This window comes from Mytilus californianus, unplaced genomic scaffold (assembly GCF_021869535.1).
Source record: "Mytilus californianus isolate M0D057914Y unplaced genomic scaffold, xbMytCali1.0.p SCAF_14, whole genome shotgun sequence".
Lineage (NCBI taxonomy): Eukaryota > Metazoa > Mollusca > Bivalvia > Mytilida > Mytilidae > Mytilus > Mytilus californianus.
The window spans coordinates 40,301,985-40,374,073 of record NW_026262626.1 but is presented as its reverse complement, the minus strand read 5'-3'; the positions used below and the strand labels follow the sequence as shown (position 1 = coordinate 40,374,073).

General features: G+C 33.0%; 3 protein-coding genes across 8 annotated transcripts; 2 read left to right on the top strand and 1 right to left on the bottom strand.

Annotated features, from left to right (window-relative positions):
- The first annotated feature begins 17,263 nt into the window (after positions 1–17,263).
- LOC127724530 (ankyrin-3-like) lies at positions 17,264–68,916 on the top strand. Of its 3 annotated transcripts, none has more exons than XM_052231506.1 (6): positions 17,264–17,355; positions 19,494–19,588; positions 50,011–50,277; positions 62,158–62,384; positions 63,835–63,931; positions 65,027–68,916. In XM_052231506.1, the coding sequence occupies exons 3-6, from the start codon at positions 50,064–50,066 to the stop codon at positions 67,522–67,524; spliced, it is 3,036 nt and encodes a 1,011-aa protein (XP_052087466.1). In that variant the 5' UTR covers positions 17,264–17,355; positions 19,494–19,588; positions 50,011–50,063; the 3' UTR covers positions 67,525–68,916. The 3 variants fall into 3 exon arrangements, with proteins under 3 accessions (XP_052087466.1, XP_052087467.1, XP_052087468.1); XM_052231507.1 differs by having other exon boundaries at positions 17,273–17,343; XM_052231508.1 differs by lacking the exons at positions 17,264–17,355; positions 19,494–19,588 and adding an exon at positions 41,735–41,756.
- LOC127724533 (uncharacterized) lies at positions 20,243–27,972 on the top strand. 2 transcript variants are annotated; one of them, XM_052231514.1, is made up of 8 exons: positions 20,243–20,492; positions 21,720–21,787; positions 22,771–22,920; positions 23,356–23,436; positions 23,851–24,132; positions 24,486–24,572; positions 25,078–25,128; positions 27,035–27,972. In XM_052231514.1, the coding sequence occupies exons 3-8, from the start codon at positions 22,863–22,865 to the stop codon at positions 27,247–27,249; spliced, it is 774 nt and encodes a 257-aa protein (XP_052087474.1). In that variant the 5' UTR covers positions 20,243–20,492; positions 21,720–21,787; positions 22,771–22,862; the 3' UTR covers positions 27,250–27,972. The 2 variants fall into 2 exon arrangements, with proteins under 2 accessions (XP_052087474.1, XP_052087475.1); XM_052231515.1 differs by having other exon boundaries at positions 20,243–21,787; positions 25,078–25,122.
- Positions 27,790–35,338, bottom strand: LOC127724532 (putative nuclease HARBI1). Of its 3 annotated transcripts, XM_052231510.1 has the most exons (4): positions 34,663–35,338; positions 30,268–30,380; positions 29,162–29,273; positions 27,790–28,175 (listed from the first exon to the last, which is right to left on the bottom strand). In XM_052231510.1, exons 1-4 carry the CDS (start codon positions 35,090–35,092, stop codon positions 27,790–27,792), a joined length of 1,041 nt encoding a protein of 346 aa, XP_052087470.1. In that variant the 5' UTR covers positions 35,093–35,338. The 3 variants fall into 3 exon arrangements, with proteins under 3 accessions (XP_052087470.1, XP_052087473.1, XP_052087471.1); XM_052231513.1 differs by lacking the exon at positions 34,663–35,338 and having other exon boundaries at positions 30,268–30,407; XM_052231511.1 differs by lacking the exon at positions 34,663–35,338 and having other exon boundaries at positions 29,162–30,728.
- Positions 68,917–72,089: the final 3,173 nt, after the last annotated feature.

The following is a 72,089-nucleotide window of genomic DNA, read 5'->3' as shown; positions in this document are numbered from 1 at the left end:
ATAATTTTCAGTAATTAGAATTAAAGGACGTTTTTCAGGGAACACGTTTAAACTTTTCTTGATCATGTCGAAACTGACGTGGACAATTTGTAGCTGTATGTGAGAAAGTTTGAAATTCTATATTACACAGGAAGAAAACATACATGTTCACTGGTGTTGATATGTCTTTTGATTGAGTTAAGCCATTTCAATTGATATTTTATAGTGTGTCTTTCTATATTGTGATGTTACACTATTGTTTCAGATAAGGGTGAATGTTTGGTACCAGTAAAACGTTTAAACCCGCTGCAATTGTTTGCATCTGTCCTAAATCAGGAATCTGATGTTCAGTAGTTGTCGTTTGTTGATGTGGTTCATAAGTGTTTCTCGTTTCTCGTTTTTTATATAGATTAGACCGTTGGTCTTCCCATTTGAATGGTTTTACACTAGTAATTTTTGGGGCCCTTTATAGCTTGCTGTTCGGTGTGAGCCAAGGATCCGTGTTGAAGACCGTACTTTGACCTAAACTGGTTTTCTTTTATAAATTTTGACTTGGATGGAGAGTTGTCTTATTGGCACTCATACCACATCTTCTTATATCTATGTACTTACGATGAACATTAATAAAAGGAGATGTGAGGTACATGTATATGTCAATGAGACAGCAATCCAAAAACACAAAACCAAAATACATTTAAAGGTACACATAATGTCTTCAATAATACACAGGTGTCTTTACAGTAAAATGTATGTAAATTTCTCCAAATCGACAAAGATCTGCCAAATAACATATATACATTAAGTTGGGACAAGACAACTTCTAACCGGGGTTCCTGATTTAGAACAGGCACAAAAAGTTTCGCAGGTTTAAACTCGGTCTTTCTTTTGTTATTTCAACATTAATTTGTCATTTTAATATCGATGAGTTATCTAACAAAAGACATCCCCGAACAAACGATAGCGTGATTTTTGATTGTACAGGAAAAGTACTAAACTTTAAAATAACGATAGAATAAATAACTCACAAAAAAAAACACGAATACAAACGTGTTTATATTGCGGACATAAAGTGTCGACTGAAGATTGGAGATCTTTGGTATTCTCTGTTAAGTTCGCTCGCAACTCGTCCCGACTCTGTGAGATTCAGAGCTTTCGTCACGACTCGGTGAGATTCAGAGCTTTCGTCCTGACTCGGTGAGATTCAGAGCTTTCGTCCCGGCTCAATGAGATTCAGAGCTTTCGTCCCGGCTCGGTAAGATTCAGAGCTTTCGTCCCGAGTCTGTGAGATTCAGAGCTTTCGTCCCGACTCTGTGAGATTCAGAGCTTTCGTCCTGACTCTGTGAGATTCAGAGCTTTCGTTCCGGCTTTGTGAGATGCAGAGCTTTCGTCCAGACTCGGTGAGATTCAGAGCTTTCGTCCCGACTCGGTGAGATTCAGAGCTTTCGTCCTGACTCGGTGAGATTCAGAGCTTTCGTCCCAGCTCAATGAGATTCAGAGCTTTCGTCCCGGCTCGGTGAGATTCAGAGCTTTCGTCCCGACTCTGTGAGATTCAGAGCTTTCGTCCCGACTCGGTGTGATTCAGAGCTTTCGTCTTGACTCTGTGAGATTCAGAGCTTTTGTCCCGACTCGGTGAGATTCAGAGCTTTCGTCCCGACTCGGTGAGATTCAGAGCTTTTGTCCTGACTCGATGAGATTCAAAGCTTTCGTCCTGTCTCAATTAGATTCAGAGCTTTCGTCCCGACTCGAAGAGATTCAGAGCTTTCGTCCCGGATAAGTGAGATTCAGAGCTTTCGTCCCGAGTCGGTGAGATTCAGAGCTTGGCATGTTTAAACAATTGTCTGTAGTTGAAGACCATATTTTGACCTCTTGATGTTCTCTTCCCTACTTTATATGCTTTTGAGGTTGCTATCTCAAACGAACATCTCTTTTAATTTATTAATAAAAGGAGATATATTTTACAGAGATAACAAATAAAGAAGAACACACAAAATGAACATAGCTAAATGAGATGTGGACTATAGACCAAACGAGACAGCAACCTAAAGACACGAAACAACCAAAAGACATGTAGAGATCATTCTATCAATACGCAGAAGATATTAACATGTTTATTCGATTTTAAACCACGTTAGCATTTAAATTTATTTACATTTTTTTTTATTAAAAACCTGTTTTTATATGACCGCAACAGTTTTGCTGTCGTATAACGTTATGATGTTGTCATCGTCGTCGTCGTCTCGTCTCGTCTCGCTCGTCCAGGCGGGAAGATATTTGGTTTTCAGACAATAACTTGAGTATAAGTGTATGGATCTCTATGAAATTGTAGAACAAGGTTCCATACCACAAAAAGAAGTTTTTGATTGATTTTGAAGGGTTATTGCTCTTGCTGTTTAGGAAATAGGGGTCAAAAGGGGGCATAAAACAAGCATTTTTCTTGTTTCAGGACAATAACTTGTGTATAAGTGCTTGGATCTCTATGAAATTTAAACACAAGGTACCCTACCCAAAAAGGAAGGTTGAGATTACTTTTGGGGGTCATGGCTCAAATCGTTTAGGAATTTGGGGCCAAACAGGGGCAAACAAACTAGGATTTTCTGGTTTCCGGACAATAACTTGAGTATAAGTTTATGATATCTATGAAACTGTATACAAAGTTCCATACCAAAAATAAAAGGTTGGGATTAATTTTGGGGGTTAAGGCCATTAATATTTAGGAAAAAGGGGCCAAAACAATATTTTCTAATACAGTTAACTCTCGTTGTCTCGAACTCGGTTGACTCGAAATTTCGGATGAGTCGAAATTTTCTCGTGATCCCGAACTTTGTTTCATATAAATATTTGTATAAATTGCTTATTTCTTAAACAATTTCAATGGGGTTTAATTCAAAGTCTGGAATTATTCTTAAGGTTCTTTAATATGCTGAATCTAACCGTGTATTTATATTTTTGATTTAGGGACCCATTATTGAATTGGTCCGCATTGATGTTTAAAGGGTCCAAAATTTAACTTAGTTTGATTTTTAAAAAAATGAATTCTTGGGGTTCTCTGATATACTGAATCTAAACATGCACACCACATCTCCTTATTTTCATATTTAGATTTTTGCTTTTGGGTACAGTTGGTCCAAATCGGGGTTCAAAATTGAACTTTGACATTGAGAAACAGGTGTACGGACCAACAAATACAAGAGTATAGATTCAGGTGTACAAATCAACAGGCAAAACACGTAAAGAGACAGGTGTACGGACCAACAAACACAGAACAATAGAAACAGGTGAACGGAACAACAACAACACACGTATTGAGGCAGGTGTATGGACCAACAAACACAGAAGAATAGAAACAGGTGTATGTAACGATTACAACAAACGTGTCGAGACAGGACTACGGACCAAATCACAAACGTTCAGAGACAGGTCTACAATTCAACAAATATGGAACTAAAGAGACAGGTGTACGATAAAAAAAAATAGACGTATAGAGACAAGTGAACGGGCCAATTAACATACACGTATACAGGCAAGTTGACGGACCAACAAACAAAGAAGTATAGAGACAGGTGTACGGTTAAAAAACACGGATGTATAGAGACAGGTGTACGGTTCAACAAACACGAATGTATAGAGACAGGTGTATGGTCTAACAAATACAGACGGATGTTGACAGGTTTATGGTCAAACACTCACAGACGTATAAAGATTGGGATATGGACTTAAACGCATAGACGTATAGAGACAGGTACACGGAACAACATACACAGAGGTCCATAGATAAAGAAATGTGTACGGTCCAACAAACACTGACGTATAGAGGTAGCTGTACAAACTTATAAACACAGACGTATAGAGACAGATGTACAGACCAACAAACACAGAGGTATAGAAACATATGTACGGACCAACAAACACAGAGGTATAGAAACAGGTGAACGGAACAACAACAACACAAGTATCGAGGCAGATGTATGGACCAACACACCAAAAGTACCGAGACAAATGTACAAACCATCAAGCACAGAAGTAAAGAGACAGGTGTACGATCAAAAAAAAAAATGGTCCTCTATTGACAGGTGTACGATCAAACAAAAATGGTCCTCTATTGACAGGCGTACGATCAAACAAAAATGGTCCTCTATTGACAGGTGTACGATCAAACAAAAATGGTCCTCTATTGACAGGCGTACGGACCAACTAACATAGAGATTTAGGGACCATTTATTTTGACATTTTGGAACGATATCTTTATTAATTATGTCTCGAATATATTTGAGTTTCAATTCTTTAGATTTGATTATTTTGTCGTTTCTATCTAAAATGAACATTTCATCAGAAAGTTTCAATTGTATGTTTGTATTTTCAAACAATGGCTTATTTTGGAATGAAAGTTTTAAATTACAAAATATTCTCATATTAAATACCTCTGTCTTTGTTTTTGGATTATCGTCAGTCTTTAGAAAATAATACCATGTATAGATCATTTTCTGATACAATAAAGGAATATTTTCAAGATTTATTCTGGTAACGTTTGAGCACTTACTTAAAAAATATTGATCATTATACTTGTCATCAAATTATCGAAGCCAATACTTGCCAATCGCATTCCAGCTTTCTAACGGGTTATGAAGAATGCGATAAAGAGACTTTATTTGTTTACCTCTTATGATTAAATCGATGCTAATCATTCCCATTCCACCCTTTGTTATCTCAAGACAACAAACCTGTCTTTCAATTTGGTTAGTTTTCCCATCCCATATAAAATTCGAAATAATATTGTTTATTTCTTTTGAATATTTTTCAAAAATTCCACGCATTTCAATTTCACAAGAGCACATAGGCAATATATTTTTTTTTCTATTAAAGTTTAACCACTCAATGAAGTTTTCTGCTTTTCCACAGGTGGACACAATTTTTAGTCTTTTCTATAATGCTTTGCCATATCGCATCATTATCAATTTCATAACCTTGATTTACTACGAGGGTTTTTACATTACCCGTAATCCGTAAAATTTTGTTAAATTTTTGTTCTACTGATTTCTCATTTTTTATTAAAAGATTGTGTGTCATCAGCAAACATGCATAATCTAGTTTTAATATTTTTACCCCCTCACCAGTTATCTGAATCCCTTGAATTGCCTTGATACCTCGTATGGCACATGCCATTGGTTCTGCTTGCAGAATGCATATAAGAGGTGCTATTTCACAGCCCTATGTCCCTATTCTTTGTGTCATTAAAATAAAAAGATGTGGTATGATTGCCAATGAGACAACTCTACACCTGAAACATATCATGTTGGCTTGTTTGTGCTGAGTGCCGAACTGCATTTTTTAAACAGTTACTGATTGTTTTTTGTTTGTTTTCATGTTGTGTTGTTGCATCAATGTCCTTAGTTGAGCGCTTAAAACATGTTTAACTCTATTACATTATATATGTTCCTTTAAGAGTCAGGAGCCTGTTAATCACTGGTTCTTGATGACTGCTATCTGTCATACTTGATCTTCGTTTAGTTTTTTGTACATAATTCAGGCCATTTTGTCATTTTGGGCCTTGTATAACTTAGTATACGGATTTGGTTTTGCTCATTGTTGAAAGCCGTGTTGGTGACCTGCTTCTATAGCTGCTAATATCAGAGTCATTTGAAATATATATGTCTCATTGGCAATCATAAAACATCTTCGTATTTGCACATACACATACATGTAAGTGTTGTAAATTATTGCAGCATGCTTTGTATCAACCGTTTGAAAGGATATTTTATATTAGCACAATACTACTGACCTCTGGGATAGAGTGGTTTCGACCAAGTAAAAACAAAAATATAAATAACATGACAGATAAAAGGGAGACGACTGATCTTTCTGTTGCACAAACACCTGTTGCATACTACTAAATGCAACCTCGTTCTCCAAAGGAAATAATGCAAAAATAAATAAGAAGATCGTGTGAAAGGACATTTAATCGTTTGTCCATTTATTAACTTTGAAATTATTAAGAAGTTAAGGTTTCAATTCTCTCTGACAAAGTTGACCTAAGATTGTTTCCGTTATTATCTTAGGTCCTATTTGATCATATAGCTCTTCAACTGTTTTGCTTCTTATTCATCATTGTGGCCTTCAAACGGTCGTATTGAGCGTTCATGCATTAGGTAAATACATAAACACGCTTCGAATTCATGAAATTTATTAAGTGTTGTTTTCATTTATCAACATTCATTTGTTGATAGTAAGTGCGTCCCGTTTTTTTTTTTGTATTTTGTATTTTATATTTATTTTTTTTGGGGGGTGGGGGTGGGGGGATGGGGGTGGGGGGTGGGGGTTTCTTGCTTTATAGTATATCGCAAAACTCACCTGTTTCTTGTGTTTGTCTGTACAGTTTGTTTTAAGTCATTTCACAAAATTTTACCTTACTGTACTGTTAATGAAGCTGTGGAAATCCTTTTGTGAAGTAAAGCTTCTGTCATTAATTGTTAAAGCCATATTTTTTTTTAGCATTAGGCGAAGTATTTTGAATAATTGTAACAAAGACTATTAAATAATGCCTTCCGCATAAAAAATAAAGTCAAATAATTAGACTTAGTCTATTCTATAGAACGTCCATCAAAATGTCTTTGCTTTGTATCATTTTGTTTTAACTGTCTGTCGTCAATTTTGGCAATTTTGTCAGTTTTGCAGTGACAAACTGACAACGCCATGACTAAAAAAGAAAAAGACCAACAGACAAACAGACTAACAGACAAACAATAGTACACAAAACACAACATAGAAAACTAAAGACTGAGCAACACGAACCCCACTAAAAACTTGGGATGATCTCAGGTGCTCCGGAAGAGTAAGCAGATCCTGCTCCACATGTGGCACCCGTCGTGTTGCTCATGTTAGTCCAAATCCGGTAAAATGTCTAATTTGGTAGGTCACATTCGGGGGAAATGGGACGGGATTGTAGTTACGAAATTTGGAACATCATCTGTGGCTATCATCTGTGAAACGGATATTCCACAACGGTCAACCAACTAGTGATGGAGACCGTAAAATTTACGAAGGGATGATTTCAACTTTACCACTTGGAACTCTTGGTTTAATATAAAGATAAGAAGATGTGGTATGATTGCCAATGAGACAAATATCCACAAGAGACCAAATGACACAGAAATTAACAACTATAGGTCATCGTTATAGATTTTTTTCTGAGCAGCAACCCTCTATCAAGGAAATCATGATAGGAAATACAAACCCTGGAATATCGTATCACCTGGGAGATATATACTCCGTATGCAGATGCTGCTGGAGTTTTGCTACATAGAAATGGAAAGTTCACAATTGGGAAGCTGAAATCATCTCTTTTGTCGTATAGTTTAGTTTTCAACCTACCCTCATTGTCAATTTCTAGATGTAAGTCAAATTATGAGGTAGATGTAACTGTATCTGTTGTATCCTTTATCTCAAGTTCGATGGGATAGATGCGTTCAAGATAGTCACCAAATTTTGGATTATTAAGTGAGAGAACATCATCTATATAGCCGAAAGTAAAGTTAAAGGATACTGCTAACTTCTTCTCTTTCTTTCTAAAAAGTTCCTGTATGAAGTCAGCCTCATATGAATAAAGGAACAAGTCGGCAAGAAGAGGGCACAGTTGGTTCCCATGGGAATGTCGATTGTTTGTTGAAAAAACACGTCCTCGAAACGTAACAAATATGTTGTCAATCAAGAAATTAAGCATTTTAATAATATCAGTGTCAGAGAAGTTTTTGTTTGAATCAGAGTGATTTAAAAAAAAAAAAAGGATTTATCCCTCCCTAAGACAAGATACTTGTATCTTCGTTGGCCATTCTTTTTTATGAAACAAAGCAGGACCAACTCTTTCAATTTGTCTTTTAGTTTGGAATGGGGAATACTTGTGTAAAGTGTGGAAAAGTAAAATGTTTTAGTACTTTTGCAAGATGAAAGAGTCTTAGATTGTGTGTACTGTAAGAGATCTTTTGATTTTTTTAATATCCACATCTGATTCACGCCACCTCTAGAATAGTTCGTTTCACAATAACTTTAAAGCCCAGCTTTGATTGCTTATAAAAAAATTGATTTTAAGAAAGAGGTTTCGTGTAGCACTTGGAAGACCAAGCAATAATATACCGTTGTGTGTAAAGGCACTTAATATGTAGTTTAGGTATCCACTATAGTGATGAAAGATCCAGTTCTTCATCTTTGATTGAAATTCCAAATGAACATAGAACAGACATATCTATAGATTATCCAGGATTTCCTCTTTGGTAAGTGTCGTGGGGGAAATGTTGAGTTTCCAAGTGAATTGTCAATACCTAATTCATTTATCAAGCAGTTTATGTACTGTAATTTACAGACAAAAACGATGTTGTTTGGTGCTTTATCTGCGAGGACAACAACATATTTTTCATGGAGGTAGGACAAGTATTAAGCAACATTTTGGTCTTTAAAGATTGATGTAGCATGGGTATTCATAGACCCATTCAGTTTCTTAATTCTGATTTGTATCAACGACCTCACAGCCTTAATATATTCGGAAAGAGTAAATACATCTTCTTTCTCGCGTTTAACCCATTGCCTGGCATAATCCACGGCTGAACCCATCAGTATTTCGAAGTTGTGTTTCCAGTTGATGGATTTATAGGCTCACGATATTTCGGGCCTTGGGATAACACCTTTCGCAGAAAAGTGTTATTGACGATGTTTAGGTCACCAGTAATAACGTGGCCAGCCGGATTATATATGAGTGGGGTACTAGCACAGATGCAATCAGGAGGTTTAGACTTGAAGTCGTCAATATTGAGATCCTGCAACACGTGTTTGTAATTGAAAATTTTAGTTGCAATTGGTTTGGTATAGGTAAAAGAAATGATAGGTACAGACTGATCTTTAAAACAGGGAGGTATATTCGAGTGAACTAATTTATGATGAAGGATATTGCCCAAGTTGATGGCATCGAGACCTTTGTTAGGAAAGGAAAGTTTTTCATCGCAGGGTCAGAAAGCATTTTTTTCTCCAGCAGCATATTCTTCTTTGAAGTTTAACAGCAATTACAAATATTTTCGATTTTTCGTTGCATTCATTTCTGTGAAGTACTCTTAAATGGAATGAATTAACGACAAGATTTAAAATACAGTAACCCAGTTGAACTACGATGTAAATACTAAGAATGGATGTGCTTTCTGAATTGACGGGTAGGTTGGCTGTTATCATTGTTAAAAATACCGCAAACGACAAAAAAAATAAACAGTAACTGAATATGACATTTTCTCGCCAGCATCGGCAGGGATAATGAATACTATAGAATTAAGAATGCCTAGGAATATCAAAGGTATTATACAATTGACTATGTAATACGTAGGTTTAGGGCGTAGATTAATTGTGAAAATGATCTCTCTGCTACCTAATATCCTTTTTGTCTGCACCGAAGTTGAAGTCATTTCCCGTATACTATTCTCTATGTATCCTCCAAGTCCTAATTTGGAAGCTGGATGAATTTCAACTTCATAATACCGATACGTCCAAATTGCTAATCACATGGATAAAAAGTAGCATCGATTGAACATTGACTTTCAAACACATGATACGGATTCCAAGATGTTCGACCGTCACTCCTAATCAGGACATAATAAAAACTTCCGCCTAGTTCTTCAAACTTGTTGAAACCATTTTTTAATACAATGTCCGGTTTTAAAATCGTATCCTGGAATATATTAAGCATTAAATAATATTAAGATCATCATTACTGATTAATTAATTGGTGTTTAACGCCACTTTCAACACTATTGTGCTATTTCGTGGCGGTCAGTTTTTATTGATGGAGGATACCGGAGTGCCCGCAGAGAACCACCGACCTAGTCATAGTCAATCAAGATTGGAGTCGAGTGCACCTGCCCTGTGCGGGATTCGAACTCACAACCTCAGTGTTGACTGGCTAGTGATACAGTAGTTCGACTATTTAGACCACTCGGCCACTGAGGCCCCCATTACTGATTGACACTTTAAGGCTATTTAGTGGTGAATTTCACGTAAAATTCATTTGAGATTCACATGAGATTCACGTGAAACTCACATGAACTGATTTCACGTGAGTTTCACGTATAATAGGTATAAGAAGATGTGGTATGAGTGCCAATTGAGTTGAAATTAACGTGAATTTTATGTAAGACTCAGTGGAATTTAAATTCACGTGAAATTGAGGTGAGTGAAATTTCCATATGTACTTAATACTTTTTTTCAATTTTAGTGATGTGTTTCCTGATTGCAGTTTTAAACAATCCTGTGCGAATATGTTTTTTATTGTAATGTAATTCTTTATAAAATGTAAAAAAAGCTTATAACATACATAATCTCTTCAGATTTTATCCGTGTTTGTTTTATTAACTATAAGTCTTCAAATCTCTAATCTTTGTTATTGATTTCGCTTACCTACTATGTTAATTCAAATATCGCAGATGAGTTTAAAGTTGACGAAACGCGCCTTTGGTGTACTGATAAATATATTTGTTATCTTTGACGTGCTGAGATGCGCTCGCCTATATATGAACGAGACCATATTGTATTCAAGAAGTTCAATACAAGCTTGTAATGTTTTATGTTACATATTACGGGTGGTGAACGGAATCTCGTCTTTCGAAATAAAATACCAAATACAACATTTTGTTTAGATAAAGGATACTTATTTTAAACTCTGTTTATCAATACGCCTTAGAAAAGTACACAGTTTTGTCAAACCTGGTACATTACAATATGACAATAGTCATATATAAATTGACCTGAATTGGATTCTTTGTGTTATTTGAAAGTATAAACTTTTCACTAAATGACTTTATTCGTTCTTTCCTAACATAAAAAAGAAAATAATTATATTCGCCACCGACTGCATTTGAATCGCAGGGCTGGCAAATGTGCACCTCTATGGGAATATGTTTCCATTTGAACACCTAAATCTACAATAGATATAACGATCTGCCTCTATAAGATAAGACAATTTTTTTTTAAAGGATCGGCAGCTGCAAGATACTTTTTTAGTTTGAAATATAAAACGTGGCACGTGCAGTTTTGTTTTACAGAGATTTTTTAAACCACTGACAGGAAATTCTTGAAAAAAAAACAAAAAAAAAAAAACAAACAAACAAACAAACAAACAAACAAACAAACAAACAAACAAATAAGAAGATGTGGTATGATTGCCAATGAGACAACTTCCCACAAGAGACCAAATGACACAGAAATTAACAACTATAGGTCACCGTACGGCCTTCAACAATGAGCATAGCCCATACCGCATAGTCAGATATAAAAGGCACCGAAATGACAAATGTAAAACAATTCAAACGAGAAAACCAACGGCCTGATTTATGTACAAAATAATGAACCAAAAACAAATATGATATACAGCAACAAACGACAACTACTGAATTACAGGCTCCTGACTTGAGACAGGCACATACAGAATGTGGTGGAGTTAAACATGTAACCCTCCCCCTAACCTGGGACAGTGGTGTAACAGTACAACATATGAACAAACTATAAAAGTCAGTTGAAAAGGGCTTAACTCATCAGATAGATACAAAGCACAAAAACAATTAACAAAAACATAGAGTGGACGTGGCAGGGTACTTATACATCCTTACAACAAAAAGACACTAAGTACAGACCTGAGAGTACTCGCAGTTACTGACAGCTAGTCCAAAGCCAATAACAACAAATAAAAAAAATCATGCATCTAAGACTAAAATATCAATCATTACACATCCAACATCCAATGGAATTAGTGTAAAGACGTCATAAACAGTCAGAGAAAAACATGAACTTGTGCAATGCCAAGATACAGGCATCGACAGATTGTAGAGCCATAAATAGCATACTTATGTAAAAATAATATTTAGTTTGATTTTAATTGACTGGTAACAAAATAGTATCATCGTTATAACGTCAGTTTATATATAAAAATTTCAACCAAATACTGTTTTCATTTATCATGAAGACTTCAGAATTTTACGTTAGTACTTCGCCGGTTGTCAATTTCATCGTGAATGCTAGGATTTGTATTGTACATTTCTTTACAAATCCTTGGTGAATAGAATAAAGTTCAAAACCATTTGAGAATTTAAAGACCTTTCAAGAGATACCAGGATAAAACACAACCAACACAAGTGCCGTGGTGCACTTTACATGTAGCATGTGTGTATCTCCTAGTTTATTAAGAAATTCTGCTGTTCAATCCGTCCGTCCTTTTGTGATAATTATCTATAATTCGTTGACCCACGACCAAGCGAGTAAATGATCATCACAAACATTGTTTCAAATAAACCTTAATCGTTGCGTTTGTTTTTCTGTATTGAAAATTCTGTACATGTTTCTTCTGGCCATCAAACAAGGTCATGTTTTCCTTCTGATATGACGTTAAATTTTATGTCACGGTGAGATAAAGCGACCTATATTAGAGTACGACGGCTTGGAAGTATTTCGGCAGATTAGGCTTTTGAGCTGACTTTCAGTTACTGCTAGCAAGTCAAGAAACTGACTTGTCAGTGGTTGTCTTATGTGATATCTTCACGTGTTCTGTTATTTTTCAACCTTGAGTTGAACGTATTAAATATTAGATGGTATGGTATCGGTTTAAATGCTACACAACTTTCTATAGACTCAGAACATGAGAATCAAATAATAAATCGGTAGTATAACTTAGTGTAAGGCATATTAACATTATTATGATGAAATAAAATTAAACAACAACTATTCTTAGTTGTTAATTTCTGTGTTATTTGGTCTCTTGTGGAGAGTTGTATCATTGGCAATCATACCACATCTTCTTTTTTATAAATTCTTGTTCAAATTGTAAAAAACTCTATCGCTTGTGGCAGCCCCCCCCCCCCCCCCCCAAAAAAAAATAGTGTAACCATACGGCCTTCAACAACATTGAGCTTATTCCATACAGTATAGTACGGTACAAAAGGACCCGTCATGGCCATATGTGAAACAATTCAAACGAGAAAAATCATCTATGCTTAAACAGTTGATACGAAAAACAAATATTACAGAAACAACAAAAGGCAACTACTTATTTACAGGCTCCTAACATGCCACATAAATGAAGCGGCGACGTTAACATGTTTTAGAGAACTTAATCCTCCCCTAACCTTGGACAGTGTCGTAACAGTATGACTAAAAACAAACTGTAAAACTCAGTTTGAAAAGGGTTTGACTCGTGTATCAGTTGCGCAAGAGGCACCAACAAAAACCAACCTTTTTTTTTAGGGGAGGGTTGAGATCTCACAAAACATGTTTAACCCCGCCGCATGTTTGCGCCTGTCCCAAGTCAGGAGCCCCTCGCCTTTGTTCGTCTTATATATTTTTTTAAAAATTTTAGTTCATTAATATGTTTCGGGGTTTAGTGTGACGTCCATTTTCACTGAACTAGTATATATTTTTGTTTAGGGGCCAGCTGAAGCCCGCCACCGGGTGCTATATTTTCTCGCTGTGTTGAAGACCCATTGGTTGGCCTTGGGCTATTTTCTACTCTTTGGTCGAGTTGTTGTCTCTTTGACACATTCCCCATTTCCATTCTCAATTTTATCACAGAATGAAAAAAGGCAACAAGTCTAAGTCTAAGAGGAAAGCATGACCTTGTGCAAAATAGAAATATTGACAGTATATATATATAGATAGTACCGCATCATAAGTACTCATAACTGTATAATTATAGGTAGTCAGTTATGTTTTTATTTATGAATAACAATATCATGCAACGTTAGTACCGATGAAGACAAATAATATTCAAAGATATATCTACAGTGTCATTGATTGTAAATATATGCAAAACAGATGTCGAATGTTATGTTGGAGGGAGTAACAGCACTGTACATAAAAAGAGAACCCCTTCTGAATGAAAATATGGTAAGATGTAAAATGTGAAGGGAGTACCAGCACTGTGTATATAAAAAGAGCACCTGTTTCACATATGGAAATATGACAACCTCGGAGAATAAGTTCATTCGTAAGATCAATAAACATACATGTGTCGTATCTAAAGTAACGGGTTCTATAAACAACATCAAGTTTAAGAAAAGGATGCCCATTTTTATAATGTTAATGCAGACACAGTTAAATTCAGAAACAAAAGCTTTGCACATGCATCTATCGGCATAATAGTTATTAAAGGTTTTCAAGTAATCTTTGGAAATTGATAATTTAATTACCAGTCATACATGCAGTAGATCACGTGCATTGAAATCTTAAAACATGTAAACTGCACAAGTCACAACCAGGGCGAACGATACACACCGCAGGAACGACCCAAAAAAACTTGGCCGTCGGAAAAGGAAAACCAACAATATGGAATGAAAAGCCGTCTTTTTTATTGTATTTTTTTGTATTCCTATTATTACAAATAGCCCATACCGTATAGTAAGGTATAAGGGTCATTTTCAAAATCCGTCCATATTCTTGTACGGCTGACATGTGAGGAAAATACGGCTTTATCATCATTTGAATTTTGGTGTCCTGCATAGTGCAACGTAAGTTCTACTACTTGCAGAAGAAAAATAAAGAATAAGTCCGTGGGTTTTCTTGGAAATCGTGCTCAAAGCTCTAAAATGACCCCAAACTGCATATCCAAACTCCAAAAATACCACATATCGTATCAAAATAGACATCTTCATAATTACCCAAATCTTACAATTTTCTGTTTTAAGATAGAAAATACAATGTAGATTGATATAATAAACTTTAAGGCTTTAAATAGTAGTTGGCTTTGGTTTCAGATTTATCTTAATGTTTTATAGCGTTCTTGATATTTTGTCAACTACATAACGAAAACGGTTTTGCTTAATTCTGACACCCCTTTTTTTATCTAGAAAGTGCCTCAGTTAAAACTCTACATATCATTATGATAATGGAAGCATAAAAAGATATCTCTGTAAATGGTATCAACAATTTTTGGCTTTTAAGTAAGTAGAGGTAGCCCGTATTTTTTAACTTGTCCACTTAGTAACGGGATTTTTTTTTTCAAGATAACAATGGAACATCACGTCCGTATCTATATCATTATATAATCAATGTTCTGTGTTTTATAGAGAAAAAAATACAGTGTTTGTAATGAAGTATCAGTGGTATTAAAAAATGCCCCAAAGTGTGAATATGTCCACTACATAACGGTCAACTACATAACATTTGACCTAATTTTGTTATGTAGTGGACATTTTTGTTATGTAGTTGACAATATCGTTATGTAGGTGACAAAAAGCAAAAGTCAAAATAGTATGTTGAACACTGTAATAACCGAAGTAATTAGAAAAAAGTAAATTTAACTTATAATGTTTATGGAAAAGGTCATCATTTATTAGTACTAAACATTGGGATATCAACATAAATGCTATCGTTATGAAGTTGACAAATTCCGTCATTTCTGTTATCTCATTTAAAATGATCTTCCCAGTTTCATTAAGACTGCATATTTTAGATTTTGTTCATATACATTATTAAGAGTTCTGGCATTATAATATTTAAAATTGAATTGATTTGATGAAAATATTTTCCAAATCTCTTTCTAAAATATGAACGGATTTTGAAAACAACCCATAAACCAAATGTGAAACATTAAAAATCCTTGGAATTTTACATTCCAAAAAAACTAATCATGGTAATTTCCTCCTTCTCCGGCTTCTTCTTTGGGTCAACAAGGCTTCAATACTGAAGAATACCTGTAATTTCATAATTTTTTATTTGTCACCATTTGCTTTTAAGTATTACAAAAGATAAGTTATTTGTAAAATAAAAGCTAGGGCAGATCTATATATAGGATTTACGAAAAATCGGGATTTCCGAGCATGACGAGTTGAAACATTTCTGGAGATTTTATTTCAAACTATATCTTATGCTGTCATTTCCTCCCCCACCACCACACACACCTGAACAGACACTGCATGTTGTTTATGATTAATTTATATTATATGTTGAGGCTCCTCATGGGGGTGTCCAAGTATAAATCACATAATCACAATTTTTTTGTCAGTGATAATCACATATTAATAATTAATTATTTTTTTAAACAAGTTAATCAAATAATAAAAAAATACAGTCCTAGATTCTCAAATAATAAAAAAATCATGAAATGTTTGGTCTGGTAATCAAATAATCACTGTAAAAACGGCTAAGTAATCACACAATCAAAAACCCCACGAGGAGACTCTAGGTATTCATGATTCTTGATAGAATCCATGACAAATCGCCCCACTGGCAAATCGCCCCACACATAATCGCCCCACTTTTTCACCAACTCGCCCCACTTTCTTAAAAATCGCCCCACTTTTGTTTACCAACTCGCCCCACTTATGAAAAGGATAAAATCCCATTGAAAATAGGTTGGATATATTGCTCCATTTATGAAAAGGGAAAAAAATCCCTCTGATATAAGGTCTGCCAACTCGCTACACTTGTGAAAAATAGATAAATCCGGATGAATTTAGTAATGCCAACTCGCCCCACTTACGAAAAAAGATGCAATCCCGTTGTATATCTATGTTCCTGTCCCCACTTAAATAAAATCAATACCTATTAAAACCTAAGATACACATGTTTTTCCCGTTTGAATGGTTTTACACTAGTCATTTTTGGGGCCCTTTATAGCTTACTGTTCGATGTGAGCCAAGCTAGGCTCCGTGTTGAAGACAGTACTTTGACCTATACAAAATGGTTTTTCTTTTACAAATTGTGACTTGATGGAGAGTTGTCTCATTGGCACTCATACCACATCTTCTTATATCTATTTTGTAGTTCTTTTCTTTTTGTTGAAATAAAGCATAAAGAAGTGAGTATCAGTATTTTCTGTGACGTGAATGCCAACTAGCCCAACCAGTGAAAAATAGAAAAATCCTGATGAATTGAGTAATGCCAACTCGACCCACTTATGAAAAATAGAAAATACCTGATGAATCAAGTTGAGTCATGCCAACTCAATGTTAATAATAATGATTTAGTAAATTTTCGTTTTTTTTGTATTCTGTGTATAAGATTTTTTTAGTTAAGTGGGGCGAGTTGGCAGACCTGAAATTATATATTCATCTATAGGTTTACATTATTTCATTAAGTGGGGCGAGTTGGCAGGAGAAAAATTAACGGGATTAAACCCTTTTCACAAGTGGGGCGATTTTTTTAAAAAGTAGGGCGAGTTGGTGAAAAAGTGGGGCGATTTGGTGTGGGGCGATTTGCCAGTGGGGCGATTTGTCCTGCTTCCTTCTTGATACTGCTAACAATAGTAACCTAAATGTTGTCATCAATAATTACCTCCCTTGTATTTCAGAAGAACACATCCGACTTCTTTTTGGTGAAATCTTCCAGATTTCTGTGACTGAAATAGAGTAAAAGGTAGAAAATTAGGTAAAAATGCTGTTCAAAAGAAAAACATCAATCAAGATACATCATTTTAAAACGTTAATAAGTCAAACAAAAGTTCTGTATTCTACTTTCGGTTTCAGTTTTATACTACTGTAGAACTTGCATGAAGTGTTTTAATTTAAATATAATACATCTGGGGACCTGATATGACCTTACTGAAGTACTCTCATGAGTTTTTATTTATTAGTAAGACCAGTATAACTTATGATAGTAATCTATAGTATATGGATATAACTATATTCGCATTTTATATATATAGTTTCAATTCACTTGGACCAGGAACATATATATTGACGGGACTTTATGATAAAACTTGTACTTATTTACGATTAGAAATATGTAGTTAATTTATTGAGCAGTTCCGATACTGTTTTTCAGTCAGACGCCACCAGTATCCATAAATCTCGCGAAGTCTCGTGGAGTCCGAGATTTTATCAATTTTATACAGAAAAGCCTATCAGATTCATTTCCCGTTAGATATACTGTTCACAGCTTTGACTATTACTATTGTAGTACTACAATGTACAACGTTTACATTGTACTATAATCAGAGAAATATAATTAACAGAAAAATATAACACATGTATTATAGTTCTCTGTAACTACTATAGCATACTTTGTTATGCTGGTCTCAGAATTAGAGCACACGCCATGCCAATCCATACTATATCAGATCCTTATTAGTCTGGCTCCCTTTTAATCAATTGTAATCAGCCCCTGTAAATTAAGGAGATAAAAAGCACATCATCACTAGATGATCTTCATTTCTTAAAAAGAGGTGTCTCAGATAAAGTAAGTTAACAAACTATACATTTTACTGCAATTTGTTTAAAAAAAATCTCATTCAGTACAATGTATGATCAAATCCATAAGATTTAGGTAACTGTATTTAAATCTGTCGTAATTGTTTATATCTAGTTCTATTTACACCAAAGAAATGCACATTATTTTTTTCAATTTCTTACACATGCATTTTACTGTTAAAGAAAGTCATTTAATTATGTAAAATGCAAATTCATGAAAACTGAATATGTCTGCAATCATGTATAATGTTTATCATGCAATCATTGTAAAATAGGTAAGTATTAGTATTTAGTTTTATCCTTTAAGGTAATTTAATTATGTTTATTTCATATCGGTTAAGAATTAGCTTCTCTTATTGGATAACAAGGGGTCACATGACATTCTTTATTCTTTACTAAAAAAATCCATCGGTGACTTTAACAGAAAAATACGGACCAGAAAACCGGTCGTTAACTGACTTTTACATGTTAATGACCAGTGGGGCGTGGTTTCTCTGTTTAGAGTAATGTCTCTTTATTAAATCGCAATCGCGATTCAGACGTTTGGAACATGGCTGAACTGGAAGGCACGTCTGCTACAGACAACTCAAATGATCGTTTTGCCGTACTTTCCAATGCTGATAGAGACAAACTACTCAGCAACAAGAATTATAAAATTATAGAAAACTTTATTTTTTATTCATATACTGAAAAATTGCACTTAAATGAATGGCAGTGACACCTAGTTATCACTATGACTGGTCTTCACTCTTTCCTATAGAAATCGTACAATAACTCGAGTTTGCTTTGAACAATTTGAATTTATGAGAATTTTTAAAAACATGGTTCCTCAATGAAATAAACATAATAGTTATTGAAGAACTGGTCATTATCGTGATACATGGACTGCCCGTAGGACAGTGGTATTGACTGCGACAGCGATAATGACCTTGCCTACGGCTCAGTCATTATCGCTGTCTTAGTCAATACCACTATCCTGTGGGCAGTCCATATATCACGATAATGACCAGTTCTTCAATAACTATTATATAAATATTGGAAATTCTTGTTGAATAAATTTGTCTGGGATCATATATAATATACATTTATCATGCATTGTAAAGTAGATATGCAATCCTAAGTTTTATTTCTTTTTTTTTATATAAAAAAATGTCATTTGATTATGTAAAGTGCAAATTCGTGTTTAATAGATTTGTCTGCAATTATATATAATACACATTTATCATGAAATCATGTGAAGTAGATCAGTTTTATTCCTATTATATTGGAAATAAGACTACATAGATGTATTTCCGAATTGTTTATCTTTACTTACAGTGGAAGAACAATGAAGATTTAGTGATAAAGGGGAGACAACTTCACTATCAATTGATTACAAGTACTTACAAATGTTACTATGTACTCTAGACAATGTAAGTGTTGCTTCTATCAATCTTTTATGTCTCTCCCAAGGGAGACAACTGCACCACATGTTTTACTGCTGATTTAATAATTTAAATGTCAAATTGAAAAAGCTGTAAAAACATGATGCAAGGGAGACAACCTCACCCTTATACTATAACAGTTTTATTGATGTGTCTACTTACAAAAATAAACTAAAATAAGCTCTGACTCTCTAGTTTTCTAGTTGTCTTGCCTTGACAGAGTAAAAAAGAGAGAGTTTGAATATTTTGCATAACTTATATACATGTTAAAGTATAGCTATTTTAATTTCAACATTTTCATTTTACCATCAAAATAACAAAAAGGTAAGACATATCTCGCTGTTAACAGTTTATTTTAATGATGATTCAGTGATTATTACCACTTAATAAAGTGTGTTGATTATTTATTTGTAATTACCAGGCATGTGAAATGGTAATGGTTTCTGTCCCTCTATCTCTCCCTGAGCCCTTAGTCCTGAGTCTTAAGCACATCAATACTCAGTTAGAATTTTTGCAATAAAGTTTTCGTGTAGGATTGTTTAATGTCATATTCTCCTCCCCCTGCTAGTGCTATATTGTCAGTTTGACTAGACAATTTTTACAGGAGTTATGTGACTTTGACCATTTTTAGCTCACCTGGCCCCGGCGCCATAAAACTTTTATTTTCTGAGTAAAAAAATATTCTCAGAATGAATTATTTTACTCAGCTAAGAATTAGAACTTTTTTATCCGCCATAAAAAAATATTCTCAACGTTGAGAATATTCTCAGCTGAGAATTTTTTAGATTTTTTTTTCTCAGCTGAGAATTTTTTTCTCGACGATGTAAGCGGCAAACGGAACTCTTTCGTGTTTGAAAACCAGAAAAGAGTGCTAAAGTTCGCGAAAATGCAGGTAAGATTTGATGAGAAAGTCGTCTGTCAAGGTAAGTTTTGTTGTCATTATGGCAGAAAAAAATAAGAGAGGAGCAAATTGGACCACTGATGAAGAGCTAGCTCTGATATATCAGGCAAATCTGAGGGAGGATTCCCTATTTGGGAAGATGAAAGGTTGTGGCGATGTGAAAATCGCCACTATAAGGCAAAATGCATGGAAAGAGATATGTGACATACTAAATGCGTAGGTTCTCCATATTTTCCCAATTTCTCAAACGTTTTCAGAATGAGAATGTCGGTTGTATAAGATTCTTCGTCGTTATATATCTTGAACAGTAAATGCGAATGTTATTGATAAGGCCCCTCATGTTGGTGTCCAAGTAGTCACATAATCATAAATGTTTTGCGCGTATAATCCGATAACTATAACTTACTTACTTAGCACCTTAGGGAACGATAATTTAACTTAAAAAAATGGAATGGGTTATGTTTTTTTCATTAAATATTATTCTGATCCCCAATTTGATGGAAAAAAATGTCAAGTGTGAAATCTTGAAAAATATTATTTGATTGTTGATTGATAACAAGATCTAAAGCATTTTGAAAAACTGCTCACACTATGCAAAAAAAAAATTCTGACTCAAACAAAAAAAAAAAACATACCCCCTTTGAAGTTAATTGGTTGTTCCCTTATTATATATAAAAAAATATACATGTACATGTAGTTTCTTGGAAAACTACATGTAATTACCTCAACAAAGCTCCATTGCTACAGATATGTACTTAGATTAGCTACTGCTTTGAATAAACAGAGGCTGTCTAGGATCGTAATGATGAAAAAAAAATCATTTAATATATCCACCAAAGGTTTACCTGTACTATCTTTTCTGTCCAGGAAGAAATAATATTAAAAACGTGGATCACACACATAGCAAATTAATTAATAGTGTACACCAAATTTTTGATTTTTTTTTAAATAGACCGAAAGAGTATTAGTCGTTCTTTATAGTTGAAATTTGGAGTATGTATATTAAATGAGTAAATCATGAATTAAACGGTTCATGATGTCACAAAAACATGACAAAATTATGTCTATGAGCTACATGTAATACACAAAAGACTTTCAGACAACATGAATACAGTGTTACATGTACATCCAAAATTAATTTATAAAGAAATAAACTTTAAGTATCAGAGTTCATTTTCCTATTATTCATTAACATTTTGCTTTTTATTTCTTATGCAGAAGATTTACAGTTCGTAAAAGAACATCTGACGAAGTAAAGAAGAAGTACTATAACTTAAAACAAAGAAGTAAGTTTAATGTAAAATGAGTTTCAATATTTTCATGTTGTGTTTATACTTGTTATACATGTAGATGCCACTATTTCTTTAATGGACATTATAATATGGTTTGGCAATATATCTGATTTATTACAAGGCAACATAAAAATTGAACAGTTTGTTGCTCAATTTGCTTCAATTAATGGGAACTAGAAAACAAAAGTAAATTAAGCAAATCATTAACATTACATGCTATATTCAAAATGTACATCAGAACTGCAAAGGTCAATATTTTTTCCTTGTGATGTGAAATCCTTGAGACATTTTTATAATTGTATATTTAATATTACCCTGATTTAGAGTAATTTCTCGCAATTTGATTGTCTGATATTGTCCTATTAAATTTCAGTACAATTTGTATCCCCTTTAATCCCTTATACCATTGACCTAATAAAAAAAAAATAATTTTGAGTTGCTTTATAGTCCTAATATTTTTTATTTTTCATAGTTTTATATTAAAAATCTATATATATTTGGTTGATATTGTCCCAAAAATTGAATTTGAATATCATAATATGACATAATGTAATATAACAAAATCAGGATAAATTCCTTACACAGTGTGCAATTGTCCTAATACAGAATTTACCAGGTCAATAAAATTCATATCGGGTTTGGCTTGGCCTCACCCGATATGAGTTTTATTGACCTGATAAATTCTCATATGAGGACAATTGCACACTGTGTAACTAATAATCTTGTTAGGCCAAATAAAAAAAGATGTGTGTTTCCTATTAGGTACCCACCCTATTTTTTAAGCTAAAAAATACCCTACCCTAAAGTTTTGTTTTTTTTGTTTTTCAATAAGCACTGTTAAAAGTCAGATTGTCCCTCATTATAGACTCAATGTAAAAAAAAAAGGTAAAATAAGAAAAAAATCCTACCTACCTTCCCTATTTTTTTCAAAGATGTAATATTTTTTTGTCCTTATTTGAGAAATATATGTTTTGTAGGTAAAGAAAAATATGACCTGCAAAAGAGACCAAAAACAGGAGGAGGTCCTGCTGCCAAAACCACCCAGGCAGAGGAACTCCTCATCAGTCATATGCTGGAAGATATCCATACGCAGCTGACTGGTTTGCCAGAGGGTGTAGACACTGATAGTTAGTATTATATACAAGACAATGATCACTTTGATTCTCTTTGACATTAAATTGTGACATGCTTGTGAAATGTGAGAAATAGTACCAGAATTACATATTCTATTAATAAAAGTCTGTGAATAATAAAGTATAAGTAGTCTAAAACTGAATACAATTATATCCAGCATTTGATAAATTCTGTGTTGCATCATGAATGCAATAAAATTATCATATGATGGTTTTTACAATATGAATAGTTAAGTTTTTGGATTATTGTCGATGCATAATAAACACATGTAACATAATCTCTAAAGAGCCTAAAAACCAGTTATCTGTCGTTCTTCACTTTCTATTTTTTCATATGAATTAAAGGTTTTATTTGTGGGACTGTTGGTCAGTCAGTTACATGTGTTATTTCGTCTGAAATGAGAACTAATAGTATATGTCTTATTTCAGTAATTGCATCCCAACCTGAATCTTCTGGATCCTGGATGACAAGACAGAAGGAGGCTCTTGATCTCTACAAAGAACTATCAGGTACTTTTATTTTTTACAATCTCTTCTTCTTTCTTTATACATGTATTTCAGCTTGCTGTTTTCAAGCTTCTTGTGTAAGAAATAAACACATATGAAAGAAAGAGGATTGAATATTGCAGATGCTCATGGGTACGATTTTCATCTCCAACCTAACTAACATTTATTGAGGGACAAGTATTGTTACTCAGGGATGTCTGCCTGTCCTGTTTCTCAATCTTACACTTTCTTAAGAAAAAAGCAAAATTTACATAAAATGGTCACTGCTTGAAGTCCCATAATGACAAGTTTAAATTTACAATAAATAAGCACCAACCTGTCATATGTCTTGAAATACACCTTGATATAGGTCAGAAGTTAATAAGCATTGAAATATGAAATGAATAAAGTCATTTCAACCATTGTCTCATTTTTCAGAAAGAAATTTGGTGACAACAGCCAAGAAAATGGCAGTAAAAATAGAAAATTTTTTGAACACTCACACAGTTGTAACACCAGTCCCTAGAGCTAATGACTTTCACATTATGGAAAGTTTAAAAGGAATTTCTCAGAGTGAAGTGGACCAAGATGAGTCTGAAAGTGATTTATTGGTGAACTACCTATGTCAAACATACAGTTGCCTTAGAGATTTAAAAAAACCTGATTTACCTTCTTTGATCAATGACTTGGTGATATTTATAAAAGAAAACACATATAAAGGTTTGTTGCTCCAACCAATTAATATGAAATGCATAAATTGGCAACAGAAAAAGAAACTAGTTTCCCATTAAAATATATATCTTATTATACAATCAATGTGATGGTGTGAAAGGTTCAGATAGGTCATCTGCTATTTGGTTGAGTTGTTGTCTCTTTGACATATTTCTCATTTCCTTTCTCAATTTTATCAGTATTATTTCCCTCACTGTTGCTTGTGACTAAGTATTAGTGAAAACAACTAGAGTTAATGTTTAAATGACAACAAAAATATTGTCATGTTTGTGTCAATTTTGGTACAATTCCGAAGTTGAAGTAAATCAATTAACATATATAATAATCCAATTACATTTCAGAATTTACACCAAATGAGGAGCTTGATGGACAGGCTGAAGCTGACAAAGAACCTACATGTACTGTAACAAATGTAGTGGAAGAACAGGGTAAAGTTATTAACATATAATTCCAAGTATAAGTATGATAGGATAATCTATTTAAAATTTGGGAAATACAGGAATTACATTAAATCTGTTACATATACCGCACCTATATGGGAAATCTTGAGACAAAGTCATCAATTAAAGAAACTATATTATACTAAATTATATCCAACATTTTTAACATATATTACATAAAATATTTCATTTCTGTATTATTGTCGTTCATGTGTTTTTGCAAACAGAATAGTTGAATAATAAAGTAAGAATTTGTTGAAAATTATAATGGATCCCATATACTCATACATTGCAAATGTGCAAAGGCTATACTTTCATTTTAATTATTCAAATGAATGTTTCATTTTTTAAACATGGGCTTTTCCTATATATTTGTAAAATTGTATTCCTCTTTACAATATATCAATGGGGATTGAATTTGAATATTAAGTCTTCGTCCATGTAAAATGTCATAAAAATCTATGAATGTTTACATGAAATTTTTATTTTATAGGACAAAATGGTGAAAAGACAAGTACACCAAGATCTAACCCAAAAGGTAAAGGTAAGTTTCCAAAAAAATAGGGCAAATTTTTTTTCAAAAGTTATAACAGACATGGATTCTCATATGACTTTCTTATATGGCTTTGGATACAAAGCCATGTTCTAATTCCAATAAAACATGGGATTCACATGATTGACGTTACAATTGAAATTGCAACGTCAGTAGCATTTTGAACCACACCGCAGATTAACATGGACATTTTTGTGGGTGTTGCTAGCTAGGAAATTAAATAAAATGATTCTAAAACTAAGTTTAAATGTTTCTGTAAAAAAGAAGGTGGTATGATTGCCAATGAGACAACTCTCCACAAGAGACCAAATGACTTTAACAACTATAGGCCTTCGTACAGCCTTCAACAATGAGCAAAACCCATACCACATAGTCAGCTATAAAAGGCCCCGTAATGACAAATGTAAAACAATTCAAACGAGAAAACTAATGGCCTAATTTATGTACAAAAAACAAATGAAAAACAAGTATGTAACACATCAACAAACGACAACCACTGAATTACAAGCTCCTGTTCATTTTTTAATCGATAAACTGTTGATTTTTGTCGAGCCTTCGACTTTTGTTGGAAAAGCGAGACATAGTGATCTTACATTCTGTCGGCGTCCACAAATATTCACTCTGTGGTTAAAGTTTTTGAAATTTTAATAACTTTCTTAAACTATCCTTGATTTCTACCAAACTTGGAAAGAAGCTTGTTTATGATCATAAGATAGTATCCAGAAGTAAATTTTGTAAAAAAAAAAATCATTTTTTTAGTATTTTACTTATAAACATGATAAATGGACTTAGTTTTTCTGCCAGTTAACATTACATTCACTCTATGGTTAAAGTTTTTAAAATTTTAACAACTTTCTTAAACTATCTTGAATTTGTACCAAACTTGGACAGAAGCTTGTTTATGATTAAAAGCCAGTATCTAGAAGGAAATTTTGTTAAAATTTTTTTCCATTTTTTCCGTAATTTACTTACAAATGGTCTTAGTTTCTCTTCCAGTTAACATTACATACAGTCTGCAGTTTAAGTTTTTAAACATTTATTAGATTCATAAACTATCCTGGATTTTTACCAAACTTGGACAGAAGCTACTTACAATCAAAAGATACTATAGAGAGGAATATTTTTATTAATTTTTTTCCTCATTTTTGTTGAGCCTGCGATTAACAGCAAAAGTAGGCGAGACACTGGGTTCCGCGGAACCCTTACGAATTTTTTGCTCGGTATTAAGATATTGACAAATATAATGCTTTCCCATGTTAAAATGATCATATAGCATGGCATTAAAGAATTATTTCTTAAATATTAGTTTCCAGCCAACCATATCCAGTACAATCGTAATACATATTTATTTATGTAGAATTATAATTAAAAATTCCTTCTACCACTGAGGTTATTGGACTCTACATATAAGGCAAATAAAATAAGAGGAAAATAGTATTATTGATAGTTTTATTGCATACAAAGAGCTTAAAAATGTATACTTCATTGTATGAAATGTTTTTTTTCCATATTTTTTTTCTTTGAAGATTGTATAGATAACTAAAACAATATTATCTAAACACTGGTAAGAAATAAAACAAATATATGAAGATGAATATTTTTGAAGGATATGAAAATGAAAATATATGTCACAAATAGAGGGGAACTAACTCTTTTCAAATTTTAACAACCATATTGCACAATTTTAATTTGCATATATGGTATAATTTGATAAATAAAATTTATTTTTCATGATGTCATGAAATGGATTTAGTGATTTATTATTTAGAATGTTTTATATTCACTTATTTTATGACACAGCTTATATAGCAGATTCAACATGAAATACAAAAAGAATGTACATTTATATAACTTGATAACAACCTTAATATGTGAAATTTATATTTCATGTCACTAGGAAACATAAAAAGAGGAAGAAGGACTTTGGCAGAGTTAGAAGAGGAAAACTTACTTTTGGATAACGAACGGTTACGTGAAGAAACCAAGAGAATAAAACTAGAACAAGAAAATTTGAAATTAGCAAAAGAAGTTTATATTTTGAAAAAACAATGTTTAATATGTAAACTGCAGTCTGAGTTTCCTGATTGTGTACAAATTTTAGATGAACCATAATTACAACATGTTTATTACTGTAAATCTGGATATTTTGGTGTTCAATTCTACATAACTTAAAATTATTACTATTTTTCACTCAAACACATGTATAATACTTGGTAAATATTGTTTAACACTGTAACCTTTTTGTCACCTTGACATAAATCCATATCATTCAAATGTAACCAACTGTATATTTTAGAACTTTTGTATCCTGGCCCTTTTTCAAATTTTAGATAAGTGGTGGCTATAAATATGTTGCATAATGCTAGGCTAATCAAATCTTTGTGTAAGAGATCCCTTTTTTTTAATATACTAATTTGTTAATTCAAATAAGACCAAAAATGTATTTTTACCTGTCGGACATGAATTAGGAAAATTCCATGTTAGTATTATCTACAAATATTATAAACACATAAAAAAAAAAGATTAACTATCATATTAGGAATTCTTAACTGACTTAAATATTATCTTCTTAGTGATCAAAAGTTATATTAACCATGAATGAGAATGTGAAATTGGTAATCTAGTAGGATGTCTACAAATAACAAAGTTTACTCAAAAAAATTGTCTTGCAATGTCATTTCTCTTTGCGGTGCCATCAAAGGTTGGGTTCATATTAATGTCACCCCTACAATCTCCAATAGCAATTTCCTCAATATTGTTATTTATTATTATATCATTGTGGTTAATTCCTATATCATGTAAAATAACACAGGATGTTATATATTTTACAGACTGTTCTGGTGTTGTTCTGAAGCCATCATGCAAACAGTTAAACCTCCTTTTTAATATACCAAATGTTTGTTTAATTAGAACTCTAGTTCTACAAAGTGCTCTATTAAAATTTCCCTGACAGTTGTTAGCTGGACTAAGATAAGGGGTCATCAGGTATTTGGTACATGGATAACCGGAGTCGCCTAGTAACAATCCTTGGTGAATTCCTGTTAAAATAAATGTTTTCAATGTAATATTCACAGATTGAATTTCGAATAAATCAAATAATTGGAAACTCAATTTAAAGCATTTAAAGGTTGTAACATAAACAATTATAGAAACTGCTACTTCCCAGTTATTTGTAGTGAAAATCCAAGAATATACATGAATAAAGGGAAGTAACTACAAAATTATCTCCCCACTATTGTTGCATATAAATACAAGCACAATAATAAGGTCTTTCCACTTTTTTGGGGAAAGACCTATTGTATTTCTTCTGATTATTTTTTTTCTTCTTCAGCCAAATTTCAAAACTTGTTTTGTGGTACTGCAAGATGTCGCTTAGATATTTTGCATATGATATCGAACAGGTATTGCGCTTTTGAGATTGACCCTGTTTAGTAGAAGACTTTTTATTGTAAGAGTTATCTCCCCAAACATTGTTTTCTTTGTGGTGAGATCTCCTCCTTAACCGTAAAAGAAAGCGACTAATTTATTTTACTTAATTGATCTTTATATCCTCAGGATGATTTGTCAAATTTTAACTGAATCAATTCGTACACTCCATATGACAGTTATTTCCCCTTTTGAATTTGATATAAGTGATATGCATTTCTAACTGGTAAACCATTAGTGATAGAGACCTAGGGTCTTTTGATTTAAGGTCCTTTGTTAAAATAAAGAAAATTAGGTCAAGGTCAAAGGTCAAGGTCATACTCTAAATTTTGATTTGGCTTATTTTCACTTCTTTTTAAAAAACGTATAAGATATCGACAACATATTTTTACTAAATTGTTAGTTGCGACATGTCGTAACGCATACATTTTGGTTGAAAGGGTACTCTGACATTAAATGGGAGTTTTCTTACCTATGATATTTAAAACTATGCGTATGGTGATTTAATGTTACTAAGAAAATTTGGATAAGTTTTTGAAAATTTAGAAGTTTTTCTACAGTCTTGCTAACAAGAACAAACAAAATGAGATTAAGTTACCATTTTCAAATTGTTGACATAGTCCACTTGTTCTAAATATTCTACTATCATGGACTGATCCTGGCCATTTGGCACACATAGAAGTTACTCTAAAATTTGGATCACAAACCATCTGTAAAAAAAAAATCAGTTGGTACATTTTAGGAATTAGGGGCCAAAAAGGGGCAAAAAACAAGCATTTTTTTAGTTTCCAGACAATAACTTGTGTTCAAGTGTATGGATCTCTCTGAAATTGTACTGTAAGGTACCATACCACAAAGGGAAGGCTGCGATTGATTTCAGGGGTAATTGCCTCAAAATTTTAGGAATTAAGGGCCAAAAAGGGACAAAAAACAAGCATTTTTCTAGTTTCAGGACAATAACTTGTGTGTAAGTGTATGGATCTTTATGAAATTGTACTACAAGGTTGCATGTCACAAAGGGAAAGCTTGGTTTTAGTTTGGGAGTAATTGCCCTAAACGTTTAGGAATTTGGGGCCAAAAAGGGGCCAAAAAAGCAAGCATTTTTCTAGTTTCCAGACAATAACTTGTGTGCAAATGTATGGATGTCTCTGAAATTGTACTGCAAGATACCATACCACAAAGGGAAGGCTGGGATTGAGTTTGGGGGTGATGAATCATAAGGGGGTTCAAAAAATGGGGGGGGGGGGATTTTTTTTCCTTTTTTTCCTTTTTTTTCTTTAAAATTTTCCATTTTGAATTGGTTATTTCTGATTTATATATAAGCAAATAATAATGATATGGTTTGAATAGGTAAATTAAAAAAAATTAAGTTCTTAGACCACATTCATTCTGTGTCAGAAACCTATGCTGTGTCAAATATTTAATCACAATCCAAATTCAGTGCTGTATCAAGCTTGAATGTTCTGTAGATACTTACCCCAACTGTTCAGGGTGCGACCTCTGCGGTCGTATCAAGCTGCGCCCAGCAGAGCATTTTATTGGTATTTAAGACTATTTCCAAATTTGCTGACCCAAAATTCATTTTCTGGGTACAATGTAAGTTTAAATGATTCGGCTTCTTTTAGAATAAATTTAAGATTATTTCAGCACAAGAAGTTACCATATTGTTTGAATGATTGTTTTCTGTAAATGTTAAAACCTTACTTGAATATTTAAAGAGTGCACTCCTTTTCTGTTTACAAAGTCCGCTTCATTTTCATGTGGGCTGATAATCTTGACAAATGTTCCATCGATGCATCCTAGTACATTCGGAAATCCTTCAAGTAAAAATAATTCATTGAAAGGTGCTCAGTATAAAGTGCAAATTGGTACAATTATTAATTTGGATATTTGATTCTGTACCCTATTGTTATATATACATAGTTAATCTACTCACTAAATAAATAAATACTGATAGTTTATGCTAAGGGGGAAAGGAAGGGGGGTGTTGTTTGTTGAGTGACATCTGGCCCATTGACTAAAAAGTCCTGAGAGGTATATCACAAAACGTGAAAAATAAATCAATGTGAATCCTTAATTTTGCAACAAAGATATAGTTGTAGGAGGCCGTAGTACAAAATGGCTAAAATCCACATGTTTGAAAACTATACTCACACATAATGTACTGGTCGGGGGGAGGTGGTAGAGGATTTATGATTAGTGAAGGAGGTTTAACTAAATTTAGCCCTAAGTCCCAAATATTTTTATAGAACAATATTTTTTAGATCAGTGTGTACGCCCTGTCTGAATCCCTGCCTGAAACATGTATTTAAATTCTTGTCTCTGGTGTCTTCTAGATATCAATAACATGAAATCAATATAGATGAAGGTGTGTGTGCGTAAGTATATGTGATGTATTCTTATTGTTGTCATGAATTTTATTTTAGTCAGTATTAATCTTTTGAAGACCATGTTCATTTATCATTAAATGATGGCTATCAGCATTGAATAACGTCCAGACAAACAGAAACTGTTGACTTTACAGTGCATTTTTGTGTCAGAAATTTAGTCATGATTTCAGTCTTAATTCATTTTTGTCTTGCCTACGCAAAGAGTGAAAAAAGTGGGACAAAGGTATACTGTTTCCAGTGGCGTCAGCATAAAAAAGTTTGTGCTTATATAAATGTAAGAAGATGAGGTATGAGTGAAAATGAGACAACTCTCCATCCAACTCAATATTGGGAAAAGTAAACCATTATAGGTCAAAGCAGGCCTTCAACAATAAGCATTGGCTCACATCGAGCAGCAAGCTATAAAGGGCCCCAAAAATGACTACTGTAAAACCATTCAAACAGGAAAATCAACGGTCTAATCTTTATAAAAACGAGAAACACTTATGAACCACATCAACAAACAACAGCCACTGAACATCAGGTTCCTGACTATATAAAAAAGAAGATGTGGTATGATTGCCAACAAGAGACCAAATGACACAGAAATTAACAACAATAGGTCACCATATGGCCTTCAACAATGAGCAAAGCCCACACTGCAGAGTCAGCTATAAAAGGTCTGTTTTCATGTTTAATGTTTCTGATTAAGTCAGAATAGTTTAATAGGAGCCACATACGGTTAGTTAATGATGTTATGTTATTATATAAGTGTCTGAACATCTCATTTCTAGGGAGATTATTGTAACTCAAACCCCTCAATATTGGACTTTTAGAATTTGTACATGGCTTATTAAAGTTTATGATTAGGTTAGTGAACATTCTAATTCACACACGGTGGAATATGTACCCATTATTTTGCTTGACTTATAATTTCCCTGAAGAATCTCTGTTCAAGTCCTAATTATCGGTGAAGTATATTTGAAAAATACATGGAGCTTCAATAGCCCTCAAATTAATAAAAAACGAACTGTATCTGTAAAGTGGAATAATGGAGACAGTGAATACTACTATTTCCTGTCAACCCCTATATTATCTCATTTTTGTCAAGCCTGCGACATAGGGATAGTGATCCGGCGGCGGCGTTAACTAACTTCTTAAAAGCTTTATATTTTAGAAGGTGGAAGACCTGGATGCTTCATACTTTGTATATAGATGCCTTATGTTACGAAATTTCCGTCAGTCACATGTCCAATGTCCTTGACCTCATTTTCATGGTTCAGTGACTACTTGAAAAAAAAGTTAAGATTTTTTGTAATGTTAGATTCTCTCATATTATAAGTAATAGGATAACTATATTTGGTATGTGCGTACCTTGCAAGGTCCTCATGCCCGTCAGACAGTTTTCACTTGACCTCGACCTCATTTCACGGATCAGTAAACAAGGTTAAGTTTTGGTGGTCAAGTCCATATCTCAGATACTATAAGCAATAGGTCTAGTATATTTGGTGTATGGAAGGACTGTAAGGTGTACATGTCCAACTGGCAGGTGTCATCTGACTTTGACCTCATTTTCATGGTTCAGTGGTTATAGTTAAGTTTTTGTGTTTTAGTCTGTTTTTCTTATACTGTATGCCATAGGTCTACTATATTTGGTGTATGGAATGATTGTAAGGTGTACATGTCTAGCGGGCAGGTGTCATCTGACCTTGACCTCATTTTCATGGTTCAGTGGTCAAAGTTAAGTTTTTGAGTTTTGGTCTTTTTTTCTAATACGATATGCAATAGTTCAACTATATTTGGTATGTGCGTACCTTGCAAGGTCCTCATGCCCGTCACACAGTTTTCACTTGACCTCGACCTCATTTCATTATAATATTTTATGATGTACCTGTCAGTCTTGCAGGTTTTATTTGACCTTGACCTCATTTTCACGGTTCATTGCTCAGTGTTAAGTTTTTGTGTTTTGGTCTGTTTTTCTAATACTATAAGCAATAGGTCAACTATATTTGTTGTATGGAAGGATTGCAAGCTGTAGTACATGTCTGCCTGGCATTGTTCATCTGACCTTGACCTCATTTTCTTGGTTCATTGGTCAATGTTTAGTTTTCTTGGTTAAGTCTGTATCTTAGAAACTATAAACAATAGGTCAACTATATTTAGTGTATTGAATGATTGTAAGGTGTACATGTATTTCTTGTTTGGTTTATATGACCTTGAATTCATTTTCTTGGATCATGTGTATGTGATAGTTGTAGTAAAGCTTTATATTTAGGACTATCAACATAATATCAATGATTAGTAAAGAAGGCGAGACATTTCAGCGTGTGCACTCTTGTCTTATACTGTATGCAATAGGTCTACTATATTTGGTGTATGGAATTTGTACTTATTTTTATTTATTTGTATTTACACTGTTACCCTGCTTCCATGTTGAGCAAGCGGTAATGTGGATATTTCTTTTTGCATACCAGTTCATTTTGGGGTCCTCTTCGCGGTCCGCGTTTAAACTATGTAGATTTATTTGAAAAATTAGAGACAATGATTTAGATTTTAACAACTAATGTTTCAAGTGTTGGGTGTAAATTTCAGGATAAAAACAATATATGTACATTGTCGGAAAATATAAAATTTATTTGAACTCGCTACTATATGCATTAGGTCAACTATATTTGGTGTATGGAAATATTTTATGATGTACATGTCAGTCTGGCAGGTTTGAACTTGACCTCATTTTCATGGTTCATTGCTCAGTGTAAAGTTTTTGTGTTTTTGGTGTCTTTTTCTGAAACTATGAGCAATAGGTCAACTATATTTGTTGTATGGAAGGATTGTAAGATGTACATGTCTGCCTGGCATGGTTCATCTGACCTTGACCTCACTTTCATGGTTCATTGGTCAATGTTTAGTTTTCTTGGTTAAGTCTGTTTCTTAGAAACTATAAGCAATAGGTAAACTATATTTAGTGTATTGAATGATTGTAAGATGTACATGTATTTCTCGTTTAGTTTATATGACCTTGACCTCATTTACTTGGATCAAGTTAAGCTTATGTGATAGTTGTAGTAAAGCTTTATATTTAGGACTATCAACATATTATCAATGGTTAGTAAAGAAAGTGAGACATTTCAGCGTGTGCACTCTTGTTCAAGAGGGAGGGATCATACCATAAAGGGATTTGGATTTTATTTCATAAAACAAACAAAATCGAAAAATTAGGGACGGCGCAATTCGAGGTACGAAGCAATCATGTTGATCCGGATGCCGGAAGTCCGAAGTCGTTTTTATCAACATTTTGCAGACGCTTTTTTTGGGGGGTTCCTGACAGATTGTAAAATTCTCCAAATATTTGTGCATTATGATAATATCTTTGAATCTACATAATGCAATTTTGTTTGGTAATCTTACGATCATTATTTTCATCATTTCCAATGAAACTGTCTAGAAAAATCTGTATTATATATTAGGTACGTACAGCAAATGTTTACAAATTACATGTCCAAAGCCGGGAAAGGCAAAGAAGGTCAGAAAAACAGGCACCATGCCACATAATGTCAAATAAAAAAATCAATTTAGTTTGTATGAACACAAGTGCCCTCAAAGAGTGCCCCAATACTAGTCATAGTGGTCATGGGCGTCAACCGGTTTAGACGTGTGAAAGTACGATTACTCGGAAAAATGCTATGTGAAACGATGACTAGATACATACTAATAGAGGACAGATTCTTACCAGCAATTCTTCTAAATCCCTCCATTACTTGAATGGCCTTCTCGCCAACCGGGAAACAAATAATATTCCGGAAAACGGTAATGATGGCCTGGCAAACGTCTCTGCATGCCCTTCCAGTTGCCGACTCCGATATACACAAACTGTCTCCAACTAAACTCAAGTGGGTGCCGGTTGCCACGAATCTCAAGAATAACAAAAGCTGGATCACTGGAGAAAGTGCAAAATTTCTTCTCGTTTCACGATGAAGAAAGTTGTGAATTCCATTTAGGATGAAAGTTATAGTTGGTCGACGAAACCTGTATTTATCAAACAATTCCTCGTCATCTAAAGACTCGAGTGGATTGAGCCTGTCCCTAAAAACTCTTGGCCTAGGTAGGTTTCTCCGACGACGATGACGATTTCTTAGACGGCGTACATGGACAGCAGCCATTGTTTTATATACTTAAGTCTTGACTTAAGTATGGTTTTGGCTATACTCAAATATTTAAGAATATTCTTAAGTTTGAGTAAGAAAATATCTGAGAATTTTTTTATGGCGGTGTATTTTGCTGAGAATAAAAAAATTGAGAAAATTCTCAGGCTGAGTAAAAAAAAATTACTCAAATAGTTTTATGGCGCCGGGGCCGGGACCAAAAGGCCAAGTGAGCTTTTCCCATCACTTGGCGTCTGTCTTCCGTCGTCGTTGTCGTCGTCCGTCGTCGTTAACTTTTACAAAAATCTTCTCCTCTGAAACTACTGAGACAAATTTTACCAAACTTGGCCACAATCATCATTAGGGTATCAAGTTTAAAAAAATGTGTCAGATGACTCCGCTGCCAACCAACATGACCGACATGGTTAAAAATAGAACATAGGGGTAAAATGCAGTTTTTGGCTTTTATCTCTGAAACTAAAGCATTTAGAGCAAATCTTAAAATGTTCATCAGGTGAAGATCTATCTGCCGCGAAATTTTCAGACGAATCAGACAACTCATTGTTGGGTTGCTACCCCTGTATAGATAATTTTAAGGAAATTTTGCAGTTTTTGGTTATTTTGAATATTAATATAGATAAAGATAAACTGTGAACATCAATAATGTTCAGCAAAGTAAGATCTACAAATAAGTCAACATGACCAAAATTGTCAATTGACCCCTTAAAGAGTCATTGCCCTTTAAAGTCAATTTTTAACAATTTTTCATAAATTTTTGTAATCTTTTACAAAAATCTTCTCCTCTGAAACTACTGAGACAAATTTTACCAAATTTTGTCCACAATCATCATTAGGGTATTTAGTTTAAACAATGTGTCTGATGACCCCGCCTTCCAACCAACATGGCCGACATGGCTAAAAATAGAACATAGGGGTAAAATACAGTTTTGGCTTATATCTCGGAAACGTAAGCATTAAGAGCAAATCTGACTGGGTAAAAATGTTCATCAGGTTTAGATCTATCTGCCTATTAAATTTCAGACAAATCAGACAACCCCTTGTTGGGTTGCTGCCCTGTATTTGTAATTTTAAGGACATTTTGCAGTTTTGGGTTATTTTGAATATTATTTTATATAAGATAAATTGTAAACAGCAATAATGTTCAGCAAAGTAAAATCTACAAATAAGTCAACATGACCAAAATCATCAATTGACAAGTTATTGTTCTTATAGTTATTCTCTGCAATTTTTTGATAATTTTTGTAAACTTTTTTCAAAAATCTTCTGCTTTTAATTTTAATTTAACTGGGCCAAAATTAAACCAAACTTGGCCTCAATCATCATTAGGGTATTCAATACTATTTATTATGATTTCATCCTTATTAAACATGATTTCCAAAACCACAGTAGATGCAGGTGAGCGACACAGGCTCTTTAGAGCTTCTAGTTTTTGTATTGTAACAATTACATCTTGTGAACACAACTCCTCTGAGTCTGTTTTACAGACAGTTTTCATATGTGGTAGGATTGTTTGCCTCCATGTGTAGTTGACCATATTGTAGCCCCATTTTGATTTGACCATGTATACAGGTGTTGTGAGACTTTGACTAGTTTTTGGAATGTTGTGATATAAACACCTTCTATCTATATGCAACTGGCCATTGACGAATAATTGAGGGTATACGATACAGTATCAAGTGCAGATAATGATTCATCCGAATTTCACACATTGTTTCTACCATGCCACAAACAATATGTATCAGAAGTTTCCAAAAAACAAACAGATCATGTTATCAAATCAGTTGCTTGCTTTTGAAAGCATTCCTTAAGGAAAACAGTGATGCTGTTTATGGATTAGCGCATGAAATCTAAAGTGGGAATACAACTTTATTTTGAATAAAAATGCATGCATCTGATTACTTTTTTGCCACCAAAATATTGGATAAATGTCAGAGTTTCTTATCACATTTTGGTTTTAAGCAGGAAAGTGGCATTATTAAAACACTGCAATGTTATTTCGTGTTAAAAGCAGAGATGCTATCTTCAGCATTAAAATGATGTATCTGCTTTTAATAAAAAAAAATAAAACAATCACATGGACCCCGTTTTATCTTTTGCAATTGATTGTGATTTGAGAAATCTGTACGAAATAATAAGACGTATTACGCCTGGAAATCTCGCGTAAACCAGGCGTGACTAGCAGTTACATGTCCAAATCCAGGCGTAAAGGAACAGGAAACTTCTGTGAGTAACTAACAGTTATTTTGTTTTTATTTTTTAACAGTTCAAATTAAAAATATATCCTGAGTATTGAAATAAACAATTTTATATCTTTCACAAGTTATATTGCAGTATTATCACTAATTTTTCAGTTCAAATGACTGATTTTGAAAACAGTTTGGTCAAAATGTTAGTTTTATTTCCTGAAAAATTAATTGTCATAATTCTTATTGAAAACTTATACTTAGTTTAGCCAACGTCTGCCAAAAAATGTGTTTATTCATATAGCTTCTTCAATGGTTAATATTTCAAGTTTTATGTCAAACAATGAGAAATTGTAAGCAACAGTACAAGTTTGTATCAAATACACAAAGTACACAGCTAGGTTAATACACTGATTTACATTAAGTGTAGTTTTATGTAAGGATATTACGCCTGGTTTATTTAGTGACCAGGCGTACTCATTTGCATATTACGCCTGGTTTTCTGTCGACCAGGCGTACTCATTTAAAATATAATGCTTAATTTTACGCCTGGTTTCCGCCTCAGTTACACTTGGTTTCTGCCTGGTTGACACCTGGTTGACGCCTGGATATACATTCCCTAAACACTGCAATGACGGCAGGATAGAGTATGATTTCTACGCCTGGTTTCCGTGTCATTTACAGGCGTTACATTTTGTACAGGATATTATTATTCTATTATTATGCACCGTTGTCATATGGTATTTTGAACCCCCTGAAAAGTGAACCAGGGGTCAAAATACCATATGGAAAATTGACCCCGGGGTCATTATACCGCATGGTATTTTGACCCCGGGGTCATTTTTCCCATATGGTATTTTGAACCCAACCATGGAAAATTGAACTCCCCTGTTTTAGATAAATAGTATTGCAGATTATCTAATGTACAATATTTTGGCTATGATTTTTTTTAGAGGTCTATAGTAGGGGTTTCAATATACCATGGCAGGGGGTCAAAATTACCATGGCTAAGTAAAATTTTCAAAACATCTTTTACAGCATGTTAAATACATACAACCACTTATTGGAGTATTATTACAACGTAAATGAGTAAGAATAGCTAGAAATTTTGAAATTAGAGGTCTGTAGTAGGGGGTTCAAATATACCATGGCAGGGGGTGAAAATACCATGGATAGGTAAAATTTTCAAAACATCTTTTCCAGCATGTTAAATACATACAAACTGCCTATTGGAGTATTATTACTCTGTAAAGGAGTTAAAATAGCTAGATTTTTTGAAATTAGAGGTCTATAGTAGGGGTTCAATATACCATGGCAGGGGGGTCAAAATACCATGGCTAAGTAAAATTTTCAAAACATCTTTTCCAGCATATTAAATACATACAAGGGGGCTTCTAGTATTTCCTTAAATGAAAAACAAGTGTACATATTTTTTGCATCGAATGTTACTAGGTAGCAGTCTCGTTGGGGTTTTATATTTCAATTGAAGTAATAAAACTATAAGAAAAATATAGAACCATGTTTCAATTTATATGTGGTCTACTCTAAGTCACAAAGACATTGATATTTACAAATATTTTCTAGTCTGAAATTGTAAGGTCTTCTAGTCATGCATAATACGTTATACAGTATGTTGTTTTAATATCAATATTGTTCAATTTGTTGTTTTTCTGTGTTTTCCTGTGTGTTAGATATATTTCAGGGATTTTCTCTAAAACAAAAACAACCTACCTACCTACCCACTTTAAAAATGGTGGGTAGGGTAAGGGGAAACAAAGATATTTTTAATTGCGGCCTTGATGGTATTTGCAACAATGTTAGCCCCAAAATTGTATTAAAACCATAATAAAGAACAGCATTTAAATGTATTTGTTTTTGGCATCAGAATGGGTCTTTACAAAATAAGATTTCATTATCTATAACAAGAAATTTGTACGTAAAACTAATATCTTTGTAGAAAGTTCTGTTTAGTTGCTCATTGTTGTGGAATATTAGTAAAAAAACATTGATAATAATAATGCAAAATTGTAAAGATTGGGATTGCAGATTTTTCAAATCTTTAGATTGTTGCAGAATTCATACCTGAAAGACATCAGTGATTTAAAGATTCATTCTTCTGACGTTTCAGTCTCACATGTGATACAAGTGGAAAATATCAATGAATTCAAATATTATTATAATCAAACATAACTCTGTAAACAAATTGTGTATTTATAATAAGTAGTTTTTGAGTAATGAAATTTTCTAATTTTATTACCAACAAAGTCAGTCGCATTAGCCAAAATATTTGAGAAAATTGGTGAAGGGTACAAGAAATGAATTTCCCAGAAACATGTACATCCCATATTAATTTTTTTCTTTTCAAATTTCATAGATATGTATTTTTTCAATCTTTTATAATAAAGAAGTTGAACTAATATTCTTTTTGTTCTAAAAAAAAGTTTAATTCTAGAAATTGTTGGCTCCTCAGAGGTAGAAAGATTTTTTTAAAGCGTTCTTAATAAGAAATTTTGTTAGAAAGTTAAGGTATCAAATATAAAGATTGGAGATTGTCATCGGCCTTGTTTATTGTAATAACAAAGGAGAAAAGGACGGAATTAACTTTTACAGTCTCCTCTTTTGTGAATGATGGAAGGGATATTTTCGGGATTTTTGTTTTGCTGCTCCGAGTTCTATAGTTTGACATTCCTAATAATGACTTTTGCTTGTACGAACAATTTTGTTAGAAGTTTATTCTGCTAGAAAAACAGAGAAAAAGGAGACCATTCACACACTTGGTTTCTTAAAATAATTATAAACGCGTGTCCTCGTTTGTTTTTTTCTCGGGACCAATGACATCGGAACAAGTAATAGGAAAAAAAATCTATTTTCCTTTCGAAACAAATATTGCTTTCTTCTTAACATGCTTAAGAAAATAAGAATAAACAAATATTTAAAGAGAATATCAAGAAGGCCTTCAAATAGATGAATATTCGCATTTATAAGAGAGATTTGACGACGGACATTACGATAAAAATAAAACATGGTCAACGACATAATGGTCGAAAAATATATTTGCAGTATTCAGAATTTTTAAAAACTCGTTAAAAAAATAAAATACTAGACACAGTCAACTTTAATATGATAACAAAATCTATCTTCCTCCAACCATGTGTACTTGTTCTTTGATACACTGCATTAAACGGACAGCAGGCTGAAAATGTGTTGTTTTAAATATTTTACACATTTTTACCTTATATCAGAAACATCGTTATGATGAAAAGATAAATTAGAAAATCGAAAACAAACTGAAAAACGACAAAAAGACAATCAACTGTATTAAGGATGTTCGCTACTCTGCTTCAAAATAACAAGCTCTCTAAAAGACTGTTATAAATTGAAAGTATATGAATAAAGGAACTAAAAAAGCTGAAAAAATTGAAGGGTCCGTGTGCTTGTTTTCGAGATATAAGCCATTAAAAATTTGGCGGGAAGTGATTCTCTCTAGATTTTTCATACATTTAACATTGGCAGCTTTTTTCTTTCTAAAACTATTAAAAAATAACAAGGATTTTATAAGATTTTCAAATATAGCTTTTTTAACTATATTTAACAAAATTATAAAAAGAAAAGTAGGGGTTAACGGGCAAAATATTTATTGGCATTACATGGATAAAACTAGAGGATTCCGAATATCTGACAAAAACTCAAAAACAAGAGGAGCGAACGTCCTTAAAACACAGCACAGAAAACTTAAAAAGTGCACAAAAGGAACTCAATCAAAACCCAGCGATAATCTCAGGGGCTTCAAAAAAATTATCAGGTGAAACATTCTAACCGTACGGATTGTATTATAAATATGACTTCGAAATCACACACCGTGCAAAAAGAAAAAAATAAATAAATAAGTAACAAAAAAATTATTCTAAACCAAAATAACGTATTTTTACAATTACATTATTTTTTACCCATGAAACCTCCACAAAAAATATCCAAAGAATTATAATCAAACGACAGTAATAAAAACAACGATAATGATAATTGTCCCACATAAAGAGGAAAATAAATCAACATGCGTTATACGGCAAATTGAAGTGGAAATCCCCGAAGTGCAGTACGTACCCGTAAAAATATTATATGACCGTATCATATGCGGGGTACTGCGTACAATTAACTAAGTTTTCAACATTCAACTGTTCAATTGTTAAATGGTTGTTCCACATTATACATGTCATAACTTATTATAACATAGGGTTTGTGAATGATAACATTAAAACATAATAAAACAGGTCAAGGTCTTTCTTCAGATCACGATGAAATGAACAAAATAACTATTTCGTGTATTTTTAACTTGATACTATATCAACATGCTCTACTGACTTTGATAAAAGAACATTGTTCATTATAAAGCGACATGATTTTATCTTATAGAAACATTTAAAAAGAGGTTATGACACTTAATAATATCATATTACTGGTTGGATTTTACTGCAAAAAAGGTGAGACGTGCATTGTTGTGTTATCATTTTTCCAATGTATAATAAAAACAGTTTAGGCATCAAAATTAATTTTGTAACCTTGATTTATCAATGCTTATAAAACTTCAAATATATCATTTAAGACCACAGGAAAATATAAGCTATGAGAAATGAAAAACTGCAATATCTGATCTCTGGTCGGTCTTTAACATTGCAAATGGAAACAGGGAATTTGTCAAAGAGACAACAACTCGACCTAAGAGCGGAACACAGCTCAAGGCCACCAATGGGTCTTCAACGCACCGAGAAAAACCCTCACACTGAGGCGGGCTTTATCTGGCCCCTAAACAAAAATGTATACTGGTGGAGAGAAAATGGACGTCATACTAAACTCCTAGACATATGAATGAAAAAACCTACAAGACTATCAAAGGCCAAAGGGACAGGCACACACATGCGGCTGAGTTTAACATGTTTTGTAATGATATGTTTGCCTTCATTGTCTATCATTTTAGTTAATTTGTAACTATACACTGAGATGACAAGAAATTTCAAATGTGCAGTAGACTTTTGTGAAATTAGTTCATTCGGTACAGACACTTTTGATTTTACAGAAACAATTTAAAATTTACAATGAACTTCTCGGACGAAATCAAATACGGACTTGACTGTAAGCCTTCTTTCTCTAATATTTCTAATATTTAACTTTTCGTTTCGTATTACGAGACACCGAACATCAATCTGTTATGTATGTATTTGAGGGAGGAGTATGTTTTTGTTTCAAAAAATAATCTGTTTTCTAATGTTTTCAATAAAAGGTTTCAGAAAAGATAGAAGAAATAGCTTTTATCCAATTAAAACTGAAGGAGCAAAAATATATAACATTGAGATTGAAAAAAAATAATGTTCCAGAATGTTTTTTGTGGAACTATTTTTTCATGTATTCAGTAGATTCTTATTATATTCCATTAGGTTATATCTACTTCCTGTTTTGGAAACCAATGTATGCAGCAAATACAGGAGAGTGTTGTCATTACTTTTTGCATTGACATTGTTCGATGCTCCCACTCTATTTCTTTTATAAATCTGGCACCCGCTATGTTATTTTTTGCTTGAATTCTGACGACTCATGTTGGGTATTAACTTGCGTATAAAAAGTTTTAGGGAGTAACGTTAATTATTGATATTATCACTTCTTGATATACAAACCCGAAAACTTTGAAGGGATAATTGGATACTAATCATATTATCATTTTTCTATCTGATAAGACAATTCAAAATTTTGTTAAAATATGAATACTTTAAGCAGTGTGTTTTTTTGATTGAATTAGGATCTGTGAAAAATCACATCAAATCAATGATATTAAAATGCGGACAAACCGTACAGTGAAGTAAATACAATTATATACACATCACACAGGAAACCGAAAATCACACGAAACTACATCACATGCGACTTATCAAACGACAATGAATTTGATTAATTTATTCGATAAAAGACCGACAATTGACCAAAAATAATATTGCTTGCGATTTATTTAAATTCTTATCTTTTCTCAGTGAATATCATAAATGCATTTTGTCTCCGCGCATTTCTTTTTAGCATTTACTATCTCGTATTAGGATCAATCAAGCAATCAATCAATCAATAGATAGATAGATGAATGAATAATAAAAAATAAGTAAATAAACAAATAAATGAATGAATGAATCAATAACTAAATCAATTAAAATCATTAAAGGGGCACTAGCTACGTGATATAAAAAAAAAAAAAAAATGATTTGTTTTTATTCAATCATTAATGAAAGTGAAATTGTGAAATAATAATTCGTTTTTAGCAGCCAGTATATTTCAATTTTGTCAAAATAAGCTAAGAAACATCGATGATGAATTATTCACTTGCAAGTGAATAATTCGACCTCATTGAATCCGTATTCACGTGACTTTCAATTTAACCCCTTACCTAGAGATGGATTACGCATGAATTATGTGTGTTCAGTTATTAAAAGGAAAAGAATGTCAACATTGCAAGTGAAACACAGGTAAATCATTTGATTGACTAATTCGATCCACAAAAACTCATTCTTATACAGGTAAAAACGATGATAAACATATATTTTTAACCTATAATATGAATTTAAACAGACCTAGGAAAATCCAATTGCACGAGTTCGCTATCTATTTATATCTATATTTATGCTTATATCGCTAATATGACCGTCGGCAGTCTTCGGAGGTCAACTCGATGGTTATTTAAATGGCATCAAGACTGAAATACACACGAAACGACGATACATATTATCGAGCCCATGCCTTGTACGTTGCTAATTTTTGACTTTTTATAATTTGGATTTTCGTAAATAAATAAATAAATAAATAGATAAATAAATAAATAAATAAATAAATGAATAAATAAATAAATAAATACTTCGTCCAATAATATCTGTTACTTATTTCAGATATTTCGAAACATGACAAGCAAAATAGGATTGTCTTCAATTTCAAATAAATATAGATTAATATTGACCATTTTTATTACATAATCAGAAATTTGAATATAGATATAAGCAGTACCAAGAAAAATTTATAAACTTGTCGTTTAGTATTCAAGCTGTATATAAACAATTGAACGTTTATTATTTGATGAAATATCAAATAGAATTATGTACCTTTTTGAACTTTTTAAAGTTTATTACGAATAGAAAAAACATAACGCAAAATTTTAGTAAAACGGTTATGAAGGCATACATTGGCAACTCTCACATTATCAATTATATACACATTATTATCATTAATTGCCCTTGATGCATGTAAGTAACATGTATGAAATTAATAGCAGTACAAACAATAATGCGTAATTTTCCAACGTACCTTAAAAAAAAGACAAAGCATTACTAGCCAGTAAGTCATAGCAAAGAAACAATCCTGTCATTACGAAAGTTTAAACTTTCGTGAAAATGTTATGATGCATCTATTTATGTTTGAGGACGATTTCTAGCAATTACAGTATAACTTGAAATTTACGTTTAATATTATTTTGTGTTTTATATGATGATATAACAAGAGTAAATTTACTATTGAATTTGCAAGATGTCCTCTATAACTAGGCTAGTGCTTCATTTTAATTTATTGCAAGAGAATTTTTTTGTTTGGAATAAACATAATTTTCTCTTACAATGTATTGTTTTTCTTTATTTGCAATGCAAACAAATATTATTTTTTCCTACCATCCTGTGACAAATATTTTTCTCAAGAATTTAAAATCTAACAATTTAGTTATATCATATATATGTTATATCATATATATGTTCCACCAGATGTAAGATAAATGTCGCTGCCTAATGCGTTTTATTTTAGTTACGATATAAATAAAAAAAAGACTTCATTGATTTGCTTGACGCTCACTTAGTGACGAAAATAGACGAATCCATGTATCTGTCCATGTCAATAAGCAACCATTTTAGATGCCATTTCAATAAATGGTAGGAACTGACATCTTTTCTGAAGATTCTTATACCTTGTGTATTTTTTAGTGAGATTCATATACTTAAGATAAAACTAGGGTTTTAACAAGTCCTTCTTACCATTGTTGTTTGATCTAACTTCACTTCGGATTTTCGATTGGGTTTTTGGTGTAGTCTTTCTTGAGAAAGATTTATAAGCATACTAAATATTTGGTGCAAGTATTGACTTTACAGATTGGTTGTATATAGTTATCAAAGGTACCAGGATTATAATTTAATTCGCCAGACGCGTGTTTCGTCTACATCAGACTCATCAGTGACGCTCAGATCAAAATAGTTATAAAGCCAAACAAGTACAAAGTTGGAGAGCATTGAGGACCCAAAATTCCAAAAAGTTGTGCCAAATACGGCTAAGGTAATCTATTCCTGGGATAAGAAAATCCTTAGTTTTCCAAAAAAATCAAAAGTTTTGTAACAGGAAATTTATAAAAATGACCATATAATTGATATTCATGTCAACACCGAAGGGCTGACTACTGGGCTGGTGATACCCTCGGGACGAAACGTCCACCAGCAGCGGCATAATATTCTTTTTAATTCTTCCCTGGCCGGGATTCGAACTCATGCTACTGAGATATCGTGGCACCAAAATCGACTTGCACTATGCCCGACGCGCTAGACCACTCGACCACGTAGACTCTATAATAATAAAGCTTTCGGTGGCCGGGTTTTACCTTTCCTCGTCAGTTTTTATCTAGCGTCGTAACACAGTACATGATATATAAGGCATGAAGATGGAATTGTTACAGATAAGCAGAATTATCTATTGTAAAGGATCCTACAAATTAATGTAAGATGCAGTCACAGAAATAATTATGTTATAAGTACTGAACCAGTGGCGATTTGGGGCCACGATATCTCAGTAGCATGAGTTCGAATCCCGTCCGGGGAAGAACAAAAAATTTGCTTCCGCAAATTTACAGATCTATCATTGTTGGGCTGTTGTTTAGACGAATTATATATACAGAATGTATTTTCAGCCTTGTATCACCATCACTGCTGGTGATCCGATGGATAAAATCTGTTGTATAGTCGTCACTGGTTCAGACGTACTTATTATATATACTTAGATAATTACTCTAAATATCAGCACAACACCGCCTGCACTCTGTCCATCGCTATAGATCACTAGATAATTCAGCTTTCGTTGGCCTAGTGTTACCATTCCTCCTCAGTAGAATCTAGAGTTGTAACACAGTACATGATATTTTAGACATGAAGAAGGAATTGATTGCAGATTATCTGTCTTAAAGGATAGTAAGATGCAGTCACAGAAATGAAGTACGTCTAAACAAGTGACAACTCTACGACAGATCCATTCATTGAATCACCAGTGAAGGTGATCCAATGGATGGATCTGTCGTAGAGTATATACCTTGATATACAGACACTATAAAAATATTCTTGTTTTTGCATTCAAAAGGACATGTTTATATGTCCGTTATTTTTCGAGAGTAGTCCGTGTTTGTTCGAGTGCGTCCTTGTTTTATCGAGGTAAACAAAACAAAATTTCTGTAGCTTAAAATGTAATATGTCAGTGCATTTACGTTAAAAAAGTTAAAACTTTCACATAAAGTTCTTTCCAAAGCACGAAACAATGCATTATGCATAATGAATCCAGTTTGATAATGCTGTATTAATACGTACATTTCACAAACAGTCATCGTTTATTTGCATTCAGAAATCTTCATGTTAGTGTACCTTTATGAATTCCATACAGTTAATATTTCGTGATGTAAAACAATCTTAATGCTCAGACAAGTTTGCTTGCGACGTACGTACACATAGTGTGTAAAGGGGGTAAATGTGTTTTCTTTACAGAAAATATATCTTAAATGTTTCATTTACTATTTTCCTTGATGAAAAAATGTTTTATCCTTCTACAAATGGAAATAAAGAACAATGTTCAATTGCTCCTACTGTGGAGAGGAGTCTGATCAAGCGTGTGCTATGCTTGATCACACAGTAATAAAGCATCATCATAGCTTCATTTCCATCAGAAATTAAAATAATAAAAATTGGCAATGTATATCTTTTATTGTTATTTCAAAGTATCGTTTTAAAGCTTAGCAATAATTCGTTGTTTATATTTACATTGTCCCCGTGTTTATCATCACCTCAGTAAATTATGTACCTCCAAGGTTGACTTGAGAATAGAAATATGGCCACTTAAGTCCTCTTCCGACCAGCAGTAAAACCTTTCCAAAGTGGGACGTCCGTTTAGCTGTTTGGGATGTTCAAGTACGCAGCCACATCCGGTCAGAATGGGGATCGAAGAGAGAGTGCTTCGCTCATTGCACGGTACGAACATTTACAACAGCTCTATGAAGGGTCCGTATATGGCCTGTTGCAAGGCAAAATTTTTGTCCATATCCAAGATACCTTCTTTTTTATTAGATAGTCCATTAAATTGAAATTTTATAATTGTAATGTATCTATAAAGGCAACAGTAGTATACCGCTGTTCGAAACTCATAAATCGGTAGAGATAAAAACAAATCCGGGTTACAAACTAAAACTGAGGGAAACGCATCAAATATAAGAGGAGAACAACGACACAACAAAAACACAACATTAAAATGTAACACACACAGAAACGAACTATAATATAACAATGGCCATTTTCCTGACTTGGTACAGGACATTTTAAGAAAAAAATGGTGGGTTGAACCTGGTTTTGTGGCATGCCAAACCTCCCGCTTTTATGTTAACGTCAAACACAACACCAAAACGACAACATCACATGACAGGACCACAATACAAATAAATGGGAGAACATATAGGACAAAGAAACACACGAATAATAGCTAACAGAAGGTACTAGGCTTAAAATTCAATACGCCAGACGTGCGTCTCGTCCACACAAGACCAACCAGTGACTCTCAGATAAAAAAAGTTTGAAAGCCAAAACAAGTACAAAGCTGAAGAGCACCGAGGACCAAAACTTCCAAAAAGTTGCGCCTAACACGGACAGGATTTTCTGCCTGGGACAAGAACATCCTTATTATTTAGAATAATTTATAATTTTGCAAACAGTAAATTTTATAAAATGACTATATAATAGATATACATGATAAAACCAAAGTGGGGACTAACTACAGAATAAAAACGGATACATTACATAAAACAACTTAATCCAACATATAAAAATACACAGCCGAGTTAGCTAAAGCCTCAACGCACAAAGTGACGTCACATTTGAAATTCTAAAAAAACACACAAAGTGACGTCACATATGAATTTGTAAAAATATTTCCCAAAAATAAGATAGGACCAGGATTGACCCAAGACCAGATCTGCAATACTGCCATTACATTTATTAATAATAATGAAAATTACAATACTTATTAATATCAAATTATGGTAGTAATTAGATAACTAATTGTATCATCCAGCTATGTCGGTGTTTCCTCCGAATCAAACCGTAAACCAAATATATCGTATAAATTTCGTTGAACCAAACTAAAATCTAATAAATGTTTGTTTTTGGAGGGGAAGCCTCTTTTAGTAGAATATTTGGGTGTTTATTGAAATTTTATAATTGTTTACTCCTTTTCCATATTTTTCTTGCTTCTATATTTTTCGTCACTGTAATATATATCAATCATAAAATATCATTCAATTTAGAAACAGTATCACGAAATGAAGCTCAAAAGATTATGAGTCCCTGTACTCGGTTCTTAAGAAAAGGACCCATTGATTTTCTATATATCGTAATACTGCAAGGTAATTGTAAAATGGTCTTCATACAGAAAGTTATATTTGAATTGAAAATGGTTAAATTTTATCAACACAGTTATTTGTTTTTGTGACTTATTTATATTATATAATATTGTTCTTCGCTAAATGACAGTTACGAACTAAAGAAAAACTTAGTTTTTAAGCCAAAAAATGTCTTCTTTCTTATTCACATTTTTCTTAAAAAGTCCCGGACCATTTGTTGTAAATCACGGACGTTATAAATGTTGCTCTCGAAAAAACACGGAAAATATAAAACACTCTAAGTACCTACAAGGAAATTGTGTGTCGTATGTACTCAAAGCATGTATGTATATATATATATAGCATTCAAAATAAGATGAACAGTCACGAATAAAACTATTCTACTCGTGAAATGACAATAAATCGATCTGATCGCATGTAATTTTACCCGAAAAAACTTGATCTACACTCGAAAAAAGTGGACCGATTTACTCGAGATAAAAGGGCTCCATAGGACAATATACCTACCGTGAGTAGTATCTTACTCTTATTAGACCTTGGAGCATTGCATTTGAAAATTATACCAATTCTGATCAATTACTCCATTTTCCATACACCATTTTACCATACGCCATCCCCATGACCATACACAAAAGATCTTTCTCTTTACCCATTGAAGAATACACGGTTTGTACCAAAATAAAAATAACAAACAATGAAACTTGCTTTAGGGAACTGTTTGGTTGATGCAAACGATGGGAAACAGGTGCTCTGTTAACGTCATCTGTGTAATTGTTGAATTTTATACAGATATGATGAGATCAAAATGTTGTTTTTTCTAACGTCTTGGCAGTATTTGAATTTAGTTTTTGTATTGACACATATGGGTTTATTCTTGACGCAACTGATGTTGCCTTATAACAATGGATAACTAAGCTTGAGGTCAAATATAACCAGCGGTATCGGTTCGTTGGTAGTTTTCTAGTTTATATGTATAAATATTATTTTAGGAAAGTGGTTAATGCTTTAAAAATACACTCTAATTTCAGAAGCATTCTTTGAATACTATAAAGGACTAAACTAGTGTTTGAGGTGAAACAAGATGACAACCATATCAGAGGAAGAAGAGAACTATGTAAGAATGAGTTTGTTGCTGTCTGGGATCTCCTCTCGTGCAGTACGATCTTTGTTTGACAGTGAATTTTCTCCATCCTGTTTAAATGCATCCATTAAAAAGCAATATAACATAATACATGACCTACAAGTTAGAAAGATTATTAACCAATCACAGTGGAATCTTCTGTTTCCTAGAAATGGTAGGTGAAGAATAATACTATATCTAAATGAAATGAATATCTAACATTTTCTTTCTCATGTGTTACTATTACACGTCAACGGTTAATATTTTCTTGAGACCTGTTGCATTGCTCATATAAGTGCAATTCCGCTGATGAGTCTAATTGGATAGGCCACATTCTTGGAAAAGAGGGCGAGATTATGGTAACGACAAGTGTAACATTTCCGTCGTCATCTCTGAAATTTGCAATGGTGTCGGTAAAAGGAAGGATTTGAACTTCATTACTTGTAACTCTTTGTGTTATAGTTTCCTTGTGAGCAACAACCGTCTGCCACGGATCAACTGGGAAATATATACTCCATTTATTAACGCTGCTGGAATGTTGATGCATAGAAATGTAAAGTTTACAATTGGAAAGCTAAAATGATCTCTTTTGTCGTAAAGTTTTGTTCTCAAATTTAACTGATGACAAGGTCTTTCAAACTATAAATTATATTTCAACCATATTTTGTCTGATACATTCCTGATATATAAAGCAAATTTTTCACATTCACATTTTTTTTTATTCTGTTTATTTTAGGAGGGTAAGGACGCACAAAAAAAACCCAACCATAGATAAACCCTTTCAACCTTCTCAAATCCTCTATTTACCATCTCAACCAATAGCTAATTATTTCTATTTTCTTTCAAAAATATCCCCACTTATCACTTTAAACTAGACCACGACAATGGAAGTACCACCACGATCTATAAAAAAATAAGATCGTGATGATCACAAGATCGTGGTATGGTCGTCTTAAATATTTAACATTTCATAGTTTTAACGTTCATACCACGACTTGCTACAATCATGAAAAGATCCTGCTACGATTCCACCGATAGTAACACCTTCTGGTCACTCTCTTGCTACGTCTATTATGACTTAACCACGACTTACACGATCTCTGTACAATTCTACCATGATCTTCCCGATCGCATTACGGTCTCAATACGAGTCTACTACGATCGAACCACGATTCCAGTACGTTTCCACTACGTTGTCACTGCGCTCTTCGTTCCTGACCTTCCAATTGGACACTAGTGTTTTTGAGAAAACATGCCGTTTAAGGTATTAAAAAAATTGGAAGTCGTGGTGCGAAAAGTAGATTTAGAGGAAGATTTCAGTATCTTACTTGTATTCAAAATGTAACAAACATGACGGGTTCGGGTGAGGAGTCTACTGCTGCAGATGAATCCGCAGTCATAGACCCCACTATAGAATCACAGACTGCTGAAAGGGCTGTAGAAAGTGGAGAAGATACTGATGTATCAAGCCTAGCTGGGGCCGGCAAAAGGAGAGGAAACAAGCATGGCAAAGTGGCTTGCTATATATATATATAGGCAATCGTCAATGGCAGTCAGCAGGGTTTAAGAACATCAGTTGTTCGACCTGTTAGTCAAATGCGTTTTGTTAAAATATACTTTTTCACATTTTTGGTCTTTTGGAAAATGTTGTTTGTGCTGTATTTAGACCCCTCTACCAAGACATTTGTTTTGCATGCACACGTATAAAAATTGCGGTTTTTATCCAACGCAATCATAGGTTTGAACGTTGTTTTCAATTTAGACTTGTTTATATTTTTTTGTTTGGGCTTGTATTATATTTGCATTCGGGTTTATATGATCCGTTCATCCTATTTCGACTCTTCAAAATTCAAGAGTCTATCCTAAATTGAAGTAAATTATAATGGCCTTCCAAATACCGTTTCGATTCCTAACATCACTGAAGAGACATTAATTGTCGAAATCCGGATATGATGTACAAATTTTTGCACCTCATATTTGCGGTATACCATCTTTTCCGCAAGTTTATTGTTTTCTGTTTGGTATTAAATTAATAATTTTTAAGATCCATTTTGTTACATCTTGTGATACGTTTATTTGGCAATCGCCAATGGCAGTCAGCAGGGTTTAAGAACATCAGTTGTTCGACCTGTTAGTCAAATGCGTTTTGTTAAAATATATATTTTTTCACATTTTTGGTCTTTTGGAAAATGTTGTTTGTGCTGTATTTAGACCCCTCTACCAAGACATTTGTTTTGCATGCACACGTATAAAAATTGCGGTTTTTATCCAACGCAATCATAGGTTTGAACGTTGTTTTCAATTTAGACTTGTTTATATTTTTTTGTTTGGGCTTGTATTATATTTGCCTTCGGGTTTATATGATCCGTTCATCCTATTTCGACTCTTCAAAATTCAAGAGTCTATCCTAAATTGAGGTAAATTATAATGGCCTTCCAAATACCGTTTCGATTCCTAACATCACTGAAGAGACATTAATTGTCGAAATCCGGATATGGTGTACAAATTTTTGCACCTTTTGTTTGCGGTATACCATCTTTTCCGCAAGTTTATTGTTTTCTGTTTGGTATTAAATTAATAATTTTTAAGATCCATTTTGTTACATCTTGTGATACGTTTATTTGGCAATCGCCAATGGCAGTCAGCAGGGTTTAAGAACATCAGTTGTTCGACCTGTTAGTCAAATGCGTTTTGTTAAAATATACTTTTTCACATTTTTGGTCTTTTGGAAAATGTTGTTTGTGCTGTATTTAGACCCCTCTACCAAGACATTTGTTTTGCATGCACACGTATAAAAATTGCGGTTTTTATCCAACGCAATCATATGTTTGAACGTTGTTTTCAATTTAGACTTGTTTATATATATATATATATCCGGATAAGGTGTACAAAAACCTTTGCACCTTTTGTTTGCGGTATACCATCTTTTCCGCAAATTTATTGTTTTCTGTTTAGTATTAAACTTATAATTAAGATCCATTTATTGCATCGGTGATCCGTTTATTTGGCAATCGCCAATGGCAGTCAGCAGGGTTTAAGAACATTTGTTGTTCGACCTGTTAGTCAAATGCGTTTTGTTAAAATATTCTTTTTCACTATTTGGTCTTTTGGAAAATGTTGTTTGTGCTGTATTTAGACCCCTCTAACAAGAAATTTGTTTTTCATGCACACGTATAAAAATTGCGGTTTTTATCCAACGCAATCATAGGTTTGAACGTTGTTTTCAATTTAGACTTATTTACATTTTTTCGTTTGGGCTTGTATTATATTTGCCTTCGGGTTTATATGATCCGTTCATCCTATTTCGACTCTTCAAAATTCAAGAGTCTATCCTAAATTGAGGTAAATTATAAGGCCTTCCAAATACCGTTTCGATTCCTAACATCACTGAAGAGACATTAATTGTCGAAATCCGGATATGGTGTACAAAAACCTTTGCACCTTTTGTTTGCGGTATACCATCTTTTCCGCAAGTTTATTGTTTTCTGTTTAGTATTAAATTTATAATTAAGATCCATTTATTACATCGGTGATCCGTTTATTTGGCAATCGCTAATGGCAGTCAGCAGGGTTTAAGAACATTTGTTGTTCGACCTGTTAGTCAAATGCGTTTTGTTAAAATATTCTTTTTCACTATTTGGTCTTTTGGAAAATGTTGTTTGTGCTGTATTTAGAGCCCTCTAACAAGAAATTTGTTTTGCATGCACACGTATAAAAATTGCGGTTTTTATCCAACGCAATCATAGGTTTGAACGTTGTTTTCAATTTAGACATATATATATATATATATATATATATATATTTATATTCATCCCATATTGTATAATAAAAAAATGAGTCCATTTAAGGATACTGGTAAAACAGGAAGCACTGTCGATGGAAAAGTCGATTGAACTGGGAAAGCCTGTCATGATATAGAACACAGTATGAGAACTCGATATGACCGTCCTAGAAATAACAAAATCCGGTAATGGGGATAAAGAATTAACAGAGAGAGACGAATATGGATAATCAAAGTGTTTGACTTTTTGCACCCACTTAATCATGAGGTTACAACGAAAAAAACTGTGAGCATAACAAAATGTATATCATGATGATGCTTTTGATGCTGTCATTTTGAAAAGCGGTTTTGTTTTTATTTACATTATCATTACATGCAAATCTTCAATAAATCGACAAAAAATGACAACAGCTTTATTTTCATAAAAAAACCTATATAAAAGATATAAATATTCAACATGCATAGCACATCAATAGACATTATTCGACTAGAAAAATAAAACGAATCATTCACACACATATGATAGTTTGTTTATTCAAAAGAACTTATGAAAATGTATTTTTGCCAATACATTTGTTTTGTAACAATGAGTTTGATTGGTCAACATCGTAAATTTACAGAGGGTTATTCTGACGATGTACCTGTCGGTAATGTTTTCACAGACACAGGTAACATTTGAACAACTTTAAAAACGTTATTCTATTGGAAAAATAAAGCAAAAGCATAAGAAATGCAATAGATACGCGTGTTGTATTTGAATACCTACCACCGATTTTCGTAGATCTAACTGTCGCAATTATTCGTTTTATGGCTCTGTTACCAGTCGCTATAAAACTCAATTTACACCAACTTATTATTCGATTGACCATCAGAAAGTATTCAAATACACCATATGCAGTTTTTCTTTAATTCACCTCAAGTATCATGTTTGTGTTCACTTCAAATGAAGCAGAAATCAGTCATCTCCGCCGATGATTTGATGATAATCATAAGGAAATCAAGCCTTCGCTATTTGAAAAAAAAACAAATTTGATTTCAAGACTTAAAGCTAAGAAACATTTATCAGATTCAGAGGACAGTCTTTGTAGAGGCAATGTTGACCGCTGGAATAAAATTATGGCCCTACATTGGCAAGTTCTAGATAAACTGCGATCAGTCAGTGTAGACTAAGAACGGAACGCTTCGTTGGTTGGACAAGAACTGTAGTAAATGAACTAGAACAGGTCTTTGGAAACGTCGCCAGCAAGATATAAGCAGCACACTCCACAGGTATATTTTCGAGAATGACCAAGTGACGATAAATGTACCACCAGTTACAATGACTCAACCAGTGTTCTGCAATCTTAAACCAGCCTCTACAAGGTTCATCCTTTGCGACGTGACAACCACCAACATACCAATTGCTGACCCGACATGTATCAAATGTTTCTATATGGCAGTCCCAAGATACAATTTTGATGTCACATCTTTTGTATCAACCACCACAACGAACTTTAGCACATCTACAGCATATTCGATCTGTGCCAACTTGGCCTAGCATATCGACTGAAGCGCTAACAATGGAAGGCACATCGAGGAGATCCATGACAGCGCCTCCTTCCCCCACACAGCCGACGGACACTTCTTTTCATATCAGTGACTTAATCAACATAACTGACCCTGACAGACATGAACCAACGTCAACCAATGAACTATACGCTTCTAACTAAAAACAGGCACATAAAGAATGTGGCGCGGTTAAACATGTTTGTGCGCGCTGAACCCTCCCCCTGACCTTAGACAGTGGTGTTACAGCACAACATAAGAACACAGTATGAAAATCAGTTGAAAATGTTTTAACTCACCAAATTTATACACAGTAGAAAACCATCTAACAAAATCACACCCCGAACGTAGTAAACATTACTGCATTACCTGGATTGATGAAAGTTTACCTGATTCAGAAAGGCACTAGATCCCGGTCTGAAAGTTGCTATTACCTTAAGGAACTTAGCTTCTGGCGATAGGTATACAACCTTTCAGTACGATTTCATAGTCGTGCGCAATAATATAAGTATTTTTATTCCTGGTGTTTGTCAGGCAGTTGGACTGGAATATAAAGATAAAATCTTGTACAACCGACCAAATAAATGGCGAGCTATTGCCGACAAATTTCAGAGAAGAACTTCTTGAGCACTTATGGAGCACTTGGTGGAAAGCATGCTGCTTTTATAAACCTGCCTAAAAGGGGATCCTTATTTTATAACCATAAAGGTTTTATTGTCGTTACTTCTCCTAGCCTTGTTGGATACAGACTGTATGGATCAATGTAGGAGGATATGGCTCCATGTTTGATGCCCAGATTAACAACGCGTCAGAATTTAATGAGTGTTTGGAGGATAAGACTATTGCATTTCCTAAGTCAGATCCCTTACCTAATGACTACTTGAACATGCCATACTTCATTTGGATGACGACGCATTTGGATTGAGAACTTATTGGATGAAGCCATATTCTATACGCGGCATGTCAAAGGAACAAGCAATAACCAATTACCATATTCCAAGATGAAGGCGTGTAGTAGAAAACGCATTTGGGATTTTGGCGCAGAGATTGCAGATATCATTATCTAAAATGATGATCCAGACAACGGCACGTCATAATTGAGACGTGCGTTTGTCTTCACAATTTCATGAGAATACCATATCTAACCTTGCAAAATGCTCATCTAAACATTTGAGACGATCACCACAATATAGTTCTAGAGCAATGATGAGCAACTGCAAATATGCATGTAGTCAATAGCGTTATAGGAAATAACAGGGACACGGTTGCAGCAAACATGCAATGCGAATATTGAAACTTTCTTCAATAGCATAGTACGGTCTGTTTCATGGCAATAACGCATGATAACAGTGCAGTAAAACACGGCATTTTGGTATTTCCGTATTTTCAAACATTTAACTTAGTGTACTGATGTTGTCAATTCATGGATTTTTCTTATTTTAATATTAATTGAAATAAAGCAGAGAAATATATAAATAGCAATTACATTTGGTTATTTGAAAGAAAATAAAAAACTGTGATATTTCAGAAAAATAAAATGCATGAGGAGAACTCCCCGGATATCTCGAGATCCTAACCGACAGGTACATCGTCAGATTTATGATGTTGACCAATCAAAGTCGTTGTTACAAAAAAATGCATTGGAAAACTGCATTTCCAGAAGTTCTTTTGAATAAACAAACGAAACCTTTGATCATATGTGTGTGAGTGATTCATTTATTTTTCTAGTCGAATGATGTCTATTGATTTGCTATGCATGTTGAATATTTATATCTTTTATATAGTTTGTTTTTAAATAAGATTGTTGTAGTTTTTTGTCGATTTATTGAAGATTAGCATGCAATGATAATGTAAGAAAAACAAACCCGCTTTTCAAAATAACAGCATCAAGAGGGACGAAAGATACCAGAGGGACAGTCAAACTCATAGATCGAAAACAAACTGACAACGCCATGGCCAAAAATAAAAAGACAAACAGGCAAATAATAGTACAGATGACACAACATAGAAAACTAAAGACTAAGCAACACGGACCCCACCAAAAACTGGGGGTGATCTCAGGTGCTCCGGAAGAGTAAGCAGATCCTGCTCCACATGTGGCACCCATCAAAAGCATCATCATGATATACATTTTGTTATGCTCACAGTTGTTTTTGTTGTAACTTCATGATTATGTGGATGCAGAAAGTCAAAAACTTTGATTATCCATTAGTCTCTCTCTGTTTATTCTTTATCCCCATCACTGGATTTTGGATTTTCTAAGACGGTCATATCGGGTTCTCATACTGGCGTATCATGTTTTCTATATCACGACAGGCTTTCCCAGTTCAATCGACTTTTCCATCGACAGTGTTTTCCTGTTTTAACCAGTATCCTTAAATGGATTCATTTTTTTTAATTATAAAATATGAGATGAATATATATATAGCAAGCCATTTCGCCATGCTTGGTTCCTCTCGTTTTGCCGGCCCCAGCTAGGCTTGATACATCAGTATCTTCTCCACTATCCACAGCCCTTTCAGCAATCTGTGGTTCTATGGTTTTGATACCTTAGACGGCATGTTTTCTCAAGGACACTAGTGTGTACAATTGGAAAGTCAGGGACGAAGAGCGCAGTGACAACGTAATGGACACGTACTGGAGTCATGGTTTGATCGTAGTAGACTCATATTGAGACCGTAATCCGGTGTTTTTTATTACATTTTCCTTAAGGACTAAGTGGGAGAAAAATCACAGGAAATAACTACACTTTAGATTGTATTTTTTCTTTTTGAAATTAGCAAAAGACTTACTTCATTTTGACATGTTGAACAACTTGATATACAAAAATGTTTGTAAACATTTAACAATGATTAAATAATATACATTAAAATAATCTGTCATTATGGCCTATTTAAAGTTTTTAGTTAACTGGCTTCATGGTAAACAGACAGAAAGCCACAAAGTTAATAAGACAAAAAGTAAAAGATAAGCTATTGACTAGCATTTGATAACAAAACACAGAATCTTTGAAATAATATATATTTGTTAAAATCAAAAGTTATTGTGCATCTTGTACATTGTAGACAATTGTCATTTGCATTATTCAATGAATTATTTTAAACTTTTGATAATGCAAAGGATACATATAGGAGCCATGAAGCCAGTGATTTAACAATACAAAAAGAAGATGTGGTATGATTGCCTAGCTTGTTTTCTTTAACAATATTAATACTACAAATATGATTTCAAACATTCATTGTTTTGTGAATCAATATATTTTTGTCATACCTCTAGCATCATAAAAGAGACTTTTTTCTAAGTGCCCACCTGGTGCAAAAAAGTTGGTACAATACTTTTTGTTCAGTAACGTTCTGGCCTATGTCATGTCCATTCAGAATATACTACTACATATCAAAAATGTGATAAATCTTAACCGAAATGCTCATAAAGAATGTCGTAATCACTGAATATAGAAAATCTTATAAATAGAAAATATTTAAACAAAATTGTCTTTTTTATTTAACAATTGTAAACTTCTCAAAAAACAACATCTTCAGTTTGGCTAATTTCTGTCAGTTAACAGGATATATGTTTTTCCCGGAAAAAACAAAGTCTTTTGAATGTGACAATTTTTATGGACTATCAAACAAAATTAATTTTTTTTTATTTTGTGTATTCATTTAGCATCACTTGTAGTCAACGGTGTTCTGATCTAAAAAAAAAAAGAAAGATCAGCCTCCCCCATTTGCCAAGAGAATTTCCTGATATTTGTCTTATTAATGATATTCAATAAAGGATTAATAAGTTATTTATTTGATAAATGTTTTATTTGATGATCCTGAATTTTATAAAAAGTAGTCAATGAGTGACCGCAATCTAGTGAATAATTCAAAACATTTGAAGATACCTATGGTCTGTTCAGTCATGAGTAAGACTGTTCAATGGCATTCATATATATGGAGATTAGACCATTTTAGCTATATTTTAAAAACAAATACTAATAAAAGATAACAGGCCTACTCCATAATCTAAAATTAACCGTTAAGTAAGTTCCGGTCCTTTTTCGTTATGGTAGTATATAGTTATTAAGAAATGTGCTTTCTGATAAAGCTTCTATAAGAAACCACCAAACGTACTATATAAAGGGGGAAAAAAAAACTTTCGCATGCATGGAATTGAACAAACGAAAATTACTTTCTTATCCTAAAACAAACGAAGCCGTTGAACAAAAGATTTACTCCACATCTGTAGGATACGCTACAGTGTCAGAGAGTAATTGAATATAGTGTGTTGTGGTTTTTAAATGACAAATGATATAGAATAGATTCTCCAATTCTATACAGTACAAACCAGTAAAAGTCTGAAATGGTCTATATTCTGATATTTGTTCTCGAATGTACTGATTTTTACTAGACTCCAGTCTTAACCATACTCGACTGTACTGATTTGTACTTGACCCTTATCTTTACCATTGAAAATGGTCTTGACCCATTCTCGACCTGTACTCGACCATTTTTTTCACTCAAAACCATACTCGACCAAAGGTCTCGACAATAGTCGACGAGTCTGAACCACACTTGACCAAATAACCTCTACTTTTTGTTTAAAATTTTAACTGTTAAAATCATTTTTTTTAACTGACATGACAACAGCCACAAAAGAATAAAGATACATTTTATAAAACAGATCTTTACATCCTTACATGACTCTCAGATTGACAAAATAGAGATATATTTAAAATAAATTATCTTTTATAATAATTTGATTATATTAATTTTAAAGTTTTAGCGTTTTGTTAAAAAAAGATGTTCTTTTAACATTGAAAATATAAGTCAACAGTATTATCAAGTAAATTTCAGAACAATTCAGACTGGTCGAGTAAAAATCAGTACAGTCGAGTGCAGATATAGGCGATTTAAGACTTGTACTGGTTTGTAGTGATATATAAGCGTTTATCAGGTAAAAACTCTTAATACATGTATAATGATCAAGAGTAAAATATTTTGATTTGAAACAGTCATTTTGATCTTAACATCTTTAAAAGTCACTGTAGAAAGGGGGAGTTTGGCGCCGGCAAACATGTTTAGCCCCGCCACATTCATTTTGTGTCCCAAATCAGAAGCCTGTATTTCAGTGATTATCGTGAGTTGCTTTCATCATATTTGCCATAAATAAGGGCGTTAGTTTTCTCGTTTAAATGTTCTAAATTTGTCATTTCGAGGCCTTTTATAACTTACTATGCGTTTTTTGTTTTGCTCATTGTTGAAGTCAACACTATGACTTATAATTTTAAATTTAAAGCCATTTGGTCTCGAATTGAAAGTTGTCTCAATCAACAATCAAAAAAGAAATTATTTAGTCATTTTATGAAATTTCAGTCAATTTTATCTATTTTGTTTGCAGTCAATTAAGACTTGTTCAGTCTTTGTTCGGACTGTTCGTTAATTTGTCCCTTACCGACGAAGTCGAAAGGGACTTTAGGTTTTCACTCCGTCCGTCTGTCCGTCTGTCCATCTGTACGTCTGTCCATCTGTCCATCTGTCCATCTGCCCGTCTTTCCATCCGTCAGTCCGGCAAATCAGCTTTCCACACTTTTTTTCTTCGTTCTTGAAGATTTTGATTTGATATTAGGTATATAGTTTTATCATGACAAGTTATAGATCAAGTTCGAATTTTGTTCCGGTCTGATGGTTTAGTCTAGAGTTATGAACCATAACTCTGGACCATATCTAATGTTAGAGTACTATGTTAAGCCATATTTCTGTATAAAGGGATATAACTCATTTTTTAAAAGACATTCTTTGTTAAATTATTTGAAGATTTTTTTGGCAGGTTTGTTTGTTATTTAGTATAAACTAATTTTCTGAATGCTATATATATATAAAAAAAAATATGAAGAGAACTCCTTCAATTAGATAATAATCTATTTTTATTAATGTATATATTTCAATACATTACATTGTGTAGATACAAGTTGTTGACATTTTATAGATAAGTTACAAATCTATATTAGTTTGTGACAAATGAAAGAAAAAATATTTGGAACTATTAATTATATTTGATTATAATTAGAAAATAGTTATACACTGTATTACATCATAACTTATTTTAGAGAACTATTAATCATATCTAATGTTTTTTCACTCATATAATCAGTTTTCCACACTGTTTTTAGTCATGCTTGAAGATATTGACATGATATTTACTTTTTGTTTACACCATGACAAGTTATAGAACAAGTTAGCATTTTGTTCCAGTAAAATGATTTTTTACCCGGTAGGGGACTATGTATTGCCATGCAATACTCTCAGAATGCTTGTTGTTATCTACTTGTACACATCAACAGAATACTGAACTGTCGAATACGCTACTACACAGTACTGAATTGACTGCAAACGAATTGTCTGCAAAGTACTGAATTAATTATTAAGAATTTCCAGATGATGTGAAGATCCAAATGACCGTGTTATGCTAAGATTCTTTTACTTTTTCATTGGTAAGTGAACATGTTCATTTGACATGGTTCATATGACTTAGTCAGCGCTTTGGTCCATTGATCAAAGGTACTTTTGCATGATCATGAGACAATTTATCAAATACTATACGTTATGAATATCTTTATTTTATCTAGATAACGAGTCCACGGTGAAGTCACTGATTATTTATCAATTATCTCATTTAAGACAGTCTCACTACTTTTGTCCTTGTTATGTTGTTATGATATTATTATCCGCTTTTACTTTACAGGTAAGGCAGATTCAAGAAGTTTTGATGTAACTTTGATGACAACATTGCTCATGAATCTTACAAAGTTGAACTATTATACAAAGTTGCCATTTGAAACAGATGTGTCAAAATCGGCAGATTTGGCCAGGATAAAACATTACAGGAACTGCATATCCCATATATCAGACAATAAAGATGGAAAGATAGACAGTGCATGTTTAAACAAGGCATGGGATGATATTAGTGGGGTATGTTTTGGAAAACTTGTAGGAAGGAAGAAATTTCACTGCTAGTTTGTTGGTAATAAAATATGAGGGGACATTGTCCTCAGAGGAGAGATTTAATTCACCACTTTCAGAATATAGCTTTGTTTTATCATTACTTAGTGAACTGTTATCGATTTCTACCAATTGTCTTATATTGACGACAATTACTATGCCAAAGACTGTTTTCCCAATGAATAAATAACAATAAAATGAACATTAAATTTCTTTAAGTATTTTATGGAATGTAAAAACTATTATTCTTTATTGTCCTTGAAATGCCATGCACCTCATATAATCATAAACTCAAAGATCTGCTGTCATAAATGGTTGTTCGTCCGTTTGTCTCAATTCTCATGGCCAACACAACCAAAATTTGCAGGAATGATGTATGCAGAGTCTATTGTTCATTGAGTCCAATAGATAAAACGAAAACTTTGCTGCTTGTTGTAATCTGTGATTAGGATTATTTATTGCCACAGATTGTTTCAATGTTGATTGGATTCATGAATGCAAGTTCCTCTTAAAATAACAAAAATATTATGCAGATATGACGGAAAAAACAGCATTGGTGAAACATAAATCTCATTTCAACTCTTAACGAATTTACATTTTCATTTTTGTAAACTGCGTTGCCAAAAAGATCATTAAGAAATCGGATAACAAATCGAGAGTAGTCCTCAATATCGTGATAATTGACAGAATGTAAAATGCGTCAGATATGTATGCAATGTTTCATGTAAATATCTGGTCCTTTAAAAAAAAAACACCAACATTAAAATTTACCAGAAGCTATTTCTTTAAAAAAAATCATTGTGTAAATTGCAAGATGTGGATTAAGGTTGTGAAGTGTTTTTGTTCATACAACTATATTCATTATTGTCTGACATGTGCCCTTCAAAAACTGTTAAAATTGTGGTCTGAGAAATATGTTAATAACATGCAAAGTTAAAACTGTGATATCTGTATAATATTTCAAATATTTGACTCGATATCTAAGTCAAAGAAAAATTTCGATTTTTCTACAAAAAATACAAATGTTTAAATATATTCACAATCATTTCTAGTCAGAATTATTGAACGCATGCAAGTTCCACAAAAATATAAACATAAAAGGTGTTTTTATTTAGATAAAGATTGTTGGAAATTATTTAGTTGGTATAATTATGCATATTCTCTATATTTGCTGATCCAAAGGTATCTGAAAATGTCTAAAATCTATATATTTTTGTGATAAAGCATGAAAGGGTATTTATTTTGACAATATTGATCGAAATCTTCTATTTTTTCTTATTCTACATTATGTCAACCTTTAAACAGACATACATGAAACTCGCTTACTGAATGTTCAAATTTCGTTTTAAAAAAGTTCAAATGTGGCCTTTGTCTCATCTGTCATTTGCATGGTTAGTAATACATGATGAAATTTGTACAGGCTGTAGGAAGACTAGGTGGTCAGGATATGCTTGACGAATGTACTGAGCTGAAAATAAAGTGTTTAAATCGATCAACAGTGCCCTGGAATATAAGAGGTAAGGACTATAGTATTTTACCAATCAACAATAAGCAGAAAATTACGAAGTAAGAACCAAAACGAAAAAATAAATGAATCAAGACTGTTTCTGAAGTTCGAATATTGAGAAGCGAGTTATTTCATAGTTCATAGTCGATATTCCGAATTATCTTTCACTAAAAATCTAAAACCCCTCTTTCTCCTCCGGAACCATACAACCATCATTTATGTCCTTACTTTAAGTTTCAAAACAGATGGAAGAAATATTTAAAGCCATGACTATTATGGTCAATTTGCTTTTTATGGTTTTAAAGAAGAACGTTACATACCTTGTTAATTTCAATATTCCGTGTGATGATCCCCATTATGTTTTCAGTACACATGACCATTACAATTGCCCAAAACTATAATATGCACACGTGATCTAAATGAATATCTCACTATTAAAGTTTTCTTAATGCAAATTTGTCATGTTCAAACAAATCCCTTTCATTCCATTCTACAATTTCCACAGTGACATATCACTAGTCATTGCAATACCCATGAAAAGATACAGTAATATTAATACAGTGAAATTGGAATGCAAAGATAATGATTACCTTTAAAATTTGATGAACACGTTAATTACAAGTGTACGATAACTTGGTACGTGTTGAATTTGGTTCAAGAGAATAATGTAGTGAAAAAAATGATATCTGTTGGAAACCGAAATTGTTTTGGCCTTTTTCGTAATTCTGTTAATATAAACATTTGATGAGGTGGAGAGAAAAGATCTGATTGTACATGAGACTTAATTTGCGGACTTGGGCTGACCTGGGATTAATACAGAGTGATTTAAATTCATAATAAAGTTCATTGTTCTTTGTATTCATGCTTTGGTTTAAAATGGAATTATTGTACCCGTTGAACTCTTAGAGTCAACAAGTGTAAAAACAGTCAAACATTGGATGTTACCTATGATTTGATTTTCGGCATTACTTTAAATTTAGTCTGAAATTTAGAATGTATTTAGCGTAGTTTGATTATGTTTATTATCCCAGTTTCCAAAATGCTGTTTAAGATACCTTATACATGATAAAAAAAATCAAATTGATTTTCTTTATATACGTTTCAGTTCAGATGAATCATATTTTGGAAGAATGGAAAATGAATGCCGTTGACTTCGTTGAAACGAGAGCTTCCAAACATGTTATGAAAAAAATTCAAGAAAACAGTTGTGTAATCATTACAGGTAGTTCAGGTGTTGGGAAGACAGCAACTCTTCGACATGTGGCATTAAAAATGGCAGATGAGGGGTACGACATACTTCTGCCTACCTGCCCAAACGACATTGTTACATTCTATAATCCAGACAAGAAAACGTTATTTGTTATTGATAATATGTGTGGAAACTTGTCTTTAGACCACTGTGATTTTATCAGTTGGGAAACCGTACGTGAGCGTATCAATGTAGTCATACAGAATAAACTCACCAAAATCATTGTGGCATGTCGATATCAAGTTTATCAGGACGAAAGGTTTGAATCTTTATCAATTTTTAGGACATGTGTATGTAACCTGTTATCCGAAGACCTATGTTTATCACCAATAGAAAAGCAGTTAATTGCAGAGTTATATCTTGAAAAAGACGCAGCAGCAATTATTCAGTACTGTGATTTATATGATTGTTTTCCACTTCTTTGTGCATTATATCATGATAATCCTCAACAAGATATTACTGATTTATTTAGGAATCCGTCTTCAGTATATGAAGCAGAGATCCATAAGCTGCATAGAAAGAAATACTATGGAAAATATTGTGCCTTGGCTTTGTGTGTTATGTTCAACAACAATCTGATTGAGAAATGGTTAATAGATGAGATAGACACAAACAAAAAAGCAATTATAGAGAACACATTTGAAGCATGTAGACTGGACAGAAGTACATCACGACTTATTATGTTAGATGAATTGAAGGCACTTGAGGGTACTTTTATTAAAAAGGAACAAAATGCATACAAAAGTTTGCACGACAAGATATTTGACTTCATGGTATCATATTTTGGAAGAAACTTGATTCACTGTTTGATAATGAATGCAGATAGTTACATTATTATGGAAAGATTTTTATTAGAAAAAAAGTATGATATGGATCGGTTTATTACTGTTGTTCCGTCTAATTACCATCAGATGTACATACAGAGAATGATTAATGACTGGTCTGCAGGAAAAGTTAGAATAATGTTTAAAAATATCAATATGAAGGTACCAGAGTTCAGGGTAAGATTCTTGTGTTATTTGAAAAGACTTGATATGTCATTCCAGAAACAATTAGCCAAAACGTGTGATGTTGTCTTTAAAGACACTGTTTTGTTAGGATGTAGTTTCTATGGTGATATTATGATGATTCAGTGGTGTTTTAATCATGGTATTGATGTTAACCAGTGTAACAAAAATGATGTTGGTCCTTTGTTTGTAGCAGCACAAGAGGGACATACAGAAGCAGTCAAACTTTTGACGAATAACAACACAGATATAAATAAATGTAGCGATACTGGAGCATCTCCATTGTTTATTGCTTGTCAAAGGAATCATATAGAGATAGTAAATGCATTACTTCACAACAAGGCAGACATTAACCAGTGTACAGTTAATGGAACATCTCCTTTGCATATAAGTTGTCAGAACAATCATTTAGAGATAGCAAATATTTTGCTGAACAACAAGGCCGACATTTGTAGCGGTAAAGACAATGAAGGATCACTTATGATTAATGCCTGTGAGAATAATAATATAGAGATAGTAAATTTATTATTACACAACAAGGCTAGCGTTAATAAGTGTGGAAAAGATGGGGCATCTCCTTTATTTATTGCTTGTTACAATAATAATATAGAGCTACTGAAAGTATTACTGCACAACAATGCAGACATTGATAAGTGTGTAAATGATGGATTATCTCCTTTGTATATTGCTAGTCAGAATAATCATATAGCTATAGTTGATATGTTACTTAAAAAAAATGCAGACATAGATAAGTGTACATCCAATGGTCTATCTCCTTTGTTTGTTGCGTGTATGATGAATCATATAGAGATAGTGAAGTGTTTAGTTGGAAAAACTGCAGACATAGATAAATGTCAGAATGATGGAGCATCTCCTCTTTTCATTGCATGTACAAAAAATCATTTAGAGATAGTAAAAATATTACTGAGTTACAAGGCAGACTGTAATAAATGTGAGAAAAATGAAATGTCTCCTCTGTTTATTGCCTGTCAGCAGAATCATATAGAGATAGTAAAGGTATTACTGGACAACAAGGCAGATATAAATAAGTGTAAAGATGACGGAGTATCCCCTTTGCATGTTGCTTGTCAGCAGAATCATATAGAGATAGTTAAGAGTTTACTGTCTAAAAAAGCAGACATTAATTGTTGTACATATGCTGGAGCATCTCCTTTGTGTATTGCTTGTTATAAAAATCATATAGAGATAGCGAAGGTATTACTGGATAACAAGGCAGACATTAATAAATGGGAAAATACGGGAGCATCTCCTTTGTACTTTGCCTGTCAACAGAATAATATTGAAATAGTAAAGATATTACTGGAAAACAACGCAGATCTTTTCTAGTTAAGACGATAAAATATCTCTTTTGCATTTTATTTAACATGATACTGATTTGAGTTAGTAATTACATCAATGATACATACATCGTCTTAGTAATTTTCCTCGGAGTTCAGTATTTTTGTGATTTTACTTTTTAGTATATTGTTTTATAATCACAAAGAGATAGTATAACTATTACTAGAAAGCAAAAATTACATTTATAAGAGAACTATTTTACTGAAACTTTCTTCTATATGTATCAACCTACATATATAGTAAAGTAAGAAATATACGAGTGTTACGACATTAAGGATGACGAGTTAAAGTGGTCAGGACAATTCATATAGCTATTGGAAAATGTTCGTAAAAGTAACATATCAAGATAAGTGTAACACTAATTATTGTAAATAGATAAAATTGGTTCCACTGACTTCATAGATTGGTAAATTATTACTGTAACGGCAGCTGTATTAAGCAAGGATATATTTAGTTTAAGACAGCATGTTAATGTTTATGTGATGTGTGTATTAATTGTATCAATCGTAAACATCACTGTATTAAGTCAATAGCTTAAGTTATTAGAGTGATACTCTATCATGCTATATAAGGTCATAGTAATCAATGTTTATATACATATATATTTCATATGGTTTAACCATAAGCAATACCAAGTGAAAAGTCATGCGCATAAACTTGATAATATACCATAATGTATAAAGGTCATGGCAATATGTTGTGTATTATTTTAGTCAACCATAACCTAAAGGTGAGTTATAATTACCAAAGCGATAATATATCATAATTTATCATCATAATTTATGGCAATGATATGAATTTTGTTTACGGAAGGTCATCGGAGTGATTAATACTTGTTACCAATAACGTCAACGTTGGCTATGAGAATACATTGACCGCCTTAAAGACAGAAGCTACAACTAATATACTACCTTATATTAAAGAGAAACAGTAGTCATGGTAATATTCTTCTTTTGAATAAAAGGTTTCAGAAAGATTTGACTAATTTGATTCATGATAATCAAATAACAAGTTTTGCAATGACACTGAGACAACAACATAACAGGAACAAAAAATTACAAAAGGATTCAGAAACTAATGCTTCAGACGGTGGTAAAAGATGGATAAACAGATCAGCCTGTGAAGATATCTAGTTTTAAATGCTAAGGAATATGTATAGTAATATCACATAGTGATAGAAATGCAATAAATGTGCCAAGAAACCATATTGTGTGTATGTCTCTTTAAAATTAAAAACGTTTTAGGACATTATCGTGATTATATATATAATAAATAAAGTAACAAATGTAATAGTGTAGACGCTAAGCCTGATTAACTGATGCCAGAAGAAGTCTGGTTGCATATACATCTTTATTCCATGATAAATGTAAATTTATGATTACTGAAAATAAAAAAAATATATACTACTTTCTCAACATTTCAAGAACTTTTACAAAATTGGTATGACAATTTAATGCAAACAAATTAAAAGACCTATTCTTCTGTAAGTAGTTTGGGAAATATTACTTTAGCCAAGTTATTTACAAATAAACTGTTGATAGAAATTTAACCGATTTTAAACTCTCATAGAATTTATTAGAAAGAGACAAAAACATAAACTAAAGGAATCGTATGGAAAAGCTAACCAGATTCGTCTACAGGGTAAGTATCTCTTGGTATGTCAGCATTACCTGCCATGCCAATTGACACTCAATAAAATCTTACGGTCGGGAATAACACACAATCTGCACCATTACAGATGAGACGACGTTTTTTTAATCAACTTATATAAAACCGCAAAAAACATGTCGCTGGCAATTTTAGACACCGACACGTCTATTTCAAGATTCTACCACATAACTTTTCGGGCATTATATCGATAAACTTGCAATTTAGAATCCAATCATATCAGTAATATAAAAAATATAAAATATATTCTTCAAAAGTAAACCAGTGGTTATATTTTATTGGATATTTAAATGGGCCAACTTTTGTTTTCTAGTTTTGTGGCCAATGTTGGAAACATAGTTACATGTCTAGTTACCCAAGTATACAAGAAAACACAGAAATAGAATAAATCACAATCATTAATAAGCAAACACGTTTAAATTCGGTTGTTTGTGTTTATTGGACGCTTAGATTTCAATACTGCCCTGTGCTTTCAATACAGATATATTGACAGAACGTAAAATCATAGTCGTACAATTATCATTTACGCTAAGCCCTAGTCGAGATTTAGGGTCAATATATCTGTTTACCACACAAATCCATATTCTTCTTTGACAACTTTCAAAACACACCAAAAAAGCTTGCTGACCCGTTATCTAAGTTTCTAATCCTACAGAGATGAAAATAGTTGTAGTGTGCTGATGGGAATCAAGTATGCATGACATCTTCATTTATAGTGTTTAGGATTAATATGGACTGATGGACAGAGATACAGAGATAAATTGGTTATCAATCATTTTTAATTTTTGTACAGATATGTGTGTCTAAAACCTTAAGTTTGTTAAGACGTGTTTTAGGAATAATATTTAATAGCAAAAATACTTTACTCACGGGTAATTTCAATAAGGGAATAAGTTCATAACATGAAAAAGCAAACTACTATAATAACCAGAACAACCACTGGAAAACGACTGAAAACGACTCTCATATTTGATTTTAATAGGTATTCCCGCCCCCCCCCCCCCCCAAAAAAAAAAATGTGGGTGGGTTACAGGATTTCAATCCTTGCTAAACATTCCACTTGTACGACAGTTATTTTAGCTCCGTTGATTAAGATGAACGATATGAGACATATGACATTTTTGCAGAATCAATTCTAGCAGTTATCATTAATTACTCCTGCATAGTGAACTGCTGAAAGATTAATACAAATGTTCAATGCATAAACCGGGGAATATATGTTGTACCCGCAGAAAAGTGTTTAATCTACTGACATTTTTACAAATGTTTGCCTATGTAAAACCAAGTACGATTATATTTCAAAATATGAGGGTAATTGGGTACATTCTTCCTTTTCAACAATATGACATACTCGGTTTTTGTGTATTGGAAATACAAATTATTGTTAAGTGTGTCTAGATCACTGGTTAGAGTTTGAAAAAAAACATAATCAACAGTAGTATATACTTAACAAAGTTTGAAAAAAAACCCAAAAGATCACAGTATCGAACCATGACTTACAGCTATGTTTTAACTCGATGTTGTCTTGTTATAAAAAAAAACCACTCTTTTAGTACGACTTATTAAATTAAATTTCTGAAAGAGAACCGCCTTTGTCGAAGTGTTTAAGCTTGAAAATAAAACGAGGCCTATATAAAAAGACTACTTATTGTTCAGATGTCTGTGTAGTTTCTAATTACTTGTTTATTTCATAAATAATAGTAATATATTGACACTCTAAATTACCAAAACTATCTAGGATAAAAGCTTTCTGTGGAAAACGAATGAACAAAATTAAATTCATATTTTTTCTTTGTATTCATCCCTTCATGTCCTAAAACAGTTAAAAAAAAACGATTACGCGAACATCGTTTTTATCCATGGTTTATGCTTTTTACGAATATTAGTTGCTATATATCATGTATATCTCGTGTCTTTATCTTATTCAAGACGTTATATACCTATCGTAGTTTTATTATGATGATGTGACTTTGTTTTATACTTGTTTTTCGTTGATTGCTGTGTAAATTGTTTCTTTGTTTGAATTGTTTTAAATTTTGCAATTCTATAACCATGTTACATTAGAAAATAGGTTTTGCCCACTGTTGTAAATAGTACGTCATTTGGTTTATTTTTGATAGTTGTATTAGTATCATACCACACACCTTCTTTTTTTTTTGGTTATATGTCACACCTTCCTTTATTCATTTATGACCATTGTGAAACACGGCTAAAATGATTATTATTTTGTGTATCTGCCAAACAAGAAAAAAATAGGCTTTTATGTGTTCCAGTCTGTGCAGGAATTTGTCCGTCTGTTCGTGCACATATAAATCCAATATCAGGATTATGATTTAAAGTCGTTTTCCTTGTAAGGTTATAGGTTAAAAAGGCTTTGTTAAAGGTGGTTTGCTATGAAGTTGTGATCAGATCAAATTTGAACATTATACTCGTGTTCGTAAATATGTTTTTTCATGAACATATGACAAAAAGTAAAGTCACAAAAATACTGAACTCCGAGGAAAATTCGAAAAGGAAAGTCCCTAATCAAATGGCAAAATCAAAAGCTCAAACACATCAAACATTTGTCAAACGAATGGATAACAACTGTCATATTCCTGACTTGGTACAGGATGTAGAAAATGGTGGATCGTAATCTGGTTTTATAGCCAGCTAAACCTCTCACTTGTATGACAGTCGCATCAAATTCGGTCAATTTGAACTGTAGCGATATTGACAACGATGTGTGAACAAAACAAACAGACACAATAGGTGAAAATGTCAAAAATAGGGGTACAGCAATCAACATTGTGTAATCATCTTCATAACTATAAAAAACAAACAAATGTAACAAAGAAGCACAAAAACGCATACATCAAATTTAACAACCTCATTTTGCTTTTTTA

Coding starts and splice junctions, on each gene's coding strand:
- LOC127724533 (XM_052231514.1), top strand. CDS start 22,863: ATGCTGGAAGATATCCATACGCAGCTGACTGGTTTGCCAGAGGGTGTA. Junction 22,921..23,355: donor AGAGGGTGTAGACACTGATA/GTTAGTATTATA, acceptor GTCTTATTTCAG/TAATTGCATCCCAACCTGAA. Junction 24,573..25,077: donor AAATGTAGTGGAAGAACAGG/GTAAAGTTATTA, acceptor TTTATTTTATAG/GACAAAATGGTGAAAAGACA.
- LOC127724532 (XM_052231510.1), bottom strand. CDS start 35,092: ATGGCTGCTGTCCATGTACGCCGTCTAAGAAATCGTCATCGTCGTCGG. Junction 30,381..34,662: donor GGGATTTAGAAGAATTGCTG/GTAAGAATCTGT, acceptor TTTTACTTGAAG/GATTTCCGAATGTACTAGGA. Junction 29,274..30,267: donor TGCACTCTTTAAATATTCAA/GTAAGGTTTTAA, acceptor TTTTTTTTACAG/ATGGTTTGTGATCCAAATTT.
- LOC127724530 (XM_052231506.1), top strand. CDS start 50,064: ATGACAACCATATCAGAGGAAGAAGAGAACTATGTAAGAATGAGTTTG. Junction 50,278..62,157: donor TCTTCTGTTTCCTAGAAATG/GTAGGTGAAGAA, acceptor TTTACTTTACAG/GTAAGGCAGATTCAAGAAGT. Junction 63,932..65,026: donor AGTGCCCTGGAATATAAGAG/GTAAGGACTATA, acceptor TATACGTTTCAG/TTCAGATGAATCATATTTTG.